This window comes from Lynx rufus, unplaced genomic scaffold (genome assembly GCF_022079265.1).
Source record: "Lynx rufus isolate CCGP_SWC_20201006 ecotype Redwood Valley unplaced genomic scaffold, mLynRuf1.p SCAF_2, whole genome shotgun sequence".
NCBI lineage: Eukaryota > Metazoa > Chordata > Mammalia > Carnivora > Felidae > Lynx > Lynx rufus.
The window spans coordinates 188,639,811-188,695,497 of NW_025814834.1; the positions used below are offsets into that span (position 1 = coordinate 188,639,811).

At 51.8% G+C, this 55,687-nt stretch overlaps 2 protein-coding genes and 1 pseudogene across 2 annotated transcripts; 1 reads left to right on the top strand and 2 right to left on the bottom strand.

The window, feature by feature from the left end:
* Nucleotides 1–1,679: 1,679 nt before the first annotated feature.
* TIE1 (tyrosine kinase with immunoglobulin like and EGF like domains 1) lies at nucleotides 1,680–20,779 on the bottom strand. Its single transcript, XM_047082361.1, has 23 exons — nucleotides 20,761–20,779; nucleotides 19,202–19,513; nucleotides 18,999–19,109; nucleotides 17,464–17,619; nucleotides 17,188–17,319; nucleotides 16,895–17,035; nucleotides 16,577–16,705; nucleotides 15,639–15,784; nucleotides 15,255–15,399; nucleotides 12,754–12,912; nucleotides 12,471–12,608; nucleotides 11,973–12,269; nucleotides 11,106–11,396; nucleotides 10,668–10,858; nucleotides 7,939–8,149; nucleotides 7,666–7,776; nucleotides 7,296–7,486; nucleotides 6,210–6,323; nucleotides 6,037–6,107; nucleotides 4,830–4,870; nucleotides 4,645–4,741; nucleotides 4,461–4,560; nucleotides 1,680–2,209 (listed from the first exon to the last, which is right to left on the bottom strand). The coding sequence occupies exons 1-23, from the start codon at nucleotides 20,777–20,779 to the stop codon at nucleotides 2,138–2,140; spliced, it is 3,375 nt and encodes a 1,124-aa protein (XP_046938317.1). The 3' UTR covers nucleotides 1,680–2,137.
* Nucleotides 20,780–30,909: 10,130 nt separating this feature from the next.
* On the bottom strand, nucleotides 30,910–31,684 carry LOC124515767 (40S ribosomal protein S6-like; annotated as a pseudogene).
* Nucleotides 31,685–46,578: 14,894 nt separating this feature from the next.
* Nucleotides 46,579–47,038, top strand: CUNH1orf210 (chromosome unknown C1orf210 homolog). Its single transcript, XM_047083498.1, has 2 exons — nucleotides 46,579–46,597; nucleotides 46,719–47,038. The coding sequence occupies exons 1-2, from the start codon at nucleotides 46,579–46,581 to the stop codon at nucleotides 47,036–47,038; spliced, it is 339 nt and encodes a 112-aa protein (XP_046939454.1).
* The last annotated feature ends 8,649 nt before the right edge of the window (nucleotides 47,039–55,687 follow it).

Below are 55,687 nucleotides of genomic sequence, written 5' to 3' on the forward strand. Positions count from 1 at the left end.
GTCACCTTTGTTTATATATTGGTCTCCATCAAGGACTTTTTTTTTTTTAAGTAGGCTCCATGCCCAGCATGAGGTTTGAACTCACGACCCCAAGATCAAGAGTTGCATGTTCTACTGACTGAGCCAGCCAGGCACCTTCAAGGACAGCTTTTGAGTCCCTACATCCTGGACCTCAAGATATCCCTGAAGTAGATCTGAATTTCATTGTAGCAAATTCTACCTCCCCTGTCCTGCATAGCCTCCCAATTACTCCAGTTCATTTCTTCTTAACTTCAGCGCTAAGCTCCAACCATTCAGGTCTTCTTGGAATACAGATTCTGATCATCACAACCACCCCTTCCAAACTCCCTGCATTTGTACATAACATCGGCTGACACTGAGTACTTACTATGTACCAGCCTCAATGCAGCCCGTGCCCGTGTGATCTCAGTGCTAACAACAGTAAGGCAGCTATTACTAACCCCATTTTTCAGAGAAGAAAAATGAAGCTCAGAGAGGTTAAGTGACTCCACCAAGGTCACGCAGACAGTAGGTGATATAGCAGGAAGGTGGACATGGGTCTGTGGGATTCCAGAATCGTGCTCTTAAGCAATGCCACATTGTGCTATGCCTTCTTTGATTTCATCTGATTCACTGGAAAAAAAAAAAAGTGTGCAGCAGGACAAGTCTTGTTTCTTTTTTGTTTTTTTTTTTTTTTTTTTTTTTTCAACGTTTATTTTTGGGACAGAGAGAGACAGAGCATGAATGGGGGAGGGGCAGAGAGAGAGGGAGACACAGAACCAGAAACAGGCTCCAGGCTCTGAGCCATCAGCCCAGAGCCTGACACAGGGCTCGAACTCACGGACCGCGAGATCGTGACCCGGCCGAAGTCGGACGCCTAACCGACTGCGCCACCCAGGCGCCCCTCTTTTTTGTTTTTGAGAGAGAAGGAGAGAGAGAGAGAGCGAATAGGGGTGGGCAGAGAGAGGGAGACACAGACTCCAAAGCAGGCTCCAGGCTCTGTCAGCACAGAGCCCGACACAGGGCTCGAACTCACAAACTGTGAGATCATGACCTGAACTGAAGTTGGACGCTTAACCGACCGAGCCATCCAGGTGCCCCCAAGACAAGTCTTGTTTCTTAAGGACCAGTGGGAGAGAAATCTGAGGACAGCAGTGGCAAATCCAAAGGAGAAGCAAACCTGAGGGCCACCCAGCCTGAGGGAGCGATGCGGGCCTAGCTCGGAGGACAAGGGCGCCTCCCGGCACACTATGAGACCCTGAGGAAGGCAAAGGAATCCTACTGTGGCTGGCTGAAGTTCGAAGTGACCTCTGCCTTCCTCCTTTGGGGCCCACAGGCCGGCCAGTAAGGTGGCTACCAAGCCTTCCTACCAGGGTAGGCCACCTGGAGACGTAAGGAGAAGTTGGAACCTGTGTGGCGCCGAGGCGTCAGTCTGAGTCACCCCTGGTGTGCAGTTTGGACCCAGCATAGACTCCTAGACTGGCAGCTATGGTGAGATGTAGGGAGCCCTGCTGGTGATGGGGAAACGGCTTCTCATAGCACAGACACGTGGGTGGTGGGGTCTGTGTAAAATGGGTCTTCCACAGCACCCCCATCATGGAGAGGTGACCCCAACAGAGGGTTTGGGCCTGCGACTGTGCAACTTGGGACAGCATTTCTTAGTCCAGTTGCCCTCTGGTTCGACTTTTCCTTGGGATTGGCCAGCAGTCGAAGACGTGGGCTGGAGTTTCTCAGAGCATTTATTTGTTTTGGGATTACAAAGCTGGGGGCTGGGGGTGGGGGGCGGGAACGTAGCCTAAAGGGGAATGTTAGTGGTGTGGGTGCCGGCTTGGGTGGAGGAGCTGCGGGGGGGGGTGGTTGAGCGTGGGGAGTGGCAGAAGAGGGTTTAGCAGCTCAACTAGAAGGAAGGGTGTGAAGGGTCGCTGTGAGAGTAGCTGCACGTGGCCTGGGAGCAGCTGCGAGGGATGAGGACCCAAGGCCCCTACGCCCACCCCACCCCAGGGTCCCTTCTTTTCTTAAGTTAAAAAAAAAAATTGCTTGAGGGAGTTCAGGTCAGAGGCTGCGAGGATCCGAAGTCACAGGGTGGACAGCGGAGCTTGCTCTGGCCAGCAGAGCCCGGTTCTGGCTCGACAGCAGCTCAGGCCTCCTCAGCTGTGGCGTCGATGCCCGCATAAGTGAAGTTCTCAAACAGCGACATGTTCACATAGGCCTGGGGGGCAGAGCAAGCTTTAGTGGGGGCCAGGGATGCGGGCGACTCTGGCCTGGAGCTCCCTGACTTCCAGGTGCTGGGGCACTTGAAGAGACACTGAACTAGATTCAAGATGGCCCTATGGCTGAGGGCAGCCCTCACCAGCCAGGATAGACCACAGCTCTGCATTCAGGTGAGAGGCCCTTGACACAATTGTTCCACAGGAATTTTTTTTCTTTTTTCTTCTTTTAAAAAACTTTTTCGCTGAAGTGTAGTGGACGTACGATATTGTATTAGGTTCAGGTGTACAACATAGTGATTTGACAGTTACCATCTGTCATCGCACAAAGTTATTACAGTATTATTGGCTCTGTTCCCTATGCTGTACTTTCAGCCCTGTGACTTATTTATCGTATAAGTGGAATTTTGTACCTCTTAATCTTTACCGATTTTGCCCCCCTTCCCCCTTTGAGCAATCACTAGTTTGTTCTCTGTATTTATGAATTTCTGTTTTATTTATTTTTTAGATTCCACACATAAGTCCTATGGTATTTGTCTCTCTCTTATTTTACTTAGCATAGTACTCTCTAGATGCATCCACATTGTTGTGAATGGCAAGATTTCATTCTTTTTATTATTTTTTTTAAGTTTATTTATTTTTGAGGGGGGGGGAGAGTTGTAGGGGCGCCGGGGTGGCTCAGTTGGTTAAGTGTCTGACTTCAGCTCAGGTCATGACCTTGTGGTCTGTGAGTTTGAGCCCCATGCCCGGCTCTGTGCTGACAGCACAGACAACCTCAGAGCCTGATTTGGATTCTGTCTCCCTCCTTCTCTGCCCCTCCCCTGCTCGTGCTCTCTCAAAAACAAATATTAAAAAAAAATCTATTGGAAAGTGTGAGTTGGGGAGGGGCAGAGAGAGAAAGAAGGAGACAGAGAATTCCCATGACAGAGAATCCATGCTGTCATTGCAGAGCCTGATGCGGGGCTTGAGCTCATGAACCATGAGACTCTGAAATCGAGAGTCAGATGCTTAACCGACTGAGCTACCCAGGCACCCCTTGATTTCATTCTCTTTATAGCTGGGTAATAGTCCATTGTATACATAATTGACTCTTGACCAACATGGATTTTAACTGTATGGGTCCACTTACACCAGATTTTTTTCAATAAATGTGGTACAGGACTGTCAGTGTATTTTCTCTTCTTCATGATCTTTTTCTTTTCTCTAGCTTACTTTAGTATAAGAATACAATGTATAATACATATACAAAATACATGTTAGTTGACTGTTTATCTCATCAGTAAGGCTTCCAGTCAAAAGTTCAGCTATTAGTAATTAAGTTTTGGGAAAGTCAAAAGTTATATGCAGATTTTTGACTACATAAGGGATTGGTACCCCTTAGTCATACATTGTTCAAGGGTCCACTGCATATATCTCATCTTTCGTATCCTACATCTTAGTTTTTTTTTAATGCACTCAACAAGTGAATTTTTTGTTCATTCATTTATTTATTCATCAGGGCATTTTTGGTGATTTAGCCATTTATATGGTTATTTGGTCATTCCTTACTTTCTGCTTGCTTTTTAAAAATATTTTATTTTTGAGTAATCTGTATACCCAACATGGGGCTCGAACTCACAATTTTGAGATCAAGAATGCTCCACCAACTGAGCCAGCCAGGTGCTCCTGATCATTCCTTTATTCTTGAGACAGTTTGTGAATTCCTATAGCTATTTAGTCATTAGTTTAAACGAAGAACTCTTTTTGCATTTACTCTGATAGGTTTCTTCATTTATATTTATCTGATAATTTATTTATCCACATGGTTACTAGAGTCAGTTATTTATGTATTTATTCATATGTTTATTACATCATCCATCCACTAATTCTTTCCATTCATTCACTTACTGTATCATTCATTCCTCCATCCGCCCATTTGGTTGGTTGGCCATTCATGCGTTGTCACTCTGGCTCTGTGCCAGGTGAGGAGAGGTGGCCCAGAGGAGAATGGGCTGATAGCCCCAGCAGAGGAAGATGGGTAAACAGTTGGGAGCTAGGGGAGGGATTTGCTGCTGGGGCCTCAGAAGAGTTAGGAGAGCCTCGTGTCCAACCCATGGGGCACTGGAAAGGGGGGGTGGCATCCAGAGGTCCCGCCTAGCTGTCCTGCAGCAAGTGGTGGGGACAAGGACATAGAGGCTGCTGCTCTCTGGCTCGTATGGGAGGGCACCCCTGGAGGCTGATGAGCCCTAGTCCCCGTCACCCCAGCCTCCTCACCTTCCTGGCTTCCAGCATCCGACCCAGCTGCAGTGCAATCTGGGCAAAGGGGGGTCGCTCGTATGGACGGTCCCGCCAGCACTGACGCATCAGCTCGTACCTGCAGATGGGGGCATTGCTGAGATGAGGGGTCAGGGCTAGCTGGGGTGATGGGGTCACGGGGCTCCAGGCTGAGGAGACTCACACTTCATCGTCACAGTTACGAGGCTGCTCCATGCGGTAGCCCTGAGGCAGCTTCTCATACAGCTCAGCACAGGTCATGCCACAGTATGGCGTGCCCCCTGCAGGAGAGGACAAAACTCTCTCAGCCCAGGGACCGAGGTGGGGGTAAGGAGAGGGCACTCTGGGGGGTGGGGGTCAGGGACTCACCAAGGCTCACGATCTCCCAGAGGAGGACCCCAAAGGACCAACTGAAATGAGAAGGATGTACTTAGTGATCTTCTAGACCCCGGGGCCCAGCAGTTCAGCGTCCACCTACCCCAAGGGTGCCGCCCCTCCCGCCCCCTGCGTGTGTCTACTCTGCAAGTGTCTGCCTTGGCCAGCTGCCGTCTCTGTCCACTCAAACTCCTTCATAGCCACTCCCAGGCTCAACATCATCATAGCTAACATTTGTATCACACACTTACTATGGGCCAGGCACTCATCATTTAACATATATGTTAATTCATTTAACCCTCACACCAACCTTATGATATAGGTACTATCATTCTCCCCATTCTATAGATGGAGACACTGAGGTACTGAGAGATTAGCTAGCTTTCCCAAGGTCACACAGCTAGTAAATGGTAGAACTGGAATCAAACCCTGACAACTTGATTCCAAAGCCCTTGCTTTTAACTGTCTCTTATGCTGTTGCAACCTCCATGCAGGTGAGACCAGGGTGGGAGTTCTAGTCAGGGGGAGGGGACCTAGGGGGTTTGGGGGCAGAAGCAGGAAGCAGTTGAGTGGTGGTCAGAGGGGCAGTTGGTGTGATGGACAGTGAGCAAGGCAGGCCAGGCCAAAGGGCTGGTGGCAAATGGGCAGAGCCAGAGCTGGAGGGATGGGCAGCCAGGTTCCCTGGAAAGAGGAGCAGAGGTGGGCCACGATGGTCATATGGGGGTGAGGAGCACAAAGAGGGGGTCTTGGGGGTTATGGTCTGGTTAGGTCCTCAGGTGGGGATGATACCACCCTTCAGAGACGAAGGTGAGAACATTTCTGGGGTGGTCTTTCCATCCACCTAGGCATTATCCACCCACATTCCCAAACCTCTCCAAGGTATCTCCCAGTCTCTTAGATGAGCACAGCCCTAAACTTCCCTACCCCAATCCTACCACTGAAACACCTTCCAAGACCACACCTCCTTCTAACTAGCACCGCCCCCCCCCACTCCCCTCCGCCTTCCCACTAAGATGCTGAGCATCGCCAAGGTATATCCAAGGCACACTTGTGTCACACCTGTGTCACGCGTGAAATATACGTTGGGAATGTCCCAATAGTGCCTTGTACTATCTGAGACGTGTCTGAGGCGTGTCTACGTTATGTCTGTGTGCATCCCTGCGGGACCATAAGCCCTGCTCCTTCTGAGCCCCATACTCACACATCACTCTTGGTGGTGTAGACGCTGTAGTTCAGAGACTCAATGGCCATCCAGCGCACGGGGAGACGCCCCTGGGAGAGAGTGGGTTTGAGGGGTTCGGCGAGGAGGAGGGACCGGTGTGTGGGGCTCTGGGGGGCAGGCATGGAACCTGAGGCGGGGGGACTAAGACTTACCATCGTCTTCTTCACATAAACTTCCTCCCCCCGAGAAAGGCCAAAGTCGGCAATCTTGGAGGCCAGGTTCTCCCCAACCAGCACATTTCGGGCAGCCAGGTCCCTGTGGATGAACTGCAGGCACGGTCAGAAGTCAGGGAAGACTGGGGATGAGAAAGGCCAGGACTCCTCGACCAGTGAGGAGTCTGGCCCCACAGCTGGCCCTCCATCCCTGTAAGAGCCCCTCACCCTTCTTCCCAGTCAACCAGGCCTTATCCTGGACCAGCGACTCCTGCCTTAGAAAAGTCACACTGCTGGTTGTCCCTTCCTCCCTATGAGCTGCCCATGGCCAAGCTCAGGCTGCATCCCTCTTCCTGGGACAAGGGCGGGCTTGTCCTTGGTGACCACACCGCATCTCCTTCTCTTCACTTGCTCCCTTCCCGCCCCGCCCCGTTTTCCTCTCCCCTCATTGAGGAAAGTGGGGAAGGCCCTCCTCTTGCCCAGAGCGACCTTTCCCTTGAGTCCCAAGTCTTCCCCACAAGGTCCTCCAACCTCCTCAGAGACTTCTCTCCATCAAACCCTCCCTCTCACTGGCCCCTATTCCTCTGCTTCAAAGACCCTCAAAACTCCACTAACTTTAAAATGTCCTTCCTCAGCATCATGCTCGCCTCCTGCTACTGTCCCCTCCTTCCTTCCATTCAAGCGGGATGTCCTCACCCTGGGGCTCGGGCCTCCACTCCCTGCTCCACCTCTACCCTGTCCTGGTGGGTCTCACCCACTCCCTCACCATGAGATTCATCCACCATCTGTGGGATGACAGCTTCCAGATTGTTGTTTCTGGCCTAGCTCTTTCTCCCGAGTTCTAGGCCGGCATCTGTAACCGCCGACTCAACATCTCCACCAAGATGTTCCTCCGATGCTTCAAACGCAACACCTCCTCCAGGCCTGCTTCTCGCCTTGTGCTCTCGCGTACTTAGCCAGGCCAGCAGCTCAGGGTCACATCCTTCTCTGTGCTCCTCGACCCCACATCCAATGACAGCCTGCTGACTCTACCTCCTGCAGTTGACCCAGTGCCCCCTCTGGCACGCCTTCCCTCCCCACACTCACCTGCTTCTCGCTCAGGTACTGCATGCCGTTGGCAGCATCACTGGCAAAGCGCAGCAGCTGCCGGGAGCTGAGAGTGGAGGCAGTTCCGTGTTCCCGGGCAAAGGCTGGGTCCGTCTCCAGGACCCGGCTCTTCCGCAAAAAGTCTAGCAGGTTCCCGTAGGGGGCGTATTCAATAGCGATGTACAAGTAACCTGAGAGGGAAGGAGACAGGTACAGGGTGAAGGTTTCTATGCAGGCAGCCTGTGGGCAGCAGGCACCCAACGGTGGCAGACAGGGAGCCTGAAGCTCCGGCAAGCTAGTGACGTGGACAGAGGTGATGGCTGTCGACAGGGTTTTGGAAGAAGGGGCAGGTGATGAGCTGGGGGCTCACCTCGGTTTTCACAAGCCCCCAAGAGGTTGATGATATTGGGGTGATGTCCCAGTTTGCACAGAACTTCCAATTCTCCCGCAAAGTCACGATGGTCATTTTCAGAGGCATACTCTGTGGAAAGAAGCCAATATCACTTTTGCCAGAAATAATTCTGGAGAAGAGACATGGGTAGAGAGGGCTGGGGTCAGTTGCGGGAGGGGGCCAGGTAGGGCCTGGGATCTGTGGGACAAAGGAGGGGGGCAGGCCTGGGGTCAGGGGTCACTCCCAGGGAACCTTTCAGCATCTTGATGGCCGCGTTCATCTTGAGCCCATCCTTCTTGATCATGGCCCGGATGACCTGGCCAAAGTTCCCCTCCCCAATGAGGTCCTCAAAGGTGATGTCTTCCCACTCCAGCACTGGATAACTCAGGGGCTCGGGCTGTGGTTTTGGCCGCCGGGTTAGCGTCAGGGTGCCTGAGCTGAACTGGAGGATGGTTTCTTCACCCTTCATAGGATGGGACAAATGGGCAGACAGTCCATGCAGCAGACACGGGGCCGGCAAAAGGCACAGACAGGCATCAAAGAATAGCTAGACAAATGGAAAGAGACCCACGCAGAGGGCACTCTGGTGGTCAGCCAGGAACAGACATGCAGAAGACACATACTGAGACAGTATCATAGAAGACGAAGCCATCAGTGGGGCTGCTGGGTGGACAAATGTCCAAGAAGAGAGATGCAGAGGCCACAGCCTGGGGAGCAGGTAGGTATGTGGGGCTCTGGAAAAACAGGTGTGGGGGGCTTAGGGTTGCTGGAAACCATGAAGCCATGAGTCAATGGAAAGAGGATATTTCTAAAAAATTTTTTAAGTTTATTTATTTACTTTGAGAGAGAGAACTGGGGAGGGGCAGAAAGAGATGGAGAGAGAGAATCCCAAGCAGGCTCCACACTGACAGTGTGGAGCCCGACGCCAGGCCTGATGTGGGGCTCAAACTCATGAACCATGAGATCGTGACCTGAGCTGAAATCCAGAGTCGGGTGCTTAACTGACTGAGCCACCCAGGTGCCCCTACATCTCTAACGTTTAGAACATGAAAGAATTGGAGTGAGCTGTGATGGGAAGTGGTGAGCTTCCCATTGTGCTGATGTCACAGCCAGGCTTTTCTGCCATCAAGGATACTCTGGAGAGGATTCTAGCCTTGGGCAGTGGGCTAGGATACATTTATTGAGCACCTACTACAGGCTAAGCCCCAAGCTGCTGGCAGTCAGTGGAGGGGTTTTCTCCACAGTGGCAGAAGCAGACCCACTTGGCATCCGTTTATAGCTCTAAAACCACCCAGGAGCTGAAGATAGAAAGACTGTCACAAAGAGGAACATCCACTTCCCCCAACTGTGTAGGAGCTGGGCCACCTGGGCAGGGCGGATGGCAGGAAAACGAAACAGCTGACCGGGACCAAGGGCACTGCCGCTATGAGGACTGGAAGGGGGTTAACACAGACCTGGTGGCGGGGCTCCCTAAGTGAGCTGAAGCTCCGATCCATGGGCGAGGGCAAAGGACACGGGGCACGTGGATTCACCTGAAGCCATCAACCACCGAGGGCGCACATGTGGCCCAGCAGCGGCACCATATGCAGGCGTGTGCATGCACACGTACCCATCCCACGGAGGAGCACAAGCACGGGGACACACGCATACACAGGTGGGGGTGCCCACAAGTGGATGCACACAGGTACTCCTGTGTGGCGCTCACACACACCTTCATGCAGGCACATGTGGCAGGGCAGATCTCGAAACTAGGATTATATATATACGTATGTTAAAACTCTGCTTTCCCACCTCCTTCCCTCCACATCTGTATTCGTTACCCTTCCCCCACCTTAGCAGCGGCTGGCTTTCTGTGTGCACTGACCTCAGAGGGAGCAGCCTGGAACAAAGAAGCCAATTGAATCTCTGAAGGGAGTTTTTAAAGGCATGGCAGAGACAATAGCCTTGGACACTAGACTTTCTATCACAAGGATCAGCCCTTGAGACAGAAGAGGGTTTTTTTGTTGGTGGTGGTTTTTGTTTTTGTTTTTTTTTTGAAATGCCAGGGCTTGGCTGTAACTATCAAGAGGCCAGGCACGGAGGACCAAGGGCAGAGTTTGGATCATCAGGGACAGCAGTGGGGGGTGGGCAGGTAGGAGAGAGGGATGGGCGGTGGTGACAAGAGGGGGTGGTGCTGGGTCCCTAAAGAGAAGCCAGCACTGCCCCGCACCCCCACCCCAAGTATGGGCCCGCAGGCTGGAGGGGCACAGAACGAGAACAGACAGGTTTATGGCGAGGCCAGGAAGAGAGGAGGCACCACTGCCTTTCCCCGGCAGCAACAGGTGAGCCTGGAGCTGGCACAACTCCGGAGCAGTAGGAAGGACTGTGACAGGGGTCGTGACAAAGGGTATGAGGGCCACAGAACATGCTCGCAGGGCACAGGGAGCACCTCAGGGCTCTGAAGTCTCCTGGAGCTGGCCCTGACACTCGCAGACATGGAGGCTGGGACCAGGAACTCACAGTACGAGCGGCCTGTTGGCAGGAGGCCACAGAAGGGCTAAGGGCATCAGCCACAAATGTGTGCAGATGGAGGCTGGCTCCCATGTCCAGGAGGGTCTGCTAGGATGGATGCCAGCATGAGGCCCAGGTGTGCCCCTGCCCCCCTTCCCACCCCGTGTCAGCACCACGCCACCCAGGCTTACGGCACCTCCAGTGAGAAGCGGGAGGACCCTGAATTAACCGTAGTGAAACATGGACAGAACAGAGTTATTTTGAACTGGCGATATTCACCAGTAACATAAATTGACTTATGAACGCAGTTCAGTTCTAGAAAAATAAAGACAATTATGTTTTGTGCCCTAGAGCACTGCTGAGTGCAGTCCCATGGCTGCAACACAAACACACACACGCGTGCATACACACACACACTCGGGTGTACGGGTACTGTGTGTGCGCAAACGTAGATGGGGGTGTGCACACGTGGGTGGGTACAGGGGACTGACCGATCCTGACTGGTAGGTGAAGGTGCGTCTGCGGTGCGGGCAGCTTTTGCGGATGCACACCAGGGTCAGGAGGGCAGCCAGGATGGTAAGGCAGGTGGCAGACACAGAACCCATTACGGCCAGTACCAGCTGCTGATCTAGGCCCTCTGCAGCCGCTTGGACCTCTTGGACCGGGCCCTCACTCTGCAGCCCTGGACACAATAAGAGGGGCAGATCGTGGGAAGCCTGGGTCAGGGAGGGAGAGGTCAGAGATCCCAGTACCAGGAGGGACGAGGGGTGTCAGGCCGAGGGCCAACGGTCCACTGGAGTGACAGGATTTTCCTAGCGCTAGGACAATGGGTCCTAAGAAGGGAAGGGTCAGGGTCCCCAGTACTAGGACTCTCGTCACTTGTCGGGAAGGGCCTTGGGTGTCCTAGCTCCCAAGCCACGAGCTCCTACCGTTACCCAGGGTAGACTCCTCCACGACGCTGCTCCAGTCTCCGGGACCCTGGATACTGGCCCGCACACGGAAGAGGTAGCGTGTGCTGGCGTTGAGGCCACGGACAACGGTGCTTGTCTCCTCGGGCCTGTCCACGTCCATCCACAGGGGGTCGCCTGAGCCCCCAGCCACCTGCACCTCCACGATGTACTTGGATATAGGCCCAGCCGAAGCCTCTGGCCGCTGCCATGTCAGCTGGATCTCAGAGTCTGAGAGGGCCTGGGCATGGAGGTGTCGGGGGGCTGGGGGCCCTGGGGAGGCGGGGGCGGGGAAGGCGGGGCTCAGGCAGGAGCAGAGTATGTAGTTCTGGGGTCAGATCCATTCTAGCTGTGTCCCCTGCTCGGTGGACCCCAGAATGGGAGCCACCCTGCCATCCTCTCCCTATGGCTCCCTCCCTTCATCCCCAAGCTTCTGCTTCCCCTCATTCTCCTTCTGTGCCAGGCCCTCCTGGTGTCCTGGATCCTCCCAGGGTGCTGGGCCTTCCCCATGTGCCTTGTGCTCCACCGATCCCCATGTCCTCCTGGTACACCGTATCCTCCCCATGACCTTGTTCTCCCCGTAAACCATGACCTCCCCATCCTTCCCCATCCCATATGCTCCTGCTGACCTACGTCCCCACCAGCCTCCAATATCTGCCCACCCCACGTCCTCCCTGTGCTCACGTCTGTCTGATATCCTGCTTCTCCCTTATGCCCACGTTTTCCACACGTCTTGTGTTCTAGGTCTATCCGCTCTCCTGTAACCTCCCGTGTCCTTACGGGTCTGGCGTTTCCTGTGTCCCATGTCCTCCCCTCATCCCGAGCCCATAACCCCCTTCCTGAGCGTACCAGTGGGGGGCAGAAGCACGCGTGCAGGGGGCGAGGCAGGGCCCAGGAGGGTGCAGTGGTAGAGCCGCACATCCAGCTGGTAGTGGGTGCCAGGCGTGAGTCCAGTCAGGAGGGCGGTGCGGGCCTGGGGGGACGAGACGTTCTCCCGCCGCTCCTGTCCCCGTGCCCCATCCCACAGGCGCAGCAGGAAACCATCGCCCACCAGTGGCCCAGGCACCGAGGGTAAGGACCAGCTCACTCGCAACCGGTCAGGGCCCTCCACGTGCCAGCCCTCCAGCCATGGCTGCAGCAAGGGCTCTGGGACCGGAGGTCAGGGGTCAGAACCGTCCAGCGGGTCCTTGGGGCTGGACAGGATAGTGCTCCCCAGGGGACAGGGTGGGACAAACTCCAGCGGGAAAGGCAGGGGCCCCTGGGGGTGGACAAGACATGACAACTGCTGAGTGCATAGGAACAGTAACTCCTGGGGGGGACAGGAAGGGATGACTCTTGGCCTCTCACCAGGACAGTCTGTGGTCATGAGGGTGGGAGGCCCCCAGGCCCCCTCCCCGCCTTCCCCTGGCCGGCTCAGCTGTACACGGACACTGTATCCTGTCTTCGGCCTCAGGTTCATTAAAGTCACATTCTCACTGGGGTCCACTGGGGACAGGACACATCATTCAGCCCCCTACCTTTTCCAGAAGCTGCCGTCTTCCCCCCTTTTCGTTCTGTCCTTTCTCATTGTTACCCAACACCCCTGTCCTGCCCCAGCCCCCCTCCCGCCCCCAGCTGTCTCCCTGCTCACCCACAATGGCGGACCAGGCCATGGTGCTGTCCTGGGGCCGGTAGTGCAGGCGGACGGAGGCGATGGGTCCGTCCCCGGAGAAGGAGACCAGTGGGGAGACCACGAGCTGGCGGCTCTGCTTGGCCAGGAGCCGCGGAGCAGTCAGGGGCACTGGGGGCACTGCCAGGAGACCCAAGGTAAGGCAGGGCCCAGACAGCCTGCCCAGTCCTCAGAAAAATAAGAGGACTCTACTCTGGCCAAAGAGATCTCTGGGTCTTGGTTTGGATCAGGGCCCCCTCTAGGCTGGGGAGAGACCAAGTTCAACAGATGACTGGAATGGCCAGCATTCAAGCAGGATAGCATTCTGCCCCCTAAGCAGCTCGGGGCACACAGATCTGGCAATGAGGGTGTGAGAGTATCCCCAAAGACATTAAAAGAGGTCTGATATGGCTAGATGGGTTTGGGGGAGGGTATGCTGTCCACGCAGTGTAGGGGAGACAGAGGGGGCTGAAACCCAAGGCAGGGAGATAACATGGGATCAGCCTACCCTCTGCCCCTCCCCCTATCGTTTGTCACTCTCTTAATTGGGGGGAAAAAAAAGGTAGCCAGTGGTGAAGCACCTGCTCTATCCCAGCTGCTTCCTAGGTACAATCTCTACTTCTCACAGCTACTTTTCAGATGGGGCTCTCACCCTGAGTTATGAGCGAAGAAACTGAAGTTCGGAGACATCTACCTTGCCTAAGGGCATGCAGCCAGCAGGAAGTACAACCAGTGTTTGAACTTGGTCTGTCGGTCAGGCCACCTAGAATCAGCCAATTCTACTGCAAATAGCTTTTGTGTTCCTGCCTGGCTTCCTCATTCCATGGCCATGACACCCTTGTCCTGGCCTTAGCTTTTCTTACCAGATCAGTAGATCAATGCCATGACTGATTCCCTCGCCACTTTCTAACATTTTCCAGACTGATTTTTCTAAGCAGGATGGAAGGATGGGGGAATGGGTAGATGGAAGCGAGGGAGGGCAGGAGGCAGGGCAGAGGATGGGGGGTTGAGAGCTCAGTGGGCGGGGAGGAACGGTGGTGTCTGACAGAAATGAGCACATCATGAGGAGGTGGGATGAAGGTCGGGTTTGGATCTGTGGAGCCCCCTGTGCCTAGGGCTGTCCAGGAGGTGGATGGAGATGAAGTGGGCCCTTGAATCATACACCGGGGAACTTCCACGCTGACTTCAGAGCCAGAACCCCACTTCTGGAGGTCCCACCAAATGGGTCTGGAGCTCAGGAGAGTGGTCTAGCCTGCAGATCAAGCCCGGGCATTGCCAGAGAACAGCTGAAACTTGGGAGAGGACCCTATAAGAATCATGACAACAAATGCCAACATTTATCCAGCACAGGCCCTGTGTTAGGCACTGTGCTAAGGGCTTAAACGCATCATCTAACTTAAATGCAACTTAAATGCATTAAAGGTATCATCTAACTTGCTTCACAGCAATCCTAGCTAGTGTAACGCTGATGTCCTCACTGTAGAGAGAAATAAGTGGTGAGGGACTAAGCAGCTGGCTTAAGGCGACGGAGCCAGGGATTTGTGGGGAGGATTTGAACCCGTGTTGCCTAGGTCAGATGCCTGGGGAGAAGACACAGGCTGAAGGTGGAGCCTGGCCACACTGATGTTTCCTGCTGGTGGGGCAGCCACAAAGTTGTGGGAGGGGTGGCGGTGAGCCAGTGGGAAGGAAGAGGAAGATGAGGGAGGTCTGGGCTTCTGTCACGGGGGTGGGCGGTCAGGAGCAGAGGGCAAGAGGAGCCAGGGGACACCTGGGTGGCTCAGTCAGTTAAGCGTCTGTCTGACTCTCGATTTCGGCTCAGGTCGTGATCTCACGATTCGTGAGACTGAGCCCCTTTGAGCCCCGCATCGGGCTCTGCGCTGACAGCACAGGGCCTACTGGGGATTCTCTCTCTCCCTCTCTCTCTGCCTCTCCCCACCTCTCTCAAAATAAATAAATTAAAAAAAAGAAAAGAGAAGCCAGGGCTTATGATGCTGGAGAAGGTGAAGAGACACCTGAGCTGGGCTGGATGGCTCCACTCTGGGCCATCCTGGGCACTCCCTCCCTACTCACTGGGGAAACCCTATGCAGCTCCCCTGGGCAGCAGGTTACCCTCTGAGCTTAGGCGTCCCATGTGCTCCCCTGTCCCGGCACTGAGAGCCCTGGGGTATGACTCAGAGCAGGAAGCAGCATCCCAGAGGCAGAGCTAAAGGGATGCTGCGTGCAGGGGCTGTGAAGAGGTGGAGAGGGCCAGCATGGCCAGGCAGGAGGGTATCCCGTTTCTAGGGCATGGGATGTCCTTTGCAGATAGCACTGAGCTGTGTTCCTGCTCTGACACTGCCCAGCCCAGACCTCTTCTTTGCTTGGTCCTGGGCTGTGACCTTAGATGTCCTCTCCCTTCCTTCTACAATGCCCAGTCTTAGTGGCATCACCTAGTGCCCACTCTGCCCACTGCCCATCCTCCATGGCCCCGGGACATCACTGACCTTTGACGTTAACCCTGAAACGTCGGCTGTCTTGGCCACCAGATGTAGATACACGGCACTCCCAGAGCCCACTGTCCCCGAGGGCCAAGCGAGGCACCTCGAACTCAGCTGTGGTCCTATTTGGCTCCACAATGGCCTTGGTGGACTGAGAGAGACAGGGAAAGGGGGCAGACCATAGAGAATGTGCACCCATGTGACAGATGTGGGGACGGATGAGGGGACAGAAGACCAGTGGTAGTTTCTCAGCAATTAGCCTGACCCCATCTGACCTGTGGTCGGGCCAGCGGGTAGCACCTAGAGAAAGCCCTGAGGGGTCAGGGGTCTGAGGGAGCAACCGTGAGGCTGGCGGGATGGGGGGCCTGGGGTCAAGGGCGGGGGACTGACCAGGAGGACTGTGCCATCCGGCTTTCGGAGCTCCATGCTGCCCCGCACCGGGAAGGGGTTCCCTGCGGCCGCACAGTTGATCCGGGGCGTCGTCTCCAAGTTGAACTCCAGCTCCGAGGCCACATCCAGGATCTGGGGGATCCGGTCTAGGGAGAGGAAGGACACATGCTGGAGCCCCTGCGAGGCAGACGCCCACCACCAGGGTGCCCCTGGTCGTGTGACCTGCATCTTGGCAGAGGCATCACCATCGCCTCGGTCGCTCAAGGCTGTCTGCCAGCAGAGTCCTACAGGGCCCTGGCACCCCACCTCTGGTCAGCCGTAGGGTCTACCTCCTGCACCCCCGACCTGATATCCTCTTTCAGCCAAAGCAGGCCCTTCGCCGGCCTCACAGCCCGAACACCGGTTCAGGCCTCACTCGCTTCTGGGCTCTGTTACAGACCCTCTGGGGTCTCCTGCCTCCACTCCCCACCCAGCTGCCTGGGTCCTCTCTCAAAGCAAGCTGACTGCCTTCTGCCTCTTCAGCAATTCCCTCCTGCCCCTGTCATGGTAGCCTGCCGTTCCAAGTCCCCGAGGCTTGACTCCTCTGACCACTCCCCCAACCCCCCCCACCCCCCCACCCCCCGTACTCCACCGTCCTGGTACCCGACCCTGAGTCTTCAGCCCCCAGGCCTTTGCCCGTGCTCCTTCCCCAGCCATGTGGCTCTCATCCTTATACCCCATCTCAGATCTCGCCTCTTCCCTGAAGCCCCCTCCGAAACTCAGCCTGGCCAGGGGCCTCCTCTTGGCCCTCCCCCCAAGTCTCGGCTCTGGCCCATCCCCGTGTGGGTGATGTGGGCTGGGCACTGAGAACTTTTCCTGGACCGTGAGCTTCCTGAGGGCAGGACCTTGAGCCAGGGAGACATGTCTGGTGAAGGTTGACTAGTTTTGACGGATCATACCGGATTTCTCACAGTGCATTCCATGCCATCCGGAGGGGCACACGCAGCCGCTGAAGCGGTCACAGGTCCCGCCATTCTGACACTGGCACTGGAGGCGGCAATCTGCCCCAAAGTGGCCAGGGGTACAGGCTGGGAACAGAGGGGTTGTGGTTAGAGGGACATAGGCCAGGGGCAATGAGGGCACAGCTGGGGCCTGGGTGATGCCAGGCTGGGTGAAGAGGGCACGGGTGTGTCAACGAGAGCCAAAGGGGAGGGTCCAGGTCTAGTATGTGGCTGGCTCTCCGGGTCAGGGACTGTGGCTGGCAGGTCAGCCCATACCTTCCTGGCACTGGTGTCCTCTCCAGCCAGATCCACAAGAACAGCCATAAGGGTCTGGGAGGCAGAAGGTGAGACCCCGGCAGCCCGATGTGCCTGGACACTGCTCCTGGCAGCTCTGCCCAAAACGGCCCTCTCTGCAGGCTAGAAACCAGACGTGTGGGCACGGGGTCCACTGTCGGGCCTCAAAGTCCAGGTCCTGCGGGGCATTCTCACCACCCATGCTCTTGGTTCAAGAATCTTCCCCCGGCCAGGCACCGTCTCCCGCCGAGGTCCTAGCTCCCCATCCTCCTTACCTTGCTCACAGCGGGTACCCGTGAATCCAGGGGGGCACACACACTCGCCATCCAGGTCATGGCAGACACCTCCATGCAGGCAGCCTGGGCATTCCTTGGTACAGTCTGGTCCCCAGCGCCCTGCCCCACAGCCTGAAGGAATGTGCTCTCAGCCAGTTGCTGTCACCCACCTACCGGTGCTGCCGAGGACTGAGGCAGCCCTGGCGGCCCACAGGAAGTGCCCACGGGGCTCCCAGCCTCCCATGCCACCCACCACCTCTGCCCTCTGCTCCTAACCCCGCACGATGAGCCGGAAGAAGGCGCTGCCTAGGGGGCTGGCTTCCAGGTAGGTGGCACTGTAGATGCCGCTCGATGGTGGCTGCACATTTGGGAGCTGCAGCAGGAACCGCCCATCTTGGGCCTCATGCCAGTCCAGGGTATAGAAGTAGGATCCTGGAGGCATAAATGGGTCAGGGGCCTCAGCGCCGGTGACAGCCAGTGCCCAGGACACATCAGTGTGAGCCTCATACAAGTGGCCAGAACTGGGCCGAGGCACCAGCCAGGATCTGTCCCCAAGCCAGAAAGTTGGCATACATCCTCTGCTCTATGCTCTACCAACCGCCAGTAAGTCACCAGGTCCTGCTCAGTCTGGCTCCTCCTCATCTCCTAAAGCAGTCCAGTTCTTTCCACACTCAAGGCCACCACCACCACCACGGCCTTCCAGGCAGTCTCTCTGCCTCCATCCCCACCCCCCGCTTTCCTAGTCATCCTTCACTCAGCAGCCAGTGGGATTTTCCCCAACAGAAGCCTCTGCAGCACCCCCTGCTCAGACTCCTCCCTGGTTATTGGCTCCTTAGCACATGGTGTTCACCAGTCTGGCCACCGCTTGGCCCTTTGGCCTCATACCTCTCCACACCCTGCCTGATTCCTAACATTCCTGAGTTCTGGAACTGCTGGTTTCTCTCCTAGAAACACTATGGTATCTTGGCACTTCCTGCCTTTGCTCTTAGCCAGTCCTCCTCCTGGAATGTCCTTCCCTCCTCCTTTGTGTGGCTAATTCTCATGTCTCCTTCTAGGCACAGTTCAAAGGTTATCTACTTAGAGACTTCTCCCAGAAGCCTCTTCCTCCACGACCTGCAGACCCAAATACTAGAATCCCTCTCCCTGTCCCACCACCTTTTTGCTCTTTGCCCAGGACTGGACTGTAGGGAGCCCAGGTCTACTTGACTCTCTCAGACCTCTCATTAGTTTAGGGGGCCTGGTGCTCAGGAGGCAAACCCCTTGGCCCAAGGGAAGGGTCCTCTTCCCTCAGGAGCCCAGGGAGGCAAAAGGCAGCCAAAGGGCTGTGGGTCTGAGGGCTGTCTTTGGGGCCACACAGAATATCGGCTTCCTCCCATGGGGTGGCCAGAGGGCCTGATAGGACCAGGGTGGGGGCAATCCTGGGCCGAGTTACCAGTTCCCTTCTTCTCCTTGGGGATTGCTGCTCTCTGCCAGGTGAGCAAATGTGACAGCATCTGCTAACTCCCCGGGGGGGGGGGGAGTCAAAGGTGAGGATTTAACACAATGCTGATTTGGGTGTAACAGGGAAGAAGGCAGCCAACCCCAAGGCTGCTAGTCCTCCGGGTGCAAGAGGAGGAGAACAGCCCAGAGCTAAAGAGATGGGCACAGGCGCTTATCAAGGACCTGATCCAGGGCAGAGGTTGGTGGGGGAGAGGGTAACAGGTGTTTCATGCTGAAAGCTGTGTAAGTGGCTAACGCTGGGAAGGCGGAGGGCATGGAGGTGTTCAGGCAGGTAGGTTTACCTGCCCAACCCGTTCAGACACCCCTCTCACCGTTGCTCTTCCAAATCACATCTGTCTGCTTCTCCTTGTGCACAAGTGCGGCAAGCACGGCCGTGTCGCCTTTGTTCACCGTGTGTGTGACCTTGTCCGGGAGCAGGTGCGCTGCGGGGTGGAGGGTGAGGTCAGAGGTCAACGGCGCTCCCCCCCCCCATCCCGTCCCCGTCCTCGTCCCCGCCCCACCGGGCTCGACTCACCTCCCGGGCTGTTGTGCACGTAGAGGACGCGCGTGCGCCCCGCGCCGCCCACGCACGAGAAGACGCCCACCAGGTCGGAGGGCTGCGAGAAGCCGCGCAGCGTGATGCGGTGCGAGCCGTTGCGCACCAGGTGCGGGGGCTGCGCGGGCCGCGGCGTGCGCACGATGCGGTCGTCCTTCTCCAGCAGCAGAGGGGGGCTCCAGGCGTCGGCACCCCGGCCCGGCCCGGCCTCCCCGGACACGCAGGTCAGGAAGAAGCGCCGGGGCTCGACGAGGCGCAGGTCGGCCAGCAGCGTCAGGTCCACCGCGGCGCCTGCGGCGGGGACGCCAAGTCCTCCGTCCGACGGGGTCCCCGGCCCGCCCCGCGCTCCGCCGAGCGTTTCCCTCCCCTCCCTTCCTCTTTCCCGCCGGCGCACTGACCCCTTCCCCCGCCCCCAGGTCTCTTCGTCCTAAAATCGAAACAAAGCCTCTTCTCTGGCCTCCTCGTGCCCCCACCTTCTCCTGCCAGATGGCTGCCCTTTGCGGCCCAGCTTCGGAAAGAATGACCTATGCTCTCTGTCTCCGTTTCCTCACTTTTTAATTCCCTGGCAGCCCCCTTGAGTCCGGACCTGCCTCAAGCTGTTCCGCGGAGGGCAGCCGCTCTCCCTGCCCCCCACCAGAGGGTGAGGGCCAGGAGAGCCATGGAGAACAGAATCGCCTTGGAGAAAGCCCTCCCTTCCTCTGCAGACATCTAGACAGGCTTGTGGGGCTGGGCTTTAAGGTGGGGTCTAAGAGAGAGGTGGACTTCTGCAGCCGGGTGGTTGCGGGGCAGAAAGGAAGGGAGCCCCTCCTTTTCGGCCCCTGCCTGGTAACTGCCAAGTAATTAGCTAGTTTAAATGCCACTTAGCTTATCAATTAATATTCTTCCAAAGCCTACCACGAATAAATGGAGTTAGCATTTACTGACCGCCCACCATATGCCGGAGCACCTGTTTCCCATTGGATCATCACATCCCCCGGTGAAATTGATGTCTTTCCATTTACAGATGAGGGTAATAGTAATTATTCTACAGGCTTCCTGGAGCAAGCTCATCTCCTCCCCTGGCTGTAACTATCACCTCTGAGTCAACAACCCTGGGACAGCCTGTCCGCTTGGGCCAGCGTTTCTGTCAGCTCTCCCCCAATACTGCTTCTCCCTCGTGCTCCCTGACTCAACAGATGGCACCAATCACCTGAGACACGAACTTTGTGGAGTCCTCTCATGTCCTTACTTTCACGATAATGCTTATTGGAGGCCAATTATATGCCAGGCATTTCATGTTCTCTCATTTTATCACAACTATTGTGGGTCATGGGTGTTATTACTCCACTTTTATAGCCAGTGAACGAAGCCTCAGAGACGCCACTTGCCCAAGGGCATACAATTAATAACTGGCAGAGCCAGGCTGCCTGACTGTAAACTCCACACCTCTAAGCGGGATGCTGGCTGCCGCAATCAGTCGCAAGATTCTGCAGATTCCATTTCCTTAAAGCCTCTTGACTTCACCCACGTCTCTCAGCCCACCCTTGTTTAGCCCTCACCCTTACTGACCCGGATCATCCCAATAGCTATACTCCTCCTTCCCCAACTCATCCTCTAAAGTGATCCATCTAAGACCTTGTGACTGCCTGGTCTGCAACCCTCCCACGGCTCCCCATTGCTCTCAGGATACGGGGCATGCCCTTGAGCCCCTTTTTTGCTCACACTCGGCCCCTCCTGCTGAGTTCCCTCCACGAAACTTCTCTCGCATGCGCTTCCATATCTCTGAGACTTGCAGCTACTGTTCTGTCTGCCTGGAGTGAAGGCCACTGCTCTTAGTGAAGGCTTTGTGGACTCCCTTGTCGTCTATTGCCCTCAAGCAGAGTAGCTGACTCTTTCTCAGTGCTCCTGTGGAGCTACTTGTGTCTGTCTCTATCCTTCACCCCATGTCCCACATCCCCGACTACCACTCAAAGACAGTCTTTGCATTCTAATGCTCTTTGGCCATAAGTGAAGGAATCAGCTACTACTTATTCAGGAGTCCTTACCTAACAACTGGGCATTGGACGCTGTGCATAAATTACCTCATTTAAACCCCATGACAGCCATAGGAGGTCAGCATCATATAATCTGTTGTATAGACCTGGAAGCTGTCTGCCTTTCAACCAATGGCCCGTAGCACAGCTCCTGGAATATTGTTGGTGCTAGATAAATGTTTGTCAAATGAATAATTGAATGACTCCAACACACTGAAGCAACATATGAGCACCCACTGAAAACTGCAGGGCCCCCATCGGCCCTGCTGCTCTTTACTGATCCTAAAATCTAACTCAGTCAATAGCTGCTCTACTCCCAATTCTAGGCTACAATGGTTTCTAGTGCCTGGGTTTTAGAGGCCTTGATCCCACTTTCTAGCTGATTGGGGAGCGGATGAAGGTGATGACAGTGACGATAAGGTTTCCTAGGGGAAAATCAGGGCTTTGGGGGCTGGGGGGCATGGGGTGGCTTGGGGGAGACTTACCAACATGAGAAGCCAGAAAGAGGTTGGGGAGCAGCAAAAGGGGCCCCAGCCAGACCATACTCTGGAGGCTGACCAGGTCGGCCAGGACAAGCGGGGCCTCCGGTCAGCTATTCTGGGTCTGGCTGGTCAGCCTGTACTGATTAGTTTGTGTTGGTGCTGGGGAGGAAGAGGAAATGAGGTGGCTTGGGTGGGAGGGATGGCAGGGAAGGGGTGGGGAGGACTTATCCTGCTTCTGCACACCTCCCCCCCCCCAGTCCGGCCCCCACAAGGCTGGGGATGGGTGTGGCCTGGAAGGCCCTGGAATGGGGTCACTTGAGGTGGGGGAGAGTTGTAAGGACAGACCTAGGGACTGTTGGACCGATTTCCCATCTCCTCTTCTCCCTCTGGTCCTCAGTCTTGTAAGCAGGCAGGAGGCAGGAGGCAGGAAAGGGAGGAAGCCAGTGGCTTCCGCCTATTGAGGAGGATATTGTTCTAGGGTCTCCCCTCCCCCCCAGCACATACACACAATACAGCCCAGGCAATTCCTCACGTATGTCCCCAGGACACAGTTACATGGGTGTCCCGGAGAGCCGTTCACAGGTGTAAAAGTGGACAAAGGAACACAAGAACTCCCACTCAGGGCAAGAAAGGCGCTTCGACTCTATCTTGTGTATGTAGAGTGGACGAGTTTTTCCTTCCAGGTTCTTTGGCTGTTCTAATAATTGATGTGAGACAGATTAACGGGACAAAAAAGTTTAATAACATGGATAGCTCTTGTATACACAGGAGTGAAGGGGTTCAGAACAAGTCTTCCTGCAATGTGCCTCCTTGGCATGATTATTTTGAGCTAAAAATATTTAAGACCCAGCAGATTCAGATAGCTCCCTTTCAACTGCCTGAATTTATATTGGAAAGGGTGCCTGTACCAGGAAGAAAGCTGCTAGCAGAGATTCATTTTTTCTTTATTTTTAATGTTTATATTTGAGAGAGAGAGAGAGAGAAGGTGAGCAGGGAGAGAGAGAGGAGACACAGAATCCGAAGCAGGCTCCAGGCTCCGAGCTGTCAGCACAGGGCCCGACACGGGGCTCGAACTCACGGACCGCGAGATCATGACCTGGGCTGCAGCCAAACGCTTAACCGACTGAGCCACCCAGGCGCCCCGGCAGAGATTCCTTTTTGCCTAAGAAACTTAACTGCATAACAGGCCACCCTTTTTTTAAAATTTGAGTTATAATTAATGTACAGTGTTATGTTGGTTTCAGTGTTATGTTGGTACAACATAATGATTCAACAATTTTATCCATTATTCAGTGCTCCTCACGATCTGTGTAGATTGTCACCAGACAACATTATTATAATATTGTTGACTATATTCCCCATGCTGTACTTTTACTCCCTGTGACTTTTTGTTTATAACTGGACGTTTGTACCTCTTAATTCCCTTTATCTATTTTATCCATCCCCTCTGGCAACAGCCACTTTGTTCTATGCATTTGAGTCTGTTTCTTGTTTGTTTGTTTTGTTTTTTAGACTCCACATATAAGGGAAATCTTATGGTGTTTGTTTTTGTGTGACTTAATTCACTTAGCATAATACCCTCTGGGTCCATTCATGTTGTTGCAAATGGCGAGATCTTTTCTTGTTTTAAGTTTATTTATTTTGAGAGAAAGGGAGGGAGAGAGAGATTGGGAGAGAGTGCACAAGGAGGAGGGGGAGAGAAGAAGGGAGAGAGAGAATCCCAAACAGGCTCCACACTGTCAGCGCAGAGCCTGACATCGGGCTGGATCCCACGAACCGTTGATCATGACCTAAAGATCTCATTTTTTTTTTTTTTTTTATGACTGGGTGACATATCATTGTATATTTACACCACATCCTCCTTATCCATTCATCTGTTGATGGACACTTAGGTTGCTTCCATATCTTGGCTGTTGTAAACAATGCTGCAGAAAAAAATAGGGGTGTATATATTTTTTCAAATTAGTGTTTTCACTTTGGGGGGGGGGTAAATACCCAGCAGGACAAATACTGGATCATATGGTAGTATGGAGGAAGCTCCATGCTATTTCCTACAATGGCCGCACCAATTTACATTCCTACCAACTATGTTCCGAGGGTTCCTTTTTCTCCACATGCTCACCAACACTTGTTCTTTCTTGTCTTTTTGATTTTAGCCTTTCGGACACAATGATATCTCATTGTGGGTTTTGATTTGCATTTCCCTAATGACTTGTGATATTGAACATCTTTTCATATGTCTGTTGGCCATCTGTGTATCTTCTTTGGAAAAATATCTATTCAGGGCTTCTCATTTTTTAAATAAGATTCTTTGTGAGGTGTTTTTGGTGGTGTAGAATTTCTTTTTATAGTTTAGGTATCAACCACTTATTGGGTCCATTATTTGCAAATCTCTTCTCCTATTCAGTAGGTTGCCTTTTCATTTTGCGATGGTTTCCTTCACTGTGCACATAATGGGGAAATCTTTGTTTTTCATTGTCTCTTCTGCCTTCCTGCAAATGCCCACCTCCTCTTTGTATCCCAACCTTGCCTTAGCTCAGGATGTTATATAAACTTCAGCTACCTGGCTGTTCTTTGGGTCTCATATTTTACAGGGCTCCCATACATATGTAAGTAAATTTGTTTTTCTCCTATTAATCTGGTTTATGTCAATTTAATTATTCGACGAGCTAAAGGACCTAAAAGGGAAAAACATTTTCCACCTCCGCAGGAGAGACCCAGGAAAAATGAGTAACTCCTAGAAATGGCCAAAGCCAAATACCATCTTCAGGGTCGCCTGGGTGGCTCAGTCGGGTTAAGCGTCCGACTTCGGCTCAGGTCATGATCGCGCGGTCCGTGAGTTCGAGCCCCGCATCAGACTCTGTGCTGACAGCTCCCCCGCTCATGCTGTGTCTCTCTCTGTCTCTCAAAAATGAATGAACGTTTAAAAAATAAAAACCCTTCAGCTAAAGACAGAAGAGGATGCTGGGGGTGGCAAGTCAGTTATGGGAGACTACGAGAAAAGCACCGTAAACATGGGTAAGGTGGTTGTACAGATGTAAGTTTTTGCCCTCTGTTGATAAGAGAGTCTAGAGATTGAGTCATTCCCTTATTCCTGGTACAATAAGAGGGAGACACTCTTATAAGTGGAGATTTTCCTTATCAATGTTAATCTCCTACTAAAAGGAACTTTTACTTAGTTTTTAGAACTTCACCTGTGTCTTCTGTTTCTTAAAAATGACCAGCTTTGGGGCGCCTGGGTGGCTCAGTTGGTTAAGCGTCCGACTTCAACTCAGGTCACGACCTCGCGGTCCTTGAGTTTGAGCCCCGCGTCGGGCTCTGGGCTGACAGCTCGGAGCCTGGAGCCTGCTTCCGATTCTGCGTCTCCCTCTCTCTCTGCTCCTCTCCCGTTCATGCTCTGTCTCTCTCTGTCTCAAAAATAAATAAACGTTAAAAAAAAAAAACCAAAAAAAAAAAAAAAAAACCGACCAGCTTCAATAATCGATATGCCAACGAGATAGATTTCAGGGTGGTATATTTTGCTTCCCTTCATATAGTTTTCTCATTTTACAGATGGGAAAAGTGAGGCCCGCATGGTTTGGGGGCACTCTGAGGTTGTGGCAAGGCTGGGACTTGAACTTCTGAGAGAGAACTTCAGGAGAGACTTTGCTGCTGTAGCATGAAAGGATCAGGGAAGATCCCCCTACCTCATAGGCCCGTAGACCCCGCTTTCCTAGGTGCGAGGCTGGGAAGGAGGAACTTTGGATGAGTCTCAGGGCGGGAGTGAGGTGGTTGATGTCTCTGACGAGTCTTCAGTTCATCTTGGTGCCAAGGTCTTTGAATCTGGCATGAGAAAGTTGCCAGGGAATGCCGGAGGAGCACTTTGGCAGGTTGTAGGCACGGTTTACTTTCGTGGAACATCTCCCTCGGTTCTGGGAAAACCTGGTGGGCCTGATAGCATGTTGCAAATGTGTGGAGAATGTTCTGGCAGCATCTGTTCTTCTGGAAAGTGACACAGATACTAGCACAAGTGTCTGCTCCGAATGGAGAAGTTTGAGCCTGTGACATGTGCCAAGGCTCCGGGCCCATCTGCCCCCCCCCCCGACCCCCTGTGGGCTTTTCAGCTGGGAAACACACTCAGCAGTAAAGATCTGTAGATTAATACAGCACAAGTGGTGTGGACTTCATTTACAAAGATTTGTGTTATACAACAATGTCCTGGAAGTGGAAAAGTGTATTTTTACAGGTCTTGAAATCACGTTGCGGAGAATTTAGTGCACGTGTTGCCCCAGGGAGCATTGCTGCAAGTAATTTAAACAGCACCGATTTATAGACAGCGAGTCACACATGAAATATTCCTGCACAGACACGTTTTGAGTGCGTTGTTGTACGTGGATCTGCTGTTGCAATAGGCATACTTAAAACCATAATGCACATCTTCAAGCCTCAGCTGCTGGGAAGTCCTAGACTAGAAACAATGTTAACGCACATATGCAGCTCTACACATTGAAAGGTCGAGCCTTGAACCCAAACAAACTAAACTGATAACGAGAGAGCTAAACTAAAGATAATTTTTTTTAAAGCACAGGAATAGCAGCATGACCAGCCCCACACAAGGCTGATAATTCACTGTTGACAAAGCTGCCTTCCTTCGAAAGGTGGGGATTCCAGCTGTTGGCATGGGGGCACATCCAGGAGTGTTGTCATGTTGCCAGGGGGTTCAGGGCAGCCGGGCTTCCTAGTGGAAAGCTGAAGTGGAGATTTTAGTGCCGTTTACATTGAGACTTTTAAACTCTATGTGCCAATTTTAGTTTCCAAACGCCAAGTGTTTGGGCCCTACAATTGCAGCGTTACCGGTAAGAGACCATAGTTGGGCCAGAAAGGAAAGGGAAATGAAATGAACTATCATTTGCCCCTAACAACTGAAAAATGGACTTGTGTTTTTGGAGCTCTCAAGACCCAGTGGGGCAGCCTCATGCTCCACGGTAGGCTGTGGAGCTAAATAGGTCTGCAAGTGGGGCACCTGGGTGGCTCAGTCGGTTGAGCGTCCGGCCTCAGCTCAGGTCATGATCTCGCGGTTCGTGGGTTCAAGCCCCTCATTGGGCTCTGTGCTGACAGCTCAGAGCCTGGAGCCTACTTCGGATTCTGTGTCTCCCTCTCACTCTGCCCCTCTCCCACTTGTGCTCTGTCTTTCTCTGCCTCTCAAAAATAAAGAAATGTGATAAAAAATTAAAAAAAAATAGGTCTGCATGTGCTCAGTGGGGTCAGTTATTTCCAGCGATCGTGAAAATCACTGTGTATTTTTCATAGCGGATCTAGATTTGGGGCTGCTGCTTTTGGAGAAGTAGTCTCCCTTGGTCCTTTCGGGCTGCCATAACAAAATACCTCAGATTGGGTGACTTTATAAACAACATTTCTTACTGTTTGGGAGCCTAGAAGTTGGAGATCAGGTGCCAGCACTATCAAGGTGAAGGCTGTCTTCCAGGTCACATTCCCTCACAGGGCAGGAGGGGACAAGGAGGTCTTGCAGAACTTTTTTTTTTTTTAACGTTTAGAGAGAGAGACAGAGACAGTGTGAGCGGGAGTAGGGGCAGAGAGAGAAGGAGACACAGAATCCAAAGCAGGCTCCAAACTCTGAGCTGTCAGCACAGAGCCCGATGTGGGGCTTGAACTCACGAACCGAGAGATCATGACCTGAACTGACGGGATGCTTAACTGAGCCGCCCAGGCGTCCCTCCCAGACCTTTTTAATAAAGGTATTAATCCCATTCATGAGGGCTCTGCCGCCATGGCCCAATCACCTCCAAAGCCCCACCTCCTCACACACATTGGGCATGAGGATTTCAACATGAATTTTTTTGGGGGCGGGGGGGGGAACGGAAACATTCAGATCATAGACAGCACAGTCCTTCTCCAGGAGCAGGTTAATGAAACCAAGATGGGGACAGGGCAATAGCTTCACAGGAACCCATGCCTGCATCCACTTGCCTTCCAAGCCCCCTCCCGTGTGCCAGACCCTGTGCCACATGCTGAGGAGGCAGCCAACCACAAGGACAAACCTCATGCTTTGAAATGTGTAGCCTCAAAGGCAGCAGAGATCCTTTCATGGCAGAAACCCGAAGACTTGAAGCTTCAGGCCGTTTGAAGAACGGGAACCAACCCACTCTTTGGGGCAAGGCCCATGTTTTACTGGGGTTCCTATTAGAGGCTCAGTGTTTGATTCAGTGACACATGTAGTGATGTCTGATCCATACTGAGGTTCCTTTGGAATGATGTTTCTCTTGTGGGGAGGCTAGGTTCCAGAGTAACCACTGCAGAACCGTAGGATCCGATTTGGCCCTGAGAATGCCCACCCCTGATTGTGCTACTTTCTTTCCTGCAGGCGCTAATAATTGCTCAGTCTGAGAAAAACGATAAGAGAAGCTGTCTTTTCCATTTTGACCAGAGGGACATAATTAACTTCCCCCTCCCCCCACCGACCACCTCTCCACACACACACACACACACACACACACACGATGCCCAGCTACCGCCTGGCTACAGCATGTGTGTACTTCTTCAGTGACAGCTATACTCTTTCATGGCCTCCTGCACCTCTGATACACGAGCTTCAACTTCCTTGTAATAAATGTGCGTTTGTCATGTTGTATTATAACAGGGAAAGGCGTGGGGAGGGGCTGGGTCTTCCTTGGAGGGAATTTCCAGTTTCCATCACCCCACAAAGGGTGGTCCTCTCACAGGAACCCGGCACCAAATCAGCAGCCTGAATCGGAAATGGAGTCACCCCTGGTGGAGACCGGGGGACGCACTGAATGGTGTGAACGTTCATGGAGGTTCTCTCTGGGATACACGTGGGGTTGAGAAAGAAGTGAAACCAGAAGGGAAGAGGTGAATGCCTGGACTCTGAGGTGTTTCTCTCAGAGAAGAATTTGTTCTCCACGAGTGAGTTATAGGAGCAGCAAGAAACACCTGCTTCAAGGTTGAAGATAGGCGAGGTGGAGGAGTAGACTATGCAGCTTTTCAAATCACGGGACCAATGTGTCCTCCTACTGCGCATGCCTGATAGGCAGCCCGCGCTGCTTGCCGTGTGGATTCTTTAACACCCGATGTGGTCTCCCCGTGCCCACAGGTAGAGCGCTCTGATGTCTCGCAGCAACATCAGATTGATAGAAATATTCCCGGATGCTTACTCTTGCTTTTTGCCCTTGTCTCTTGTGACACGCTAGTCTAGTGGGGTAACAGACGAAGAGGGTTAGGGGGATAGGTGGCTGGGGTCAGAGCCAAGGTCTGAATTTGTTTTGATTATAGCATTTCTGGGGTATGACAGAGTCTATAGTGTGACTGTGTGAGTGGCAAGGAAGTGAGGGCCACAAGATAGAAGGAAGTCCAACAGGGGTATGGAAGGGTCACCTGTAAAGATATGCTCCTTTTTTTCCCTCACTGTTCGGAACATACTGTATCTTTACATAAAACAGACATATAAAGACTCTGCACTGGGCGTTTCCAACACAGGCCTTCCTGATTTGTGTACCACCTCTGTCTTGACTGTAAGACATCAAGAGTCTTAAACTATTTCAAGATGGAATTCTGTCCTTCCTACACAGCGGTTCAAAGTTCTCTTGGGGTATGATGGGAAGGACAGACCTCCTCCAAAATGATGGGGGTTGAGTTGGCCATGTTGGTCTCCTTGGCCAAGTATGACCAATGAGCGTCCTACTTGACCCCATGGTGCTCAGAGGACTCCAGACCATGGGAGACCTGCTGTATTTGCTTATTTGGGGCTGGGGACTGCTTTTCTCCAAGTTGGTCCATCTCCCGTCTTCCATTCTCTTCTGTGAATGGAGGTCGGGGGGGGGCGGGGCAGGGAAGGGGAGGAAGTGGGGAAAAATAGGGAGCAGTAGACCACATTGGGTAGTGGGCAGGAGACTGGGTGGGAGCTTAGTCTTAGGGACGAGGGCTGGCTGGCTGGTCAAGGCCCCACTTAGATTGTACTTCAGATGGTGGTGGTCTTGGGGAAAATATCCTTTTCCCTCATCTTAGGTTTAAATCAAGAGACTACCTGACCTTTCACCTTGACCCTGTGAAGAAGTCGGGGATGGGGCTGGTGGCACCTGGCTGGGCTTCCTCAGCCTCAGAACTATGGGAAATGCTGGCACTGCCTATAACCGCAGCCCAAAGGCTCTTGTGACTCTTGTTCTCCCGAGCTGGAGGAGGCAGTGCTTTGTTTGTTTGTTTGAATAAATTGTACTTCTTAAAACCATGTTAGATTTACAGAAAAATGGAGAGGATAGTACAGAGTTCCCATGTATGCCACACTTAGTTTCTCCCCTACTATTAACATCTTACATTAGTATGATATATTTACCATAAGTAATGAGCCAATATCGATACATTGTTATTAATTGAAGTCCATAGTTTATTTAGATTTAGTTTAGGCCTTTTTTCTGTTCCAGCATTCCATCCACGATACCACATTACATTTAGTTACCCTGTCTCCTTAGGCTCTTCTTGGTGTGACTGTTTTTCAGCCTTCCTGTTTTTGATGACCTTGATAATTTTGATCAGTACTGGTCAAGCATTTTGCAGGATGTCCCTCTATGGGAATCTGTCTGATGTTTTTCTCCCAAGTTGGCTGGGGTTACAGATTTATCACTGTTGATATTGACTCCGAGCACCTAGCTGAGGTGCTATTTGTCAGGTTGTCCCGTTGAATCGTCACTTCTTTTCCCGCCTTTTTGCACTGTCCTCTCCGAAGTCACTATATACAGCCCACGCTTAAGGAGGGGGGACTTCTGCTCCTTCTTCTTGAGACTTTACATAAAGTATTCAGAATTCTTCTGAAAGGGAGATATGTCTCTCTTCCCCTCCACGTCTTTGTCTAGGCAATTATTTATTTATTTATTTATTTATTTATTTAATAGTCTGTCCTTTATTTCCCCCAAGTTGTTCCATGACTCACTGAAAAAGCAACGGACATTCTGCTCAGAATCCTTTCCTGACCTATCCACCCATTCCCCCCCCCCCTCCCCCCCAGAACGCCGTCCTGGCCTTCTCTACCACTGTCCCGGTGTGGTCTCAGCCCCTCCACTTGACGGGATCTCCCGCACGCTTCATATGCCATCAGATGGACAATACTCCCTTTCCTGTGACCGGAGTTTCTCTCCATTTGTCTGTTTCTTCTGAATGAAGAAAAGCAATAAAGGTGGTTTGATGTCTGATCTTATTTATTTGTTCCTCTTACAACAATCTCATTTTTGACTGGACTCAGACTTTGAGGTAGAAGCTGTCAGAGAAGACAGCCTCCGTCTCTTGGCAATCTGTCCCTGGCGCTTTTCTTTGGCCTCCTTCATTCTGGCCAAAAGCTTAGCATCTTCTGAGCCTCTTCCTTGTTTTTTTTCGTGTGCTGCTTCTTCAAAGCAATGCGCCGACGAAGTTTGTGTTGGAGGACACGTGGCGTAACAAGACGCTTTGGGTGCTTTGGTTCAAGGTTTCTTACCTTCTTTGTTTAGGGGCTTTCTCACAACATACTGGCGGACATCATCTTCCTTCGAGAGATTGAAAAGCTTGCGGATTCTGCTAGCTCTCTTGGACCCCAGGCGATGAGGCACGGTGGTATCAGTGAGTCCAGGAATATCCTTCTCCCCCTTTTTCACGATGACCAAGTTGAGAACACTGAGATTGGCATCCACGATGCAATCCCAAGCAGATTTGCGCTTTCTTTCTCCAGTACTCCGTGGTCGGTAGCAGGAATGCCCCTTACTCAGCAGTAGGCGGACACGGCCATGGGTCAAGACACCTGCTTCATGGGGAAGCCTTGTTTGTCATTGCTACCACTGATTCGGACCACGTAACTCTTCCATTCTTCCCCTACAGCATCAGCAGCAACTTCTGTGGCCATTCGTACCACAAAAGTTACGAAGTTTGCGTTCATGGTCCACTTGAATGAGTTTCTGGCAGCCAGTGGCTGGGAAAGAGATGTTCAGCTTCATTGTGGCCTATGTTTATTTATTTTTGAGAGAGAGCGAGCACAAGCAGGGGAGGGGCAGAGAGAGAGGGAGACAGAAAATCCGAAGCAGGCTCCAGGCTCTGAGCTGTCAGCACAGAGCCCGACGTGGGGCTCGAACTCACAAAACCTGAGATCATGACCTGAGCCCGAGTCAGACGCTTGACCGACTGAGCCACCCGGGTGCCCCTGGTATCAGCCATTTCTGAGGAGCTGTGCTTTCTTTTACTTGAGAATGACTTTAGAAACCAAAAGCTGGGCACCAGGTATGCTCATTGCTCCTGGGATATTGCTGCTAGACCCTCTCAGCCAACAGAGCAAGGAAATCTGTGTGTTTATACGAACTTGTGCATATACACATATCTATAAGTATTTCTATATTTAACGATTTGTATTTATATTAAGCTAAGTGTGAGTTCATAGGATGTCTCCAACTCAAATCCATTACTACATGGGTCGGGGCAGTGCTTTTTGTCTCAGAACCACCCCCTCCCCTGCCAAACCCAACATTCATCCCTATTGCTTGATTTGCTAAAAGCCTATTTTTCAGAAACGAATCACATCCGATAGTGAGAGATTGTCCATAACGAGAACCAAATGTACTTTATGAGAAAGATAAAAGGTTAACCCACGATTATCAGCGAATTCACCTCAAGTGTCAGATTTGTAAAAAGCCTACTTGAAAGACTTCTGGTAAGAACAGTCAGGAAAACTCTGAAACAGAAGACCAATGAAGGGTGTTCCAGCCCAATCAGAACACGTGGCAGGTTGTATTTTCCCACACTGGCAGCAGCGGTATCTCCTACCCCACGTGTTTTTCTTACAATGTGACCTCGACATTTGCCCTCCTGGGAGGTGGGGTCATGTTTCCTCTTCTTGGCTTTGGAGGGGATGGAGTCATTGGCAGTAAGACAAACGCAGAGGATGCGATGCTGCCTGGGTCAGAAAGACTAGACAGCTTCTAGTTCCTGGGAGCACTTGCACTGTCACTCTGAGCTGCCATGTAAACCTTCCCACTTCTCTGAAGCCACCATGCTGTGAGGAAGCCCAAACCAGCTCCTGTAGAGAGTCCACGTACAGAAACCTTGAAGTCACCTGATGAGAAAGAGATGGCTGGCCAGCCCCTAGCTGCTCCAGCTTCTCTCCTCCAACACTTTCCTACTTGTAGTTACTGTCTGGTAACCTAACTGTCTCATAAACCATCCAGCTGTGACTTTCCTCAATTCCTGACTTACAGAGACTGGGAGATATAATACAACAATTTTATTTGGAATGACCAAGTTTTGGGGTGGTTTACTTCACAGCAATATTTGCCAGGATGGAAAACATATTACATACAAAAGTAAATTAAAATTAGTAATTAAAATAACGTGGAACTGGGACACAAACAGACCAATGGAAGAGAAAATCCAGAAATCGATCCAAACACATACAGGAACTTAGCATAGATTAAAAAGTGGTATTTCAAATCGGTGGGAAAAGTTGGCCTTTCTAATAATGGGTGTTGCAACAAATGGTAGCTGTATGTAAAAAAATGAAGTTGGACCTATAAATCATATATCAAGACAAACTCCAAATAGTCTAAGATTTAAATGTTAAAAATCAAGCCCACAAAAGAATTAGAAGAAAATGTGGGTGGATTCCCTTCTGACTTTGGATTGGGCAACCTTTCTAACTAAGCCTCAAAATCCACAGACCTTAAAAGAAAAGATTAATCAAATTTACTGTATATAAGAAAAACCTGAAAGGCAAAATAAAAAAAAAGGGGGGGACAAATGTCAAAAATATTTGTAACTCACATTGCAGATTAGAAATCAAAAACACATAAAATCCAATAGCTAAATGGGCAAGGACTATAAAAAAAGATAATATGTTAACTCACAATTTCATGATTATGAAAAGTTTATAGAAAATTAAATACAAATGGCCCTTTAAAATATAAAAATGATCGCTTCTCGGCCTTTTGGCTAAGATCAAGTGTAAAATATAAAAATGTGCTCAGCCTTACTTGTAAAAAGAATAATTCAAAGTAAAACTCTTCTAAGTACCATTTTCATCCATCAGTTTGGCAAAAACAATCTTGACAAGGCTGTGGGGAAGTAGGTATGCTCACATACAATACACGTTGGAATAGCTCCCACGGAGGGCAATTTGGAAATATCTGTCAAAATCCCAAACACGTTGACTCTCCGACTCCCATTCTTGGGATCTAATCCTTACAGCGCTATATGTAACGGCAGAAGATCGGCAAACACCCAAGTGTCAGTCAGCATGGGACTGGGCCGATAGATTTTGAGGAAGCCATATGATGGAATATTCTGTGGCTATAAAAATGGTTGAAGAAACTTTAAGTCTATATGAGGCTCTCCACGACACACTAGTGAAAAAAATAAGACACCGAACAGTGTGTGCAATATGTTGGCTTTCGCGTACGAGAGGAGAAAATAAGTGTGCATATTCATAGTGCTTGTATTTGCATAAAGAAACTGGAAGGACATCCCAGAAATTCATAAAAGTAAGTACTTGGGGTGAGCAGAATGAGGTAGTTGGGAGCAGGGGGCTGGGAGCAAGCATCATCACCGTCGGCCTTTTCCATTTTTCTGATCTCCGACCCACATTGCCTATTTGAGAACAAAGTAAAATTCACGTGACATAAAGGAATCCAGCTCTTCATATTTATTTCCTCAATTTGAAAAAAAGGCGAAAAGCATTCTACTACACATGAGACAACTGAGGAGCATGAATGTCTGGTTGTGGTATTAAGTACCACATTAGAGGCAGTGCTCAGCTGTAAACCAACCAAAGCATTCTTTTCTTGACTTTTATTTTAGGAAAGTTAAGGGCCCATTTCCTGCGGTCATCCCAAGGAGTTGGGCCCACCATTGTCCAAGTGACCCTCATGTTCAAGAGGGACAGAAAAGCCCAACTCTCCAAGGTCCACCACCTCCCTTAACAGGTCATTGAGACAACACGCTGATTTATGCCCCTTCCATGGTCTTCCATGGTGTTCCACGTGGCTTCTTCACCTGCACTAAGGGTTTTAGATTGCATGTATTTGCAGAAACATCTGACAGGCTCCTTTGAAAACGCCTATGAATTCGACTTCATTTTCTATGTAGACATGTTCCACAGTCATCTTGCAGAAAAGGTGGTGGGATGGAGACCCATCTGGGTGAGATTGTTATGCAAATTACACACAAAACACTATTCATGAAATTTAGAGCTGGGTGGGTCGACAGAGGGTAAAGAAGACGAATCCTTCCAAGTTGCCCCTCAAAACTGACATCAAGGCCACTGGAGTAAGTGTCCGATCGGCCTTCTCGTAAGTCGCAGAGACTCCCCCCAAGGAAATCTGCCAGACAAGGGTACATCACCTGGTGTCCATGCAATTACTTCTGAAAATACACAGCGTGAGGGTTCCATCTTTGCTTCTTGGATGTAAGTCAGGCTGTTATCTACAAACTGTGTGAAGTCAGTATGTGAAGTTGAATGCCGCTTTGTTTTCTGCACTGATGCTAAAGGAAATGGGTAGTTTCCACCCTGCCCTCCCCTTCGCATTCCTACGTTCTCCTGAAGCATGCCCTTGTGTATTGGCTCCTAGAATATTTTGAAAAGTATTTAAGATATTTCTTTGTTATGTGCAACCCCAAATGCTGCTGTTTTTATATATTCCATAAGTGCTTTATCTCTCTCTCCTCTTTGTCACAATTGCTTTTTGAAGAACCAAGTAAAATGTTGCCTAAGCAACTTACGAAGTTTTCTTTTGGTTGAAAGAAGCAACATGTTCACCCAATTCCTAAGTCCGTCTTTGCCTGAAATCGACTTAACCAATAAATCAGTCTCCATGTTGATAAGCAAAGAAAAAAAAAAGTCATTCTTTTAAGATTTTTTTTTTTTTTTTGGTCAATCGGTGGAAACAATAGTAACTTCACTTAACTTCAGCAGCAACTGAAGCCGTGTTGTCAATTCAAAAACAGGTTTTGCTGTTCTTCCAGGATATAACTGTATTTGGGAGGAAGTTTGTCAGCAAATGCTTCTGGAATGTCAGGCTGAGGCTGTGTTTCTGGAGTTAGCAAGTGAATGTGTGTGTGTTTTCACTCTGGGCTGAAAAGATGTGCCAGGTGTTTGTGACAAGCTGTGATGAGGCCTGTCCATTGTATTCTTTCTCCTTGTTGGAGAAAGAAAGCTTCTGAGAACAAGCCCTTATTTAAAGGAAGCCCCAGTTAATCCAACAAGGCTTTGAATGAAGTCCCTTTCATGCAAACTGCTTCACGAAGGCCATTGGCCCCCACCCCTACCCCGAGAAACCCTATGAGGCCAGAAGCCGGAATCAACACCCCACAGAGGGTTCAGACAGTTCAAAGCTCAGGACTTACGTTTACTGACCTTGGTCAGAATGAAAATGGCCCAGTAACACAAGCAGCAGCCTTCTGTGGAACACCGACAGACCTCCATCACCATGACTAACAGTTATTAAACATTTACAGGTGCTGGTGAAGGTGCTGACGCCTTCTCAGGGGCTCTCTGCCTTTGCGGTAGGTTTCCTGATTGTTATCCCCATTTTTCCCGCGAGGAAATGGATGCTCCTTCACATTAGCCAGAGAGCTTAACTCTGTACCAGGCCTGCCGGACTGTCCTACTAGAAAGCAGGCAGGTTGAAGTCCCCGGCAGCATTCGCCGGGAGGCTGCTCCCGGGGGCCCGTGTCGCCCCCAAACTCCTAAAAACGATGTAAGAAAAGCCAACCCTTGTGTACCCTGAAAGGATTAGGGGTTTTACTCTGGAAAAATGAATTCAGGGCTGTGCTGGGTTATGATCAAGAGGGGGCCAGACGGAGATGGGCGGGCACGACTTCTCAGGGTGTCTGGCCTTGAGGGTACACAGGACCTGGTTTCACCCTCCTCACCCTGAAACCCTAGCACCAAGAGCACACAACACAAAAGACTGTTGTCCTTCTGCCTCAAACAATAGCACGCCTCCTTAGATTACAAAGCACGTTTTAGGAGAGAAAGCTGCCACCAGGGGCCACAGCCACGCATCCCACAGAATCCACAGCCTGGGCGAGTGATGGGGCTGCTTCCCGCTTGTTCGATCTCATTTCGAATATTGTTTGAGGATAAGAGGTAATGACGCCACAAGGCCATTAGCTCGCATGATTCATTGGTGGTGACACAGGGGTGTCAAGGAAACGTCTGAAGGCAGGGCCCCGACTCCCACCCTTTTCTTGACACACTTTCCCCCTGAAGGCCCATCGGTGCTTTGCCAGCTCCATCCTGAGGAAGGGACGCTGGTACAACAACATGGGGCAACATGGGGCGACACGCCTCCTTGCAGCCTTAAGTGGCACCTGCCACCAGAGGATTTCCACACGGGACTGCCCCAGTACTCCTGGGTGTCTCAGGAGGGCTCCAGCTTTCCTCCCTCCCCCTTTCTTACCAGAGCCCCATGAGAAAGCGGGACTGTGGGAGAGATGATTGCTCCCCCCTACTGCCTGGGGAGGCGGGGCTGGGAGGGGACAGCAAGATGGGGCCGCTCTGTACAGCTGGTCTGCCACCTCTCGCCACATGTCATCCCTGACGGGGGTGTCCCCTGCTGAGTTCTGTCCTCCTGGACCCGGTTATTCCAGGGATAACTGATCACGGAGGGTGGGGGTGGGGGCTGCAGACTGCTACCTCCTTACACTGGGCACGTATGATCTCTATATTTCAAATGAGGCAAGATGGGGCTGGCGACTTGGGAAGAAGAAGATGTTGGATTGATGTGGCAACCATCCGAGGTAATTATACTGGAGTTCCAGGGTGGTGTGGTTGGGGCTATAAGAAGCTTGGTAAAGCTCTCCCTCAGGGTTTCGTGGAATACCGTGACGCTGGACAGGCCTGTCTGCCTTGAGGAAGTGAGGCAACTTTGGAAGGTCCCATCCATCTCCAGTGTTTCCCTGGTCTCAGCTCAGGATCTGGAAAGTTCTGCTGGGATATAGCCTTTGAGCTTACTTGAGTGAAGTGTGACTTCTTGATGATGGCCAGGTCAGAGGATTTGTTCCACCGAGCTTCGCTTTAAGCCCATTCCCCACTTGAGACTTGGGACTACTTCAGGGATGCTCTGAACGCTGGGCCATATCCAGGAGGTCAGCCTCAGGAAAGGTGGAGGTTGAATGGAGGGTGGTCCTAAGGAGGTGCTGACTCCACCTCCAGGGGCTTGCAAGAAGAAGGGGTCCTCTGCCTATTTAAAGGGGCCATCTGTTCACAATAGAACAGGTTCCTGCATACAGAGGGCGAAGGGTTAACACCAATTCTTAACCTGGAAAGGCCCGGTGAGCCCCCCAGGAATTCCAGCTATTCATCCATCTGACAAGTTTTTGTTTTCTTTTCTTTTTTTAGGTCGGCTTCTCAAGGCTGGGCTCAAACCCTGAGATCAAGACGTGAGCTGAGGGGCGCCTGGGTGGCGCAGTCGGTTAAGCGTCCGACTTCAGCCAGGTCACAATCTCGCGGTCCGTGAGTTCGAGCCCCGCGTCGGGCTCTGGGCTGACAGCTCGGAGCCTGGAGCCTGTTTCCGATTCTGTGTCTCCCTCTCTCTCTGACCCTCCCCCGTTCATGCTCTGTCTCTCTCTGTCCCCAAAATAAATAAACGTTGAAAAAAAAAAAAAAAAGACGTGAGTTGAGATCAAGAGTCAGACGCTTAGCACACGGAGCCATCCCGGTGCCCTCTGCCAAGCTTTTATGGAACACCTACTACATGCAGACCTGTAAGCACATTTGTGACTGCGAGCACTTTCCTGCTCTCATCAGCTTCTTGAAGAGGGACCACAACTACCCCAAGGCGAAGACCCCTGGGTCTGCCCCAGGGAGGGGCTGGGTCAGATGCACAAGGGAGTGGGTTCAGGTGGGGAGCAGGACACCTTATTCTTTGCTTGCTCAGCATCTGTTCCCTGTTCTACTAGCAGCACCCTCAGTTCCCTTTGGGAGATACAATCAAATCTTTGAAATGATGGTTGTCTGTCACTACAAATGACCCCTTGATGGTAAGTTGTACTCACAGGAACAGAGGGATCTAGTTGGGGTATAACTGGAAAGGTGCTGGACTTGGAGCCCGAAGACCTGGGTTCGAATCCTGTCTCTTCCATTTACTAATAGAGCTATTAGCATGTTATTATAGACCTCTGCCTAGCAGGTTGAGTTAACATGCTTCAGGGAACAGTGAAACCACCAGTGGTCTGTGCACGACCCCCCCACCCGCCCCGAGGATCACTCCACGGTTCATATCCTAGGGTGTATCTGTATTAAGACCGCCATCCGCTGGGCAGCCCTCACTTCCATGTGCCACATGCTGGCCGCATCCTATTTTTTCAACCCACTCTCTCTGGCACAGCAGCAATTGCTCCTAAAATCCATCTGTCCTCCCACTTTTCCAGGGCTCCTCACACCTCCCGTGCCTGGTCCTCACTTCCCTCTTTACCCTGCCCGGATTGCACGGGCCATCATGGCAACCACTCCCTTGCCCACGGCTCGGCTCCCTTGCCCCTCTCTGACTTTATCAGTTTTGCCAGGCAAATCCCCAATCCTGGCCAGACCAATTCTCTGTCCTGAGCCCCAGGATGACGAATTAACACCTTCTCAAACCCCAGAACCAGCACCGCCACCCGCGCTCTTCACTCTGAACTGATGACATTGCTTCCTGTTTCTCTGGAAAAACAGAAGCCATCAGAGGGAAACTCCCTAAGGCTCCCATCATTTCACCAGTACACTTCACTTCATCACAGAGACTCTCCCTGCTCCTGTCCAACCCCAACCCTCCACCTGTACACTTGACCCCACACCCTTTGATGCCTTAAGGACTCTCACTCCCATTGTCCCTTCTCTCTGTGTCATCAATTTCCTCTCTCTCCTGGATTACTCCTATCAGCATACACATATGGTCTAAAAGCCCCTAGCCTTAAAAAAAAAAAGTCCTCCCTGGATCCCACACCTTTCTCCAGAGTCTGCCCCACTTCTCTGCTCCTTTTACAGCAAGATTCCTTGAAGGAGTTGTCTTGTCTTCGTCTGCTCCCACACTCATGCATCGCTCATACATCACACATCATGCCCAGCTGGGCATTTGTCCCCACCATGCTGTGAAATTGCTCTTGTCAAGGTGGCCAGTGACTGCCACATGACCAATTTCAAAGTCAGTTCTCAGTCCATAGATTAACTGGCCTATCATCAGCATCTGCCGTAGCCAACCAAGCTCCTGCCCTTGAAATGCTTTCTTCTCCAGTTTCCCAGGACCCCCCCCACCCCCCATGTCTGCCTCCTACCATGCTGGCCACTCCTATCCTCCTTCCTTGCTTCTGCTCCCCTCTTTGACCTCTGTTCCCTGCATGCTCCAAGGCTCAGCCCTTGGCCCTCTTCTCTTTCCACACTTCCCTTTGGGGATCTCATCTAGACGACTGACTTTAAAAATCATCCACATTTTGCTGGTTCTGAAATATGTATGTCCAGACCTTACCTTCCTGCTGAGTTCAGGATAGTTTGTGGTACCGCCTACCTAGGACACGACCTGGATGCGTCATGGGCGTCTCACAACAAACACGTCCACCACTGAGGTCCTGACTGCCCTCCCAAACCTGCTCCTTCCAGAGTCTCCTCATTTCAGTCGATGACAACTCCATCCTCCTACTAGTTGCTCAGGTCAAAACTTTGGAGTGATTCCTCATTCCTTTTTTTTTTTTTTTACCCCTCAAACCTCACATCCAGTCAGAAAAATCATGTCAACTTCAGAATATGTCTAGAGTCTGAGCACCTCTCATTTCTTTTATTTAAAAAATTATTTTAATGTTTGTGTGTGTGGGTGTGTGTGTGTGTGAGAGAGAGAGAGAGAGAGAGAGAGAGAGCAAGAGAGAATGAATGGGGGAGAGAGGCAGAGAGAGAAGAGGGAGACACAGAACCTGAAGCAGGCTCCAGGCTCTGAGCTGTCAATACAGAGCAGGAGGCAGGGCTCAAACCCATGAACCGCGAGACCATCACCTGAGCTGAAGTCAGACGCTTGACCGACTGAGCCACCCAAGAGACCCTCCCCGTTTCTACCGACTACTCTGATGCCACATTGCCTCTCTCCTGCTTGATAGAAATAACCTCCCAGCTGGTCTCCCTGCTGCTACCCTGCCCTCCTCTAGTCCCTCCTTCACATAGAGTGAAAGAAGTCAGTCCCTCTCACCCAGGGAGGGAAGGATGGGGCCCCACGTGAGCTGGCCCCACACGCCCCTCATGCAGCTCCTTCTGTCCCTCCCCACTGACTGCACTCCCTCCAGCTGGCCTCTGTTCTGTTGCTTGAATAAGCCAGCCAGGCTCCCACCTCTTGGGCTTTGTTCTGGCTCTTCCCTCTTTCTGGAACGCTCTTCCCCCAGATATTGGCATGGTTGCCATCTCACTCTTAGATCTCAGCTCGAACATTCCCTCTTCAGTGAGTCTCCTCCTGACTGTCTACTGTGCAGTAGCAGTCACCTCTACAGCTCCCTATCACATGAAGCTATTTGACTTTTTTTGTTTTAATGTTTATTTATTTTTGAGACAGAGAGAGAGACAGAGTGCGAGCAGGGGAGGGGCCGAGAGAGAGGGAGACACAGAATCTGAAACAGGCTCCAGGCTCTGAGCTGTCAGCACAGAGCCTGACACTGGGCTTGAACCCACGAACTGTGAGATCATGACCTGAGCCGAAGTCGGACGCTTAACTGACTGAGCCACTCAGGTGCCCCTAAGCTATTTTACTTTTCATAGCACTCACCACTATCTGAATTAATTTATTTCTTTACATGGGTATTGTCTGTCTTCCCAACCAGAATGAAAGCTGAATGGTGGTGGGAACTTCGTCCTCAGTTGTAGCACTGAGCCTACCACATGGTTGCCAGGGATGCCATGGAAGGTTGTAAAGGTTGTTCACTGCATCAGAGCTCCTGGCTGGGGAGCGGGCGCTGACATCTGGCCTGTTCTCTGCTCTCCATGCACTGGGGGCATCCAGCAAGTTGCCTTCTGCTATTTTGCAGTATGTGCTGTATGGGCTGGTTGTGGCTCTGTGATGGGTGTTCAATAAATATTCATTGAATACATGACTGATGGATGTGCAGACGCTGTCTCCTTCTGTAGGGCTTCACGCAAATTACCTTCTCAGAGCCTTATTTTCATCATCTGTTAAAGGGATAATTAACATCTATCTCATAGTACAGCTATGAGGTTTAAATGAAATAGTTTATTAAAAATCTGGCACAAGTGGGATTTGTGGGAATACCCAGAACAGGCAAATCCACAGAGACAGAAAACAGATTAGTGGCTGCTGCAGGCTGGTGGGATGGGAAAATGAGGAGTGACTACTTAATGGGGTGCCGTTCTGGTGTGATGAGAGTGTTTTACAACTAGATAGCTGTGCTTCCGCAACATTCTGAATGTACTAAATGCCACTGAAGTGTGCCCTGAAAATGACTAAAATGGTGAATGCTTTTCATGGGAATTGGGTTATGTTACACGAATACCTCAATTTAAAAAAGAGCCAAGGGCGGGGAGCCTGGGTGGCTCAGTCAGTCGAGTGACCGACTTCGGCTCAGGTCATGATCTCACAGTTTGTGAGTTTGAGGCCCGAGTTGGGACTCTGTGCTGACAGCTCAGAGCTTGGAGCCTGTTTCAGATTCTGTGTCTCCCTCTCTCTCTGCTCCTCCCCTGCTGGTGCTCTGTCGATCTCTCTCTCTCAAAAATAAATAAACATTAAAACAAATAAATAAATAAAAAAGAACCAGCACTGGGACTGGTCGGTCCCAGGTGGGGACTGGTAGGTGTTCAATGATTATCTTTTGGATCCTAGGATTTCCTGGATTCAAAGTCAAAGCAAGAGCCCAAACCTTCCTTGGCCCCTCACTGCCCCATCCGGGGTATTAATCACTTTCCTCTCATTCATTCATTTCAGAAGCATTTATTACTGCCCTTTTAGACTTTGGGGATGTGGAGAGGAACAGGACGGACACAGACCGACCCCGTGTTTACTGGTTCCTAGGGAGGTTGGGGGCACGGTGGGTCCTAGGAATAGAGAACAGTTTGGACTGGAGCTGGGTAGGGAACAGACAAGGCGGGAGAGTTCGGAAGGGGCCAAGGGCAGTAGGACTTCAACTCCGTGCTAAGATATTCAAGGTCCTGCATGAACTGACCTTCACCTTCCAGGCTCCGTTCTACCATGCTGCACTTGCAAACCCCTGACTGTAGCCCTTGCTCTGGCTGTGCCCTGTGGGTCCCTGTGAATTCTTGTGCCTGCATGGTTTAACTCGTCCTCGTAACACTTTCTCCTTTAAATATTTACTGAGAACTGCCCTGTGCCAGGTGCAGGGAACCCAGAGATGTCAAAACCTGGCTCCGCTTTCACTCCACAAAAAGAAGAGGCAGCACAGGGGGTGCTCAGGACAAGAAGGTGGGGCTTGCAGGGGGGAGGCGGTGCTGGTCTGGGAGGACTGGGAGCTCACCGAAGGTGACTCTTGAGCTGGGTTTATTTATTTATTTATTTTTATTTTTAATTTTTATAAGTGTTTATTTTTGAGAGAGAGAGACAGAACACGAGCTGGGGAGGGGCAGAGAGAGAAGGAGGCACAGAATCTGAAGCAGGCTCCCAGCTGTCAGCGCAGAGCCCCGACGTGGGGCGGGGGCGCTCGAACCCACAGAGCAATGAGATCATGACCTGAGCTGAAGTCCAACACTTAACCGACTGAGCCACCCAGGCGCCCCATTGAGCTCGGTCTTAAATGACAAGGAGACACTAGGCCTGGGGAGGAGGAGTAAAAAGGGAGAGGTTGAGGCTCTCTGAACTCCCAGTATCCTCTGAGATCCAGATGAAGGCTGGACGGATGGCTCCATCCCGGTAAACACTCTCGCACACAATAACTCCCCAAGGGCACAGATACACTCCCCATTTACCTCCACACCCCTCTATCTGCCCCCCCCCATCCTCCCCTCAACTCCTGCACAGGCTCACACACATTTTTGCAGGCAACTTTGAGCGTCCTTGGTCCCCGCGGCTTTGCCAGGGAAGAATTCCCACCTCCTCCCCTCCACTTCCGGCCCACAGTCCTCCCAGGCCTGCAAATCTTCCTCTTCCAACTCTGGACTTTGTACCCGTCACGGGAAATTCACTAGCTTATCAGGGCCGTCAGCCTGGGCAGTTGCCTGCTGAGGTGTCTGCTCGCCCGTTCTAGGGCCCGCAGGACCCCTCTCTGGATCCCAGCTGCACCAACACCCCTCCCCTCCCCCCACTTTCTGCACCCGGCGCTGGGGGTGCGGGTGGGGCGTGGGCCAGAAGGTTCACTGCAAAAGCTTGGGGTGAAGTGCAATTAGTCGTCCTGATTGGAGGCGTTGCCTGCAGCCCAGCCCTCCGCCCTCCCTGCGGATTCAGCCCCGCCTGCCGGCTGCGTCCCCAGGTGAGTCAGGTGGTGGCTTTGGCCCACCCACCTGTTCTGGTTCTGCCCGCCCCAGCCGGAAGCTTCATCCAAGGACTGTGCACAGTTCCTACAGGTGGGGAGCAGAAGGGGAAGACCTTGGGGGGCCTGGGAGGGGGATCCCACAGATTCCTGAGGGCTCCTGGGAGCAGAAAAGGAACCACAAAATCAGAGTGGGGTGTGTGTATCTGTGAGATCAGAGGGTGTGTGTTTGTCGGTGGAAGAGATATGGGGGTAGGGTGACAGCCCGTGTCCTTGGGAAGAATTCACAGGGACAGAGCAGGCAGGAGAAGGAGTAGGGTTAAATCTTACAAACCTCAAAGTGAATACAATTCACTTCCAGTTAACAAAATCTTATTTTGCGGGGATCCAGTGCCTAGCGTGGGGCCCAGAGTAGGCATCCAATGAGTGAATGAGTGCTTTAGCTCTCCTTTCTTTAAAAAAAAAAAAAAAAAAAGTTTATTTATTTATTTTGAGGGTGGGGGAGGAGGAGAGAGAGGGGGAGAGAGAGGGAGAAAGAGAATCCCAAGCAGCCTCTGCACTGTCAGCGCGGAGCTTGTTGAGAGATTATGACCTGAACTGAAATCAAGACGGAGTTACCCAGGCGGCCTTAGCTCTCCTAATACCCCGCTTCACTCTCCAGCTCGCCCATACTCACCTCTCACCCAGACTGAGCTGCTGAGCACCAAGCTGTCTGCCAGAGCCCGGGCACATTTTAATCGGCTCGGTCCTTGCCCCCGGGCAGCTGCCCATCCAGTAACTGGCCAATCCTGATGGGTGGTTGACTGGGTAGGCCAGTGAAGGGGTCATCCGAGGGGTCAAGGGACAATCTCATAGGCAGGTGTGGTTTGATTTGGCCTTGGGGGATGGGGAACTCAAAATACCGAGGAGGGGTGTCTGGGAAACAAGAGAGTGGGTGAGGTGGGAGGTGTGTGTGGGTGGAGCATGGTGGGGGGGGTGGGGACTGTGGAGAAGACAACATCGGCTGCAGAGCCGTTTGCTAGATTGTGCAGCCTTGAAGAACATGCCGAAGAATCTGTGTATAGCCCCGAGGGCCTGGGGAGCTCTGGAAGGATTTTTAAGCGGGAGAGTGATGGGATCAGATTTGGGCTTTAGGTCCACCACTCTGGGGAGTGGACTAGAGGTGGGGAAAGACGGGATGGCGGGGGGGCATTGTAAGAGTCAAGGTACAAGATGAAGGTGGCTTGGACTGGGGCAGTGGCTGGGTGCAGAGGAGGGACAGAGCCATTCCGGAGATACTTAGTTCCAGGAAGAACTGATGGGGCTTGGTGACAGGTTGGAGGTGAGGAGGGAGGGTATCATTAAGATATCAGCATTAAAGAATATATGGCAGGTACTCCCCTAAACCAGATGCTTCTCTCCTAGGTGCTTTCCTAGCCTGGATCCTCCTCCCCAGGTACTCCTCTGATTGAGGTGGTCCACCCGCAATAATCTCCAGTCAGAGCTGTTCCTCTGACAGGTACTTCCCCAAGTACTCCTCAGATTCGGGTGTTGCTCCTCCAGACATTCCTCTGACTCAGCTGCTCCTCCTACAGGTATTCCCATGCCTAGATGGTCTTCTTCCAGATACTCCCTTAATTCAGGTTCTCCTCCCTAGCCCTAGTGGTTCTTACCTACGTAATTTCCTGATCCAGATGATCTGCATTTGGCTACTCGCTGAAACTGCTTCCCTCTGGGCAGAGGTGGATGGACAAGGGATGTGTCTGAAGAGCTGAGGGTCAAGGTGGGGTGGCAGGGGCTCCTGCCTGAGGAGGAGAGGGGCCCCCTGCCTGGGTAGGGACAGGCACCGTCCTCCACGTGTGGTCTCTACTTTTGTTCATTAGCTCTCAGCCATTGCTGTTGTCTGACCCCTGGGAGCCAGAACTGCCTCTGTCCCATCTTCCCAATCTCGGCCTGTCAGGCAGTGTAGCAGATTGGGCTCTGGGCCCCGGTGTCAGAGACCTGGGTTCAAGTCCCGGGACTTTTGTCCGAGTTGGTTCACCCCTCTGGGCCTCCGAGTCCTCATCTACAGAGAGAGGATAATGTTTATACCCACCTTACAGTGTTCTGTGAGGACATCCCGCCCGGTGCCTGAATCATACGTAGTGCTTAGCGAGTTCCAGCATGGACTTATTTGTTTCAGCTGCTTTCTGAGCTGGACCCTACAGTCTTCCCTTACAAACAGCCAATTTCCAGGTGCTCAGCTCCTCTTTCGTGCACAATCGGTTATGGTTAATTGTCCAGTGCCCAGAGTTGGTGCAGCGCCCTAACGTGGCTGTGAGTCTGCCCTGGAATGTGTACCTGTGGCCCCCCACGACACCTGCACGTGGTGTACATGTTCTAGGACTCTGTGCTCCAGGGCTGCCTGGCATCTGGGGGGTCTCCTCGGAGCTACGGCTCTTCTGGCAGAAGCTGAGGCTCACCGGTGTCTCCAGGCCCCTTCATGAGTGAGGCAAACCAAAGTGAGTGAATGGGAAGGGGGCTGGGGAGGGGGTTGGGAGAAGGACCCTGTCCCCACACCTTTCGGGCTCCCCAGGGAACCCATCTGGGGCCCCATGCATAATGCTGTCCCTTTCTCTGCAGCCACTGTGGGGCCCTCAGAGCTCTCCACGGCATCAGCCATCTCCCCTGGGCTGGGCACTGGGGCCCGGGCATGGCCTGTGCTGGTGGGCGTCGTGCTGGGGGCCGTGGTCCTCTCTCTCCTCATCGCGCTTGCTGCCAAGTGCCACCTCTGCCGCAAATACCGTGCCAGCTACCAGCACCGCCCGCTGCCCGGGACCGGGAAGGGTGTCTGTCCGGAGGTGGGCGAAGAAGATGACGATGGCTTCATCGAGGACAATTACATTCAGCCTGGGGCCGGCGGGCTGGGGACAGAGGGCGGCAGGGACCACTTTTCCTTCTGAGCCCCCATCTTTGGTCACCCCCCACCCATACCTGACAGCTGAAGGATAGTGGATACCACAGGGAGACCGTGAGCCTCAGGGACGGAGGTGTCTAGGGCGTAAGGGCTCACCAGGGGTAGAGCAGTCCTCCCTTCCCTGACACTGCTGCTGCTCGAGTGACAAACTTTCTCTTGCTCAATCACCCTCGATGACTCCCTGCTGTTCTCAGGACAGCTACCAAGGGCCGGGCTAGGGAAATAAGGCCTCTGTCACCCTCTTGGTTCCCTTTCTTGCCTTTCCCGACACCACTCCCTACTAAAGTAATTGTTTTTCCTTCTCTCCTACATGGTGTTTCTCCATGCACTTTTTGGTCACACTCTCTCCCCGGCCTATACTGCCCTTCTGTTCTTGCCAATCCTCCGTGACTGTGATGAAAGTCCCTGGTCCATCGACTCCCTGTAGCCCGTCTACCTGCCAGCATTTCAAATGAGCCCGATGAGAACATTTTAGCAGGTGCCAAGCAGTGTGCCAACTTTCTTGTTGAAAATTTTCCCTATCAATAAAGTGAGTCATCTAAATGGTTACAGTATATTACACTTTCCACGGGTATTAATAAATCTATTTTCATTTTAAACAAAAGTAAAAAGGAGTCCCTGCTTCTCAGTTTTCCTGAGTTGGAACCTGTGCATAAAAGCATTCCTTCTCATAGCTGGATAGAACTGCTCGGATGTCCCCTCCTCCAGGGGACGCCTTTTGTGAGCCCCTCCGTCTCATAACACCCCGTGAGTTTCTCTACTATTCTCTTGTCATGGTTTATATTATTTTATTTTATTTTATTTTAATTTAATTTTATTTTATTTTATTTTTATTTTATTTATTTTATTTTATTTTATTTTATCTTCTTTATTTATTATTCTTTTTGCCACGGTTTATTTTAATCTGTATTGCAATTTGCACCTACCCCTTACCGTGCCCGTCCCCACAGTTAGACGGTGACCTCTCTGAAGACACAGGCTGTGCCTCATTCTGTGTTCTCATTCTTGCACATGGCAAGAATGCTAAATAAGTATTGGTCAAGTTTGTTTACTGCAGGCTGAGGAATGAGTAGATGAAAGGTGAGGGAGTGAGGCGACCGTGGAAGACTTGGTCAAGAATGGATGAAGAGGAGGAGGGCCCGGTCATCCTTGCTGTTGGGGAGATTGGGACGAGGGAGGCAGCTTTGTGTTTTTTTGTTTTGTTTGTGTGTGATTCAACAGTTCCATGCATTAGTCAGTGTTCATGTACTGATCGTTGTATCCTAATCCCCGTCCCCTATTTCACACACTCCCCACCCACCTCCCCTCTGGCAACCATCTGTTTGTTCTCCGTAGTTCAAAGTCTGTTTCTGGGTTTCCTTTTTTTCCCCCTTTGTTCATTTTTCTCTTAAATTCCACATATGAGTGAAAGCACATGCTATCTGTCTTTCTGTGACTGACTTATGTCACTTGGCATTATACTCTCTACCTCCATCCATGTCACTGCAGATGGCAATATTTCATTCTTTTTGATGGCTGAGTAATATTCCCTTGTGTGTATATACCATCTTCTTATCCATTCATCTATTGATGGACACTTGGGCTGCTTCCATAATTTGGCTACTGTAAATAATGCTGCAATAAACATAGCGATGCACACCTTCTTTCAGATTCTTTGGGTAGTCAGGAGTGGAATTACTGGACCATAGGGTAATTCTATTTTTAACTTTTTGAGGAATCTCCATAGTGGCTGCACCATATCACGTTCCTACCAACAGTGCACAAGGGTTCCTTTTTCTCCATATCCTTGCCAACACTTGTTTCTTGCGTTTTTTATTTTGTTATTTTATTTTATATTTTTAAATGTTTATTCCTTCTTTGAGAGAGAGAATGAGAGAGAGCACGAGTGGGGGAGAGGCAGAGAGAGAGGGAGACACAGAATCTGAAGCAGGCTCCAGAGTCTGAGCTGTCAGCACAGAGCCCCACACGGGGCTCGAACTCACGGACCACGAGATCATGACCTGAGCCAAAGTCGGACACTTAACTGATTGAGTCACCCAGGGGCCCAGATTTTATTTTTTAATTTTTAAAATTTATTTTGAGAGAGAGAGAGGCAGAGGATCTGAAGCAGGCTCTGCACTGACAACAGCGAGCCCAATGTGGGGCTCAAACTCATGAACTGTGAGATCATGAGCTGAAGTCGGACACTTAACCAACTGAGCCATCCAGATGTCCCTGTGTTTTTTATTTTAGCCATTCTGACAGGTGTGAGGTGGCATCTCATTGTGGTTTTGATTTGCATTTCCCTGATGATGAGTGGTGTTGAGCATCTTTTCATGTGTCTATTGGCCCTCTGTCGGTCTTCTACGGACGAATGTCTGTTCATGTCTTGTGCAAAACTAAAAGACACCTGAGTGGGAGGAGAGATTTGCAAATGACATATCTGATACAGGGTTGGCATCCAAAATATATAAAGAACTACAACTCAACACCAAAAAACCAAATAATCCAAGCAAGGGAGGCAGTTTTAAGAAGGGACAAAGTTAAGCTTCTTTTCAGTTGCAAGCAATGGGAGGAGAATTGAAGGGACAGCTGACTCAGGAGGGCAGGAAACAGGTGGCTCTAGCAGCCTGAGGACAGGAATGGTACCTTTTGTGCTCTGTCACTTGTGGGCGTTAATGACACTCCATGCATGGGACTCCTGAGTTCTCGATGGCAAGTTTCAAATACTCCGGTGACAGAGTCTCATCAGCCCAGTTTGGGTCAAATATCCACCACTGGTCCAACCCACTGTGACCAGTAGCAGGCTTCTATAGTGCAAATGTGATTTGGGGAGGCTGCCTGTTGGTTTCAGGTCATTCCCAGACAAGGGGAAGTCATCAGGAACCAGGCGGCCACCCCACACATGCTCACTGAATGCAATGTTAGCCTCTGAGGAAAGAGCCAGCAGAGAAGGAGGGTGAGGGCAGGACTGATACAGGGAGGAGCTTGAGAAAAAGGCAGGAGGTCAAGGGGGGCTGCCGTGGAGGGTCAAGGGATGCCCTCGGCAGTGGTGAAGTTGAAGGGTGGACCAGATCAGCTAGGGCCATCATGCCAAGATAGCTTGCACTTCAACATGAGAGCATCTGAGGCTCATCTGTGGATGTTTTTGGCCAGGGAGTGAGGTAATCATGATAGAAAAGTCATTCTGGACGCTGTGCCAATGGGTTGGAGGGGAGACACCCAGAGAGAGGTGATAAGACCTGCCTAAGCTGAGGCAGGGAACAGAGAGATTCCAGAGACACGGGGGAGGCAGGGTTGGTGGGCTTGCTGGCTGCTGGCCGTGGGAAGTAGAAAGGAGGCAACGAGGTTGCCCTGGTTTCTGGGTGGGGGACTGGGCACCCTGAGGAGGGGCAGGCTTTGCGGGAACAAGGATTCAATGCCTGACGTGCAATTTCCAGGGGGAGAAGTCTGGGGACAGCTGGGTGCACCCGGGAGGACTCTGGTCTGCAGAGTGTGTGTTTGGGACTAGTTGGCAGTGGGGTCACCAAGAGCCAGGAGTGAAGAAGATCAGGAGCCTGGGTGGAGTTGAGGAGGTTCTGAGGACTAAGCAGGGAAACACTGACATCTAAGGGCTTGTCAGCAGTGGAGGACGTGGCAGAGCCTAGAGCCCATGTTCCCAACCCCAGCAGTTGTTCCTGAGTCCAGAGACAGTCTGACTCTTGCAGGTCTGGCAAGTTCCTGTGTCTGGGACAGCAGCATAGGCTGCCCCAGCCCAAGACCTTGAGGAGGACGTTGAGGAGCAGAACTAAGGGGTGGAGGGCATGTGTTGAACAAGGGAGGAGCTGCTGGAAACTCAGCTGCTGGAAACTTTACACTCCCTCAGTGCCCACCTGGGGAGCGGGCAGGGTGCGGGGCGGACACTGTCCTGCCTGCAGTTCTGGGCCTGGAAGCAGCTCAGCTGTCCCCGTTGTCATGTATTCTTTGGGACCCGAGTCAGAGCCTCTGAGGGATCCAGGCAAGGGAAGGGCTTGCTTTCCCCGAGCCCAGCACCCAGCCAGGGTCAGCAGGGAGGGCTTCTTCTAGGAACCCACTGTGGGCATCATGCCTGGCTGAGCAGGCCCCTGAGTAGGACCTTGGACCCTGTCCTAAGAGGCCTTCCTAGATTCCTCTGAGGAGTGATTTCCACTGCGCTCTGAGTGCTTGAGCCCAAGCACAAAGAGGGAGCATGATTTGGGCCCACAGGTTCAAAGCTGAGGGATCCTAGACTTTGTGGGATACCTGGGACTCAGCCAGACCTCTCTCTGGTCCTCCCTCCTCTGGCTTCAGGCCCTGGCCCCAGCCTGCCTCTGTTCCTAGCCCTGTACCCTGTCCTGCACCCTCAGCAGCTGCCAGCACCTTCTCTGTCCTGAGAGCCTGACCCAGACAGACCTGACTGTGAAGGACAACTCAGCTTCCCAGCTGTCTTGTCCCACTGCCCCCAAAGCAAGGCCACATCCCTCTTCCTTGTATGGAGGCCAACGATGGGTTCACACAAGCCACAGGCACGAAGTTTAAGAAGCTCGGCAGAGCAGCAAAGTGAGCTGAGAGCAGACTACTTGGATTCAAGTCCCAGCTCTCACTAACTTGCTGTGTGACCTTGGGCAAATTGCTTACTGTCTCAGGGCTCCAATTTCTCCTCAGTAAAATGGGGATGATAATAGTGCTTACATCATATGGTTGTTAGAAGGATTAAATGTTAGTATGTAAAGTAGAACACAGCAAGTATTAGCTACAAACCTATGGGTACCCTCAGGGCTAGCTCCCTACAGCAGGGGGCAGTCTTAATCCTGAAGGAGGAGCTTGCCAAGCCTCCTCCCTCCTCATTCACTCTGGGCTGGGGATTTGAATGTGTCTGTTTCCCAGGACTCAGGTCAGAAGATCTGGTGGGGGCAGCAAAGGCCTTGAATTAGAATCTTGGCTACTGTAGAATATAGTCGCAGCAAGAACAAAATCAGCCATAATAGCACCGATGCTCTAGCCCTTCCTTACACGGCTCTGCTGGGCAGGCACCCCCATTTTATAGACAGAGAAGTTGAAGCTCAAACAAGTTAACTGCAACTCGGCTGCTTCACTTCACAACAACGCCGTGATCTCACCCCAAAGTAACGATGAAGCAGATCCAGAGAGGGGACCTTTGGTGGTTGGAATTGCTCCCACCCTGCCTGGGCCGACACCCTCTCCCCTGAGTGAATTGGGAGCTGAGAATTTTTAGGGCACAAGCTCCTGGTTTGGGAGGGCAGGCCGTGAGGGTGGAAGTGGTACGTTCCATCCTTGGCTGGGCTGTCCCGGTTGCTGGGGCTGACTTCCATGGCCATGTCCAGGGAGCCTCTCAGGTCCCGAGGAACAGTGAAGAAGGCAGCCCCTGTCAGCATGCAGAAAACTGAGTATGAGGGGGCATGTGTTGGTCCCCTGAGGCCCAGAGGAAACTCCTCCAGAAACCTGAGTGTCCCCAGAAGGCCTGAGGTCTCATGGGAGATGTGACTGGATATGATGTAAAGACCACTCAGATTGGAACAGATCAGAAGTTTCTGGAACATGTTCTCCAATATCCAGGGGTCCAGGTGACACAGCTGAGAATCTGGAATGTGTTGAGCCCAGGAGGAACATGTGGCAAATGCCTCTCTCTACCTCCCCTGCGGCCCAGTGCGGCCCTCTATCTAGGCCCGGATCACTCCACTTCCTCTCTCATTCTCCATAGCAGCTCTTTAAAATGGCCTCTGCATCACAGAGAAAATAGCTGTTGGTCAGGGCCTCCCTCAACTTCCTGCTACAGACCCCACAAACTTACCTGTGTCCACGTTCTTCCTTCTCTCCTGTCAAAGTGGCACCGTAAGCCCAATGCCACCATCTTGTGCCCTGGAGGCACCCTCCCTGCCTCTCTGTTCAGGGACTTTAAGAACAGCCTCTTCTCTGCCTTGTGTCTTAAACCTGTCTTTCTATCAACATTCTGTCAACCCTTCACACCTCTCCCATCTTAAAAAGCTCCTGAGTCACGAAGACGTGTTGGTCCCACCCTCTGAACGTCCATCGAATCTGTTGTGTTTCACTCTGTCCCAACAGCCATCCCTTTGGCCCCCGTCATTGTGCATCTGCCGATGGCATTCATCAACCAACTGATTCCCCTGCCTCTGTTTTTACCTCTTCCAGTTAATTCTCTGTGCTGCAGGGGGAATGACTGTCCTAAAACCCAATTTGACCTCTGCTTCAAATCCTTCCCTGGCTTCCTCTTGACCTTAAATGGTGCCACCTGTACAGAGCCTCTGAAAGAGTGGCCCAGGGCTCCTCCCTGGCTGCACCTCCTGCCTCCTGCCAGTGAATGCTCCAGTTCTAGCCACACAAACCCTTTGTGTTTCCTTGCAGGAGCCAAGTTCTCTCCTCTCTGGACCCTTCTTCTGCTCTTTCTTCTTTCTGGCACTCTTTCTTCTCAACCTCTCTAGCTTGGCCAGCTGCTTCTCATCCCTCGGGGGCCAGCAGCAATGGCACTTCTGGGCCTGATTGGACATTTCTTCTGATTCTTTTTCTCCTAAGGCCCATTCCTGGCTCTACGCTGCAGCCAGCTGGCCCCAAATCCTATTCTGGCCAAAGTACTTCCCTAATTAAAAGCTTTCCATGTTTCTCATTGTCCTGAGGACAAAGTCCAAATTCCTCAGCTGGGCTGACGAGGCCATTCCACAGATAGGAGTGAAGGAGGAGCGATTTGGGGGGAGCAAGGTGAAGGCCTCCCGCCACATGACCCTTTTGTTTTCTCCTGACAGGGGAGGTCACACCATCTGCAGGGGGTGATGCTGAGGTGTGAGGGGAGTGGAGAGAACTTGGGGGGCCCGCTGTGAAAGCAGGAGCTGACCAGGGAAATGCAGTGTAACTGATGAGCAGAATTGCAGACCAGTCGAGATGGGTGATGAGGAATTCGTGGTGACACCAGGCGGCCTGGCCTAATACCTGGTCACTGGGAGGCAGTAGGTGTGGCAAAAGCAGCTGGGTGAACTTCAAAGGAGCAGGGCGCTAAGGGGTTGGGGACTCTGTGAAGGAGTGGGTGAAATGTTGGGCTATGGGATTTTAACCAGAAGGGAGATGAAGACAGGAGGGGACAGCTTTAGAGAGAGAGAGAGCAGAGGGGCCAGTAGATGGCTAGTTGCAATGTAGACCAAGAGAGGATTCAGTGAGATGCTTTGAGCAAACAAGCTTGAGGTTGGAGGTTGTGGGAAGTCTACTTTAGAGATCCCGGAAGTAGTAGCATTTCTGCCCTGCCTGTGCCTGGACCTCGCTCTCACCCAGACCCATGTTATAGCTGGGTGTGTGGGTGCTGACTTCCACTGCCCTTTGGAACAGCCCTCTGGGGCCACGGGCCATATTCTTCATCTGGCATCTTTCCCAGGAAAGCTCAACAAAGGCCCTGCCTGCAGTAGCTGCTGATCTAGACATTTGTGTGATGTAACCCGTCCCTTCCCCCTTCTCTAGGCGTCTGTGTTTCTGTTTTCCTTTAGGTGTTTTGTTTTTTGTTCTTTAAGGTGTTTTTTTTTTTTTAATTTTTTTTTTCAACGTTTATTTATTTTTGGGACAGAGAGAGACAGAGCATGAACGGGGGAGGGGCAGAGAGAGAGGGAGACACAGAATCGGAAACAGGCTCTAGGCTCTGAGCCATCAGCCCAGAGCCTGACGCGGGGCTCGAACTCACGGACCGCGAGATCGTGACCTGGCTGAAGTCGGACGCTTAACCGACTGCGCCACCCAGGCGCCCCTTTAAGGTTTTTTTTTAAAGCACTTTATTTTATTTTATTTTATTTTTTTATTTTTTTTTTTTTAAGTAATCTCTATGCCCAGCATGGGGCTCACACTCACAACCCCGAGATCAAGAGTTGCATGCTCCACCAACTGAGCCAGCCAGGTGCTCCTTCCTTTAGTTTTCTAAAGCAAATATGTTGAAAGAGTAACCCTGTCTTAGCTGAAAAGAAATCGCATTTCACCCCATATCATAGGATGGAGAGGCAGTGTGGGGTTCTCTGGTGGCCCTGTAGCTGGTGATAATGATAGATTCCTCTTGGGAACCCTGGAAGGGTGAGAATTTGTGGGGAGGCAGAAAGATTCAGGGCCAACAGTGGGGACAGTGGCCTAAGTTTCCTACCCATTCCTATTCTAGGTGGGTCTTTCCCTGATCCTTGCATACACATTGCCTTCCAACCAAGCTGAGTCCTTCATCCATGCAGCAAAGCACTTGCTATGTGTCAGGCCCACCTTGGGAACAAGGGGTGCGCAGATGGGAAAGACCCAAATCCCCCCAGGAGGAGCCAACCACCTGATTAAGGAGACAGGCACACAGAGAAAGAATTGCAGACTGGTGTCTACAATCGCAAGGACAGGCACAGAAAACAGACAACTCATCAGTTTAGGAGGAGAGAGTCAGAAGAGGTCTGGAGAACCGGGTCTTGAAGGGTATGGAGGAAAGGAGAAGAGAGCACACAAAGGCTGGGAAAAGTGAGAATATGCAGAGGTCACAACAGTTCCGCGAGGCTGGCTCATGGGGTGCTTGGAGGTGTGAGGGAGGCCGAATCATGTCGGGGATCCTGCACAGTAGCCTGGGTGTGGTGGGGGCACGGGGAAGGACTTTTGTTTTAGGACAGTGCTGGGTTGCAACTTG

Coding starts and splice junctions, on each gene's coding strand:
- TIE1 (XM_047082361.1), bottom strand. Junction 16,706..16,894: donor AGGACACCAGTGCCAGGAAG/GTATGGGCTGAC, acceptor CTCTGTTCCCAG/CCTGTACCCCTGGCCACTTT. Junction 15,400..15,638: donor CGGATGGCACAGTCCTCCTG/GTCAGTCCCCCG, acceptor TGTCTCTCTCAG/TCCACCAAGGCCATTGTGGA.